This window comes from Brachionichthys hirsutus, chromosome 5 (genome assembly GCF_040956055.1).
Source record: "Brachionichthys hirsutus isolate HB-005 chromosome 5, CSIRO-AGI_Bhir_v1, whole genome shotgun sequence".
NCBI lineage: Eukaryota > Metazoa > Chordata > Actinopteri > Lophiiformes > Brachionichthyidae > Brachionichthys > Brachionichthys hirsutus.
This window is the reverse complement of record NC_090901.1, coordinates 11378308-11438076: the sequence shown is the minus strand read 5'-3', so window position 1 is coordinate 11438076 and position 59769 is coordinate 11378308. Positions and strand designations below refer to the sequence as shown.

Here is a 59769-nt window from a genome sequence, read left to right as displayed (position 1 = left end):
CAATCATTTTTTGTCTTGAATTAATCCAGTGAAGTTTTCAACTGTGAATATTATAAACATGAAGAAGGTCTCCCGCAGCGTCTCCCTTCATTTTAACATTATTTAAAGGTTCAGAACAGAATTTTACATGAAGGGAAATAAGACAACGCGTTTAATCAGTGTGCGGTAGAATGATGTATAAATACACACAAAGATGGAATCGGTGCTTTATTATTAATGCAAAGCACAACGAGGCTTCACATAATTGAATGTTTAATAAAACAAGTGTCTCTTCATCAGAATAAAAAGCCTCGACGTTATTCTCATCATTGGCCGGACCTGCTGGCGCGTCTTCTGGCGTCCTCTCGCGGTCCACGGGCCAGACTTAGATCCAGCGGGTCATGTGAGGACCGCTGTGTGAGTAGCAGCGAGGAAGAGGAGGAGGAGGAGCAGAGCAGAGGGAGCTGGTCTGCTTGGGCGGGGTTTCCCCGGTTATTTCGAGCCTGCACACGCACAGGCGCGGCGCGGCGCCGGGAGAAGACGCGCCGCGTCCCGCCGGCTCCAGTGGGATCCCGGATGCCTCCAGTCGTCCGTGTTTCCCCGTGGCGTCTGGCGCGTGTTTGACCACGCACTGGCTGAGGTAGTAGTTTGTGCTGTTGGTTGGGTTGAGACACTGCCCGCTATGGAGGTGACTGCGCAAGCTACTGCCTTGCTAGTGCTGGTGCGTAACGCGTCCGCGTCCTGCGAGGGACAAGCCGCCGCTGTGTGAACAGGTAACGCGGCTGCCGGGTCGCTGCCGGGTCGCCTGCGGGGCTGCGGATGAAACGCACTCTGCAACCAGCAGTTTGATTTCTTACGTGCATGCTTTCTCTGCAGGATGCCGCGCGTGCGAGCTCATTGGGCAGAATTCACGCAAGTGTTTTTTTCTCTCTTTTTTTTTAATCATTCATAATTTCAGCCCACGAGGGAGTCGATGTTGTCTCTGCTGCGGAGTGACTCCTGCGGTGCCTTTTGTTGATCGTTGAGCTCGAATCTCCCGCAGCACTTAAACGCATCATCTACGCTGGTCCTCACTGAGGACAGATGTGGGTCATGTGTTGTCAGTTAACCCACAGATGCCCAGCAGCATCTTCAGGCTTTGATTGGCTGCAGGAGCGATGAAACCCCGCCCCTCCTCCTCCTCCTCCTCCAGCCCGGATGATGGCTGAGTATCCTGCGTTTGACCTTCTGAGTCGACTCTCGTGAAATATTCATGACCTCACGCTCCGCAGTGTGTCAGTGTAACGTTTATCTTCGGCCCGGTTCTGCCCACCAGCATCTGTGCTGATGTGAGACCAGAAGTTCTGCCACTCGTCGTGAAGAGGCGGCGGGGTGAGCGACCGTTGAGGAGACGCCCCGTCCCCGAGGAGGAGCCCTTCGGCCTCCGTGTGGAAACCAGACGTCCTTCATCAGCCCGTGGATCGGTGGAGCAGCCCGGCTCCTCCTCATCCGCCTCGTGTCAGAACTCTCGTTTGAGCGAGGCTGCAGGTAAATCATCCCCCCCCCCCCCCGAGATGAGAATCACAGCCGCGCCCTTTGAAGCAGCCCCCCATCCCAGATACGATCAATAAGGAAGCAGATAATTCTCCAATCAAAAATTGCATCTGATTTAAAACCTTTTTCCAGTTTTTGTATGAAAACTTCACCTTTTCCCAATTGAGCAGTTTGTATTTGACTGATCAATATTTACCTGAACAGTCCAGGCGAGGCAATGCATTGATCTTTGGGGAGGTAATTATTGTCGTTGATGATTCAAATTTTAAATAAAAATGTGACTGTTTTGATCTTTTCGTGTCTCGTGTTATCCTGAATATCCTTTTGGTGTTGATTTGGGGGAGGGGGGGGGGGTGCGTGAGTAGAAGGTGGCGCCTTTCCTCCTGTTCATGGGAGCTCCACGGCCTCGCTTCACCTCAGGTCCGTCCACCAGTGGGGGGGTGGGGAGTGCTGCGACCTCCCACGGGAATGACTGTCATCACTGCCGTCATCCAATCTGGATCGCGTGGAGGGTAGGCGGTGCGCCGGCTTCGTTCTGGCCCGGCTGGAGGACGACACCAGATGGTCCTCCGGCTTCCGAGGAGGACCGAGGACTGCGGGACTCCCATCGGAATGTCGTGTGCGTGATTGGATTCATGACAGCGTGAGAATGACGCGTTCATGTCGTCAATAAATAAATAGAAGCAATTAATTATGAATGATGCAATAAATAGCAAATTAAAACAATTTAATTAATGTCTCAAAGTAATGGATGAATAAAATCAGTACCTTCGAATTACACGCAGGAACCTATTCTAAATACTTATTAAAATACACGAAGAATGATGACGATGATCAGTAGCTGTTCAAGAGGCTGCGAGGCTCCAGAAGGTGATTCCCACTGACCTAGTGGAGACCCTGCTTCTGCTACCAGATTGGGTTTCACGTTTTTACGGTCACAGGATGAGTTTGAACCCCTTTTGAACCTCCTGAGGTAAAAATCGGTTGTGTATTTGTTAACTATTTAGAAATAGAATGTTGAATATTGATTCGAATCCCAAATGGAATAAATCCACCCATTCACTCCGGAACGTGGAATTCTTCATTACCAGGTCAGGAAAACTGCATCCTGTGATTCTGTTTCCATCTCTGGACTCTTATCGTTCAACTATGACAGCAGTTACACCTAAAAAATCCCTCTTTGTTCCAAACCCACTCCCTCGCTGCTCCGTGGGTGGACGTGTCGTCACTACTGTGTGTGTGTGTGTGTGTGTGTGTGTGTGTGTGTTTCAGTGTTTAATCACGCCTCCTGTCACGCTGTTCTGTGAACTGATATCCTTCTTCCAGATTGCTGCAGGGAACAGGAAATGACATACATTTTGTAATTGAAGCTTCCTGAAATCACAAATTTATTTTCTTTTTAATAAATCTATACAGTAAATCAACTGATGCATTCTAACCTGACAGATTTTACGTTTCAGGATATTTTTTTTGTTTTTCCTTTAGTTCCCTTCACGTCAGAATCATAATATATCTACACCAGTGCTTATTTTCATTCTCATTACTTTAATCTTTGATTAATAAAAACACAACCGATTGAGTCAGAACAAAAATATGAAAAAATCAGAAAGCAGAAAGTTAAGCGCGTAAACTATACTATTATTATTCCCCACATTGTCTTCTAGGTTTCCCAAACAGTAAAAACATGTCTCAGTAAAAACATTGTTTACATTTTGGATCAAGTTTCTCTTTTCTCTTCAGCTCAGATGCAACATTTCACCAGCGAAGGAACGAGCTGCTGGATCGGGGGGGACAGATTGGAGACAACAGTCTGTTTGAGCTACGAGGACACGGGATCAGCCGAAACTCCAAATTCAGTCATTCTCAGGTCCACGACTTAAGAACGCAGCAGCGTCACCTCCAAACCGACTCATGAAGGTACCGGTACCAGCTGCTGGATCGCCAGCCCCGCAGTCCGGGAGGCTGGACCCGAAGCAGCTGGATTCCGTTCAGGCTTTTGAAGACGTTCGCGTTGTGTCCTTGGTTTCTGTCCTTAACAACGACTGTGGAAGAGTTTAAACACTCGAAACAGAATCCAGAAGAAAAAAGAGATCTTCCTCATCGAGATGAAGCACCTGAATCCTTCGGTACGGGAGATAAAACGCTTCAAGAAGAGCACAGAAGTGCAGACGGGGAGTCTTCTTCCGTGGTGGTTGGCTACTTCTGCTCGTTGCCTCGCATGAGGGGGATGACGTAGACAGAGATGTCATCTCCTGAGCCCAATCTGTCGTCCGATATCCTCCACCCTCGATCCTTCGGGGACCCGCGAGCTCTCATCACCAGGTCCTGAGCTGCCATGGCGTACCTGATGAAGACGATGTAACGATGATGTCATCCGTTCATTATCTGAGCCACAAAATAAATCCGAAAATACCGCAGGGAACTTCTGATCCCACGCTGACGAGCTTTAAAGCACACTGGCAATAGTTTTAAGGGCTTTCCCCTCACATCATCAGAATAACGAGGGGGGGGGGGGGGGGGTGCACATGCCTGCGGGGGTCATCAGGGTTGCAGTTTGCCAGGAAACAGGTGACTGCTTCAGCCACTTCCTGGTTGGAGAGGACGTCCCACAGACCGTCGGTTCCCAGCACCAGAACGTCGTCGGCTCCGTGGTCGGACTGCGACAGAGGGTAGACGCTGACCTGGGGGTGAAGGGAACACGCCACTATTCCAAGGCACTTAGCGTTAGCACAAAATATGGAGTCACTTAGCATTAGAATTTTGACAAAAGCAGTCTGTGCATTTAGAAGAGAGACTTTGATTGAACTGTGTTTGTCTCTGTCTTGATCTCTTTCTTCTTCGGGACTGTTTTTTGTTTTATCGAGAACCTCCAGGAACCTTTAAACTTCCGGGTTCAGCGTTGGTTTGTTTCGCCAGGAGGAGGGCGTGGTCTGTGCCAGACATTCTCTCTGCTTCTGTTTCAGACTAACCGGGACGCACAGAAAGACGAAAGTGCTACTTGAGCATGCTAACCTCAGTAGCGAACGCATTCTGGCGTGTTTTCAGTGCTTCAGACTAAAATTCTGGCCACTGCTGATGTAACGCGTCTTTAAGTGCATCTGAGGATGATGATGATGGGAAGTTTTCATCATGTGACATTCTGTCATCCAACCACAGATGTCCCAGTCGCTGCTTTTCATCTGCGGTTATTTCGTTCGATACCGAAGCGCGATCATCTGATCTTTTTCTCTGAAATCGCCTTTTACATTCCTATTTTTGCGGAGCTTCCTCCTGTATTTCCATTTCTGCATGCCACCGAAGGGAAGAGATGCGTTACTGTGGCAACTGAATAACGATGCCTGAAGAAGAAGCGCATTACGAAGGAGTAGGTGAAGAACAGCCGGTGGCCCTGGACCCCGGCAGCAGCGGGCGGCTAATTCACTGCACAGTCTGAGGCCAAAGGAGCACAGCGACCCCAGAAGCATCTGAGGGACGCGATTGGGCCGTCATCATTCACACGTGGCAATGCCAGATGCTTTGAAAGCCGTTCCCTGAAATGGTTTGAAAGCTGTGATTTCAACAATACTCACCTTGAAGAGGCTGATGACGAACATCGTCTGATGAAGGCTTTTATTTTAGCAGCCAGTCAGTCATTCTGACTGCAGGCCCCGCCCCCCCTGCCTCCAACACACGCTTTATTCCTTTAGATAGTAATTCCTTTCCTTTCACAGAATTTCAACTCCAGTCTGACACGTCTCTGGCTCTCTAGAAATGCGTTTCCACGACAGCCATCAGAGGAAAGACGCAGAAAGCCGTGCTGATCTCAGAGGCGTGTAAACCGTCCGTTAGAGTCGGCTTGTTGCCACGGGGGGGTGTGGCCTACCTCTGGGCAGCAGGACATGAAGGGCTTAATGTAAATGTTGGAGTCGTGCACTTTGAGGTTGTGATCCCCGAGGCCTCTGGTGACGCCGATGGTCGCCAGCATGCGAGCCTGCAAAAGATCAGACGTCAGACCAACGGCAGGAAATGGATTACCATCGTTACTAAAACAGGGAAAGGCTATTGTGGGTTTATTAAAGTTCTGCTTTCAGTTTCTGTAGCTTTGACACACACTGATCTTTATCTGGATGGAGGAGGATAGTTTGGGAAAACACAAACAAACAATCATCTAACAGGTTTGTGGGCCGCCGGCGATCCAAGTGAGGCAGAACTCACTTCGACTCCCATCGTTTGCCGCTAAAGCTTCTAAAAACGGTTGCTCATTGGATTCTCGGATTAACCGTGGACGCTGGGATCTTTCGGTAAGACGCGGCTGTATGTAGGTAGGCGTCTGTAAAGCATAGATCTCCTTCCTGTCTGACATTTTCAAAGCCGCCATCGGCCCCAGCAGAGCCCGGCTGAGGCAAAAAAGGCAAATTTCACCTTCCATGAGCTTTGGATCTTTCCTCCGTCAGCGTTCCACTACCATTAACATACATGACTTATTTCCTCTCTGTTCTCCCACACTTCCATCGTCACCTCCGGCCACTTCCTTTCCGAGGACGGTAAGAACAGAGTCCAATAAAGCTGAGATCCTCTTTGTGCCTTAGTTTGATGCAGAAAGTGAGTCACTGTGGAAAGAGGCCAGGGATGTTTCCCACTAGCTGCCCCCTCAACACAGCGACAGGATTTGTAGAGGGGGGGGGGGGGGGGGGGCTGACTAATGGCGCCCCGGTGAACTTTGATTATAGGCGATTACAGACCGTGGGAGTCAGCGAGTGGCCGGCGGATTGCGTCTTACCTTCTTCCCTTCGCCGTAGATCACAGGGAACTTCAGGTCGTCGTCCTCGAGGGTTTTGTAAGCCCTGTGCAGCAAAGAGAGGACACTTTAGTGGGTTTTTGGTTTTGTAGCAGGCAGCCAACACTCGCCCTGCAGACAGGCTGCCTCCACATCCCCGTGGGCCCCTGCTGCCGAGGTTACACAGAGGAAGAGTGGTCTAGGAGGAAGAAGCCGGGAAGAAACAGACGACACAAAGCCTTTGCATGCAACACTTTCTAACTTTATCCTGTAAAAGTGATTGATTTCTTGATTTCCTGCTGCAGGTGTGTGTCGTGAGCGTGCACGACTGCATGTATGTACGACGAAGCCCGGATGTAAAGCCGCTGACGGATGCAACAGCATCCCGTTTTCATTCCCCGGCTCCCAGAGCGGCGCTTAAACCGCCCCCCAAGCTAATGAATAATTTACCATCTTCAGACTGCAGCACCAGGAACAGAAAGAGACTAGAATCCCGTAGCTATTCATGAGTCTAAAGGAGGACGAAATCCAAACGCTGCCCTCAGAGGTGAGGAAGAGTGGGAGGCGTTCCAAAACGCACCTCCAGCAGCAGAACGACGAGAAAACAGTTTTCAGGCTGTGATCTGGATCAAATTATGTTTTGGTCTATTATTTTTCCTGATTGTGCTGAAGGTGGGATGAGAATCCGTGCCGGTCGGAGCCACCTGAAGGTTGCATCCACATGACTGACAGTTCTGCTGATTTGGCAGCAACAAGCGGATCTGTTGCTACCAAGCTGTGCAGATTTGTGCATCGGCCTCATCTAAGATGCAGGCTAATGCTTTTAGCTCAGGTTTCAGCTTAAGAGGTGTGTAAATGGCACCTTTTTGAATCGTCATGGTTCCCCGGTGCATTTTACATGGGTTTCGGTCTCAAGGCTGCAACACTCAGAAACACTGCAGAAATCTTTCCATGTGCTTCAGACAGAGCTGTTCGGTTCTGGGTGAACTGTTCCTTTAAGATGCACTTTTCACCCCTCCAGCACCAGAAACTGCAGTAACGATACTCTTACTTTATTTTTTTACCCAGAAACATCTCATCCGACCAGCTGCCACCAGCAGAACCAGTCCTTTGTGGGTCAAACAACATTTATACACTCGATGGGAATTATGAAAGGGCTATTTGCATAGGTCATGTGACCCCGGCCTGTTTCAGCTGCTGTGAAGCCGATTAGCAGGGATGGATGGGTTTATCGTTCCTGCTGGTCCCACTCAGAGCGTTCATTAATTCAGCTCGTCGCTTTTACTTCAGCATTTCACCTTGAAGAAGCGGCGCCGTCGCAGTCGCCTCCTGAGACGCCCGTTTACAGCGAGTCCATCCTGTCAGACTCCAGATAAGGAGTGTGTGACAGAAAGGAGGCGATACCCATTAATCCTGCTCCGGGACAACGTTGAGTGCTTCCACTTCCAAAGGCGGAGAGGCGGGCCGCAGAGGAGAGGAGTGATGTCATCGATGACACAGCCATCCAGGGTGCTGACACCAGGTCAGTTTAGACACCTGTGTTTACAGGTGATGACTCACGTTCTGATTGGCTGATAATGCGATTCCTTTGGGCAAAGCAAGAATGTTCCCTATAATGTTAGCTAGCATTCACTCGCTAACCATCGTGACTTTATGGAATGTTGTCCCTTAAGGTCACGCTAACCCTACAAACCCTGTCCTGGATCTGCACCTGGATCCGGATCCAGCAAAAGTTTGGACACACTTTCCCAAAGTGTCCAAAAGTGGAAAAAGCAAGTTAGAGGAGGAGGAGAATGGGGAATGAAAATATGACAGTGATGAAGGTGCGTGCTCGTCTCCCTCCTTTCCTCATTCATTTTCAGTAGGATGGGGAGGACAGCCGCCTCCCAAGGAGGGGGTGCAAAGGAGAGTCATTCATCACCCTCCTCCCAGCCTGAGCGTCTCTGTTTTCCACTGGGTTTTTTTTACGAAGGTATAGAAAGCGGGAGGTGGGGGGGGGGGGGGGACTGGCATGCCTTCATCAGAACGCAGCCTTGATCACTGGCGCCTTTGAGGGGAAGCGATGGCAGCTCTCACCCACTCGCACTCAGCATGTGGGCCCGCTGTGAATGCACTGTATGTAGAGAGAGCTGCACCTCTGCAACGTACGTAAAATAACACGCTAGGTCACAGCTACACGCCTCGGAGCAACCAGCTGGCAGGCCGGTCATTTAAGACCCAGACCCAGTCTGGGTGGAAGCAGCAGAACTGGGTTAGTGTAGAACCTGATTAAAAATACATCACAGGACGTCTGAGCTGCCGTGGCAGGAAGCAGGCCGGCGGGAGGTGGAGCTCCGGGCTCGATGAGGAAGACTGACCTACATCTGCTGAACCGAAGTACGCCAGCATGATGAGGAAGACGCTCACTGAAGCTAATGGTCGCAGTTTGCAGAGAGACTTTCCTGCTAACATCACAGGGAAACTCAGGTGCTCTTTGCTGACGTCTTCATCGGGGAGGCAGATGTCTCAGATCTGTTTGTGATGAAGGCGTTGGAGTTTGTCGTTCCTTTTCCCAGAGAGCGCAGGATCCTCGTCTAACCGGACGGGCATTCCGTTATTTCATTTTAAAGAGTCTGGAAAAGCGGCTGAATGGATGGACGGACGGACGGATGGATGGACGGACAGACGGACGGACATAATGGGGAAAATGAGGCCTTGGTGGAGGTTTGTGTTCTGTTCTGCAGCTTAAAGCAAAGTTTTTTAGGAAGCTCTGTGTTTTTCTTAGATCGCCCGTCTTATGTCGACTTTTTGAATCGCATGGACGAATGTTCAGAATTTAAATATTAACATGAAAAGAAGCCGTAAGGGAACGACTAGTTTATCACCAACAAAGAGGATTAAAAATACCCACCGGCTGGTTTGTTTAAACAACGTGGAATTGTAAAAGGCCAAGCAACAGATTAATTTCCACGCTACTTTTGTCTCGTAGGGCTCGTGAATGAATTCTACTATAAGGATGTAAAAAAAGTATGTCTAAATAATTCAACAGAAAATGTCTGTCATGCCTAAGGAACATGCAGAACGGGGGGGGGGGGGGGGGACGACGACGACAGACAGAGGAATCACTCCTGATAAATAAATCCACAGATCAATAAATCATCCGACTCACCATCCCGCCATAGTGAAGTCACGGTACAGCATCCTCTTCCCGACCTCCTTCCTCTGGACTCTCCTCGGGAATTCCAGATGTGTGAACTCGTTCCCCAATAAGTGGGGCTGCATGTAGGCCTTGGATATGAAAGAGAGCAGAAGAAGAAAGAAGCTTGGTGAGCCCAGGGAATGGAAAAACAAACCCAGCGTCTATTTAGGCTGCAAAGCAGAGCAGGCAGCGCACGAGAGCCGGCACTCGCACAACTGGAGTCCCGGCGGGGGGGTCAACCTAATGTCTGACAGCTGTTCTCGCAGAGGAGGCGCAGAGGAGCTGAGCAAAGTTCCTCCCTACCAGGAACTGCAGTCGCTGTCTCTCCGACTCCGGAGTGAACTCTGCCGACACGGGGATGACTTCACCGGCGCGGATGATGATGGCTCTGAGGAAGAGGAGCAAAGAAGAAACTGTTTACTGAGCGTCTGTCGGCGCACATAAAACATTAAACGCTGCGTTCGCATGCCGTCTGTAAAAAGTAAAGCACGGGAGCAGCAGCTCAGCGTTCGCGTCTTATTCCAAGGTTGTTAGCGCTCGTGCTAACCTCGGAGTCACACCAGATGAAGGGCAAAAATAATGACTTCTGTTGCATTATTGATTTACAGCAGCTCGGCGCCGAGGTGAACGAGAGGTGCCGCTAGAGCTCCGGCAAGGTTAAACACAACAACTGTTCTAAAAAGGTCAAAGTTCGTACAAAACCCAACAAAGAAAAAAAGTTTGAAAGAGAGAATCTGCTCCAAAGGGTTCGTTCTCGGGTGACTGAGCGCGTCACCGCCAAACGCCCTCACGACCTTCCAAATCGAAACCAAAGAAGACAAGTGTGTCTGTCTCACCTGCTGTCCCCGGCGTTCCCAACATAGAGATTCCCGAGCAAATAGACGACCACCAGGGCCGTGCAGCCCCCTGAGATGTTGTAGACCGCCTTCTCCTTTTCTATCTGCACATCCTGAACACACACACAAGATTACTAATCCAAGGTCATCCGGGTTGCATCATCTGGGCCTTCATTAGGCCTTCCCTTCCATGCATCAGCTAACAGCACAACATAAAGACGATAACATGAGGCTGTCGTTAATTAGAGCAGTATACAGTGGTACTTCTACTTACGAATTTAATCCGTTCTGGGAGTAGCTTCGTAACGTGAAAACTTCGTAAGTAGAGACGCATTTTGAATGTAAATGCACTAATCCGTTCCAAGCCCCGCAAAAGTATTGTAACGGTTCATGTTTTAGGAGTGTTCATTATTCCTACGCTGCAGAGAGTCCGCAAAGGCATCCAGGGAGGAGGGGCGGGGTGTGTGTGTGGGTGCCGCGAGGAGGAGGAGAAGAACGGGAGAGCTGCGTAGCTCCCGCAGCTCTCCCGTTCTCCTCCTCCTCCTCGCGGCACCCACACACACAGAGAGTTACCCGTCGTGTGCTTATTCCAGCGTCCGACGGACGCTACATTATGATATTTTTTTTAAATATTAATCTACCTGTTAGCTGTTACTTTTTGTCCTCTTTGTTTACTGGTCCTTTGCGGTGTTTTCTGCCTCGCGTTTCTTGAAAAACTGATCCGATGACGTCTGCTTTTGCCGGCTTTTGACAATCCGTCGGAAATGTGCGAGGCAGACGTCATCATAATGAGCAATAGCCCGACTTGTCAACACTTTTTTCGGGTGACACGAGGGGGACACGAATAGCGTGCTGGGATACACGCATACGCAACGGGTTGCCAGGCAGATTTTAGGCGATAGCCAATGGCAGAGCAGCTACGAGCAGCTATTTTTGACTTCGTAGCCTGAAACGCCTCCGTAACGAGAGGCAATATTTTCCCATTCAGATACTTCGTAACCTGAAACTTTCGGATGTAGGGACATTCGTAAGCTGAGGTACTACTGTATTTAATTCATTTATCAAAAGCAACAGCAGTCAATAAGCAGCAAAATGAAAACGGACACCAAAAGGGTTCGGAGGGCCCGCTGGTTATTACCTCGCTTAATTAGTCCGGGCTAATTCAATGCTAATTAAACACAAAGAGTAGTTAGTTGGAAAAAAAGAAACATCATCCCATTAGCTCATTAATTAGATGAATTATTAAGATGGAAGCAAATGAATCAATAGGCTAAGATAAATGTGAAGCAGCTCACACTTGGTTGAAGCCCGTTTATGACCCTCGTGGCGGCATGTCGGTGGCTAATGGGCTAATGGCTACAGCCAGGGGCTTTTAGCAGAAGTGGGACGTTATCCGACCCCTCTGACCCCCCTCTCTATGTCTGTCGACAGATTGAGAGGGATGAACAACATTTGCAGCCAACTCGTTTTCCCATGAGGGCTGCAACCAACCCAAACCCGCTAAGCCAAGTCATCGCCTTCTGGAACGCCGCTGACGACCTCCATCACTGAACACGTGTCTGGAGATGCGTGCACTCCACGAGGGCACGAGGGTTACATGTGTGTGTGTGTGTGTGCACCAACACTTCCTTCACCCTGAATGAATAATGAGTCCACAGATTCACACCTCCTGCTGCAGGCGCAGCCTTCAATGACGAACACGTCTGCATAAACATCCACGTGACAGAACGTGAACTCTATTTAAATCCTTTCACTGAATGAAACTCTACGCTGTTTCAATAAAAGGCAGAACGAGTGACAAATGAAGGAACTGCCAGTTTTCACATCATGAGAGCCCCATTATGACAGAAATGATTGTAGTAATTATCCAGCACGGTGAAGGAGATTTTAATCTGCCAACCCGGGAACAATCCTTATCTGATGGTGAGTTTGCAGAATCAACGGCAGCCTGAAGATGAGGGGGGGGGGGGGGGAGAAGAGGCTGAACGCCAGAAAACCGGCAAGAGGGGTAATTAACTGAATCAATCATCTGAACTAATTAACGTAATCAGCAGCGTATCAGCTGTTGATGAGGGCAGGAAGGACCTCTGGGCAGATTCCCTCCAACCCCCCAGCATTTACTACGGAGCATCAATGACACGCCACCGGCGCACACAATCAGTTACGCACAACATGCGCCGATCACGCCGCAACGTCTTCAAGGACAGGGTCAGCGTTACGGTAAAGGATTGATTGGAGTCGTTTGATCCAAATGGTCCTCAGCCCCAAACACCCTACCCCCCCATGAGAGGGTGCAAACATCAATATCCTGCTGGGGGGGGGGGTCAAAGTAAAGTCGGGGTGGGATCTGATCCAGGACCACATATAAAAGTGGTTCAGATCTGATTTGTGAGTTCACACACATCCCTGAGAGAATCCCATTAGCTCATCAATTAGATGAATTATTACGATGGAAGCAAATGAGTCAATAGGCTAAGATAAATAATAAATAAATCTGATTTGTGTCCCATTACAACAACAAAACAAATCCAACGGGAGTCTTCATTCTGGCGACGAGGCGGCAGCAACTGATGGAGAGCACAAAGTGAACGCCTGAACACAAGCACACAACAGGCACACCGAGGAGGGAGAGACGAGGCCGCTGATGTCATCCCTCCTTATTCAGCCTTTGTCTCTGAGCTCCACGTCGTTTCCTGAGTGATTACCATGCAGGCCTCAGCAGCCTCTCCTCGCGCCGGCCTCCGCCAAGGGAATCCGGCGACTCGTGTCAGGAGACATGAAAGGCGGATAAGACACAGAACTCTGAGGTTCAGGACGATAATAGTCCCGGGACTCTTCCGATAAGTCCCGTCTCCTTTAGGAATGAGCGTTATGAAATGAGACGGGAGGTTTTAGGTCAATAATAATTGCATTACTTTAAATACAAAGATCCACATGGTGGATTATGGAGTGCTTGGCCTTTAATACAGGGAGGGGGGTAAAAAGCTTCAGAGTCACATGAGGGGAGAGAGGGCAAACAGGGTGAGGGTGTGAGAGGCATAGATGTTTCTAACAAGAGAAGACGACCAGTGAAAGAGGAAGAGTGTGTAAAATTGACCTAACGGAGAAAAGAGAATAATAAAAATAAAAAAAATCCAAAACAAGAAGTTGATTTCTACCCATTAAAAAAAGCATTATTGTAATTAATTAAACTGTCTTGTATTTACTAAAAATCTAAATCAGGGACCAAAAAAAGAAAAAAAATTACATCATAAAATAATCCTTATGCAAGTGTTGATCTCTCACACACATGCACGCACGCACGCACGCACGCACACACACACACCCTCCTATGTTCCTGCCCATGTGGATGGTGAGAATAGATGCACACTTCCATCTAGTGGTGAAGAGACGGAAATACTAGTTAGGCTACTGTATTTTTCGTTGATATCGATCTATGATGGAATTTAATCCCTGCTGTGATCAAATATTTTAGTTCATCTACAATAAGTGGACCAAAGAGACAGGGTGGCAGCACCCTCAGATCAAGCACACATCAGGGTCTGATCTGGATCCAATGACTAATTTATCTTCTAATGTTCCTGATCTGGATCTGAGGGACCATCAGTGAAATTTTGTTTTTCTAGAATAGCTACCAGAATAATGAGACCAACATGATCGAGACTCTCCTGGTGCAGGACTAATAAATGACTAAAAGTCATTCTTAATATAATAAATATAACATTTGCAGGAAATCACATCACTAGAGTGATTTAAACCTTTCCAGTAACCAACTGGACGAGTTCATTCCTCTTCCACAGGCCGGACATAAGAAAACTGCTGAAGCTGAGTCCAGCGACCTTTGACCTCTTCCTCCTGCAACCTGTCAGGCTAGCCTGAACCTGCTTTGATTGACTCTGGTCTTTAAAACTTGGCTCCTGCAAGAGTCAAGTCAACATCAGCGGACAGCTCAGACAGATGGTGTGTGTGTGTGTGTTCAGCTCTGAGACGGCTTGCTTCACGTTTCAGGGAACAGTCGGAACATGTACTCTGATTTAAGTTATTTAACGTGGACGTAAATGTATGATGGACCGGCTCTAGTCAGACGCAGTCCGAATCGATTATCTGTAAAAGGTGAAGGCACACAAAGACAGCAGGTTTAGGCTAAGCTTATATTTAAAGATTACATATTATACCCTTTTTCCACAAGTTAACACAGTTCCCAGGCTCTTATATGAAATATCTGTGACAGTCTTTGGTCAAAAAAGCAAACAGATGCTGCAGGACAGCGTCTCTCTTTTCTGTCTCAAACAGCTCTCAGAAATGGTAGCAAAAGGGGGATACTCAGTTTGATTATTGATCGATGGCATAGTGTGGTTTTCTTAACCTGATCAATTGAAAGAATTTATGTTATAATAACAGCAATAATATATCCATATATTTTTACAACTATACAATTTACTATGCAATGTTTGTAACTTAAGTAGTGAACTGATCAAACGGAAAAATTCAGCAACATGGCAATAAAAATTGCCTGCAACATGCTGCAGTCAGGAAATGAATAATCTGCTGGAGGTGACTATTGAAAGTTATTTGAACTTTTTTGTTTTTTCCAGCATGTGCTGACATGTTGATCCCGGCTACATATGGTGCTCAGGCTCAGCACTTGACAGCTCCATAGGTAGTCGGCTACCTATGGAGCTGTCAAGTGCTGATCCTGAAGGCGAACTTCAGCACTGGACAGCTCTATTATTAGCCGGCTACATATGGTGCTCAGGGTCAGCACTGGACAGCTCCATAGGCTATGTATGGAGCTGTCCAGTGCTGATCCTGAAAGTGATGTCTTTTCCACGCCATTGACTCGGGGAATGTTCTTTATCTTGCCCACTTCGGTTGGTTTTTTGGTTTGTGCATGTCCATGACAAGACAAGGTGGTGGTTTTTTGGTTTTGCTTTGATTTTGTATCGATTATCTTTGTTTCTGCATGATGATTGCATTTGAATGGAACTTTTCCACATTATTAGATGTGTTAATCTATTCCCATCATAAACTTTGGTTCATACTTGTGATTTTTCTCATTTACAGTATGGCTTTATCTCTAACAATTTTTAAGTTACAACCTTTTAAAAAAGTGATATCAAAATGGAATATTTTATTCTAATTACTGTGGCATTGAAATAGTTAAATAAAAATTAAGTTAATAATAGTTATTTAACAGCATGTTAAGGAGTAGTTACATTTATTTTACATTAAATGACTTTACATTTAGTTACATTTTTTACAGTGTTACGGTTTATATTTGGCCTTTGGAGGGCAAACAAAATGCTAATGTGGCCCTTGGAAAAAATTAGTTTGACACCCCGGCTTTAGATACATCTGACATTCATTAGTGCAGAAGAAAAAAAATTAATTACCTGAGGAACACTTTTTATCACATCATAATAACTCATAATTGCTTCCTGGGTCGACATCTTTCAGATGCGTGTGCCAAACGGGCCTCTTACCATGTCTTTGAAAGCGTTCTCGATGGCACCGGTCACCAAGCTCTCGTGTGACACCTTCTTCTCCATGATGAAACGCGTGGGCGGAGAGCCGGGCGAACCCGGGGCCCCTGCAGCGCCGCGGAGCGAGATGGCCCTGGAGAGGGCGCGTTGGGATGTTGGGGTGAGGTGGTGGTTCAGGGGCTCCTCCCCCAGGCACGTGGGAGGCGGCAGGTTCGGGGTGCAGAGGATCTCCATCACCTCCTGAAGGTGCAGGGCGATGCGGTGATGGAGGAGGCGCGAAGCCATCACGGCCGCCCCGGAGCCGGCGTGGCCGTCAAACAACGCCCAGTAGTGCAAGGTGAGGTCTTCAGATCCCTCCTGGATAGAAAAAGAGTCCATGAATCTGTTTTTAACTCAAAGAATGTTTTTGTTTTAGATTTTATTTCATGCTGAATTTATATTCAAAGCATTCTGGGGACACTGCGGCTAACAGAGCAGTGATGACATCAGTTCAATCTGCAGGTAAACAAACGGCCACCGCCCACATCATAGATTAAAAGATTAGAGTCTGTTGTGATTTGCTTCAATCGTCAGACACCTCCGAGGTTTCCACCTTCAAAAGGAGCAGCAGCTTCTGATCTACTTGGAACCGATGGTCATGTTCAAAGTCTGTGAGACGCTAATTTAATTCAGCAACCAGAGAACAGAGAACAAACCTCCACCAGGGCATCAGCTTCCACTTTACCCCCCCCCTCTCTCATGTCTGACCCTCATCATGTGACCGTAGAATCTGGATCACGTCGGTATCATTATGAGTTTACTGAAGAAAAGCTCTTTCACCGACGGTGCTCTTCTTCGGGCGCTAAATTTGTTTCCTAACATTGTTAGCAAGTCATAAAGCAAAGAACACCAGAGAGAGCCTGTGAGGAGGAGGAGGAGGGGGAGGAGGAGGAGAAGGAGGAGACCCTGCAGCAACTAGGTCACGAGATCCTGGCCTGACTTTGGCTTTGGCTCTGGGTGAAAACTTCCGCAGCAGGATTACTTAGATGTCCAATACTAAAAAACATCAAGGGCCACATGATGCCTTCAGGGCGCTTTGCCGTTAAAGGCTGATGTGACGTGTTCAGGGAACTGTGCTGTACGCCCTGATAAAATGCTGATGGACAGAATGAGTTGATTCTACCAGTAGCCCTCAGGGACATTCAAGGAGGACAAGCCGCATTGTTTCCCGGATTCTCCGGTAAACTGGAATGGCACTAGGATTCGTCCGCAAATGCAGGACTCTCGAGTGTTTGTCTAGCTATCACAGCCAAGCAGGTATTGGGTTCGGGTTATGTAGGATAGGCGTAGGATTAGGGTTATGTAGGATAGGTGTAGGGTTGGAATTATAGGATAGGTGTCGGGTTCAGGTTACGTAGGATAGGGTTTGGGTTATGTAGATTAGAGATTATTAGAGCGTGTTTTGACTTGCAGAGGTTTTTCTTTTCACCTGTGTGTGTTTGCATGTTAGCAGGATGACTCAAGAACCCTGGCACCATGTACATTTAACCTAAAGGGATATTTTCCTTTTTAATGTTGCAAGAAATCAGAATTTCTCTTCTAATCATGGAAATTAGACAGAACTGCCAAATATTGTGGAGGAGTGAGGCTTGGGTGAGACAAGATAAACAGATGTGTGGGACGTCCGGGTCTTGGTGGAGGTACGTAAATCTAAATGATGACATTTTGTCTGCTTTAATAAACAGACATCTTTTATCCATCCTGTCAGATTGTGGTTATTAAACGACGGTTAGTGTTTTGCGCTGACGTTTTTACTCATCATTTCCTGCAGTTGTAAAACTTGGATAAGGTGTGAACGGAGATGATTCCTAAACAGAACCAGTAGTTTAACTGACCGAACTGTCCATGAGACCCAAGCCCTCTCCATTAGGCAGAGACGACCTCCTGCGGGCCTCGGAGGTCCGGCTTGGCGTGGCACCTCCCGCAGGTCTTCTTTTGACCACCAGCACCTCACAGCAGGCCTGGTCCTCATTTAAGGTGCTCTTTCCTGCATTGATCACCCTGGACAGAGAGAAACGGAACACAGCAGATGAAAGAAGACAGGGTTTATCTAATCTGTCCTCTTTGCGAAAGCATATTTTCATATGACCGTCAGAATTATCCTGAAAATATCAGATTCCAGGCGCTTCTTTCCTGCTCATATGTTCATGATTCGTATTGGAACAACATTCCAGACTAATTTAATTTAGGCCAAATGCAGGAGATGCTCCTTCTGCAGCCATTAAATCTGATCTGTCTGGAGACACAGTGACTCACCGCTGTCCTAACATGGTTCGACAGGTATAGAGGACACCCTGCTATCGTTATCAGGAGCGGAATACTGTCACATTAGAGTGTTTATTATCTAAACCAGGGGTGGGCAAACTTTTTGACTCGCGGGCCACAATAGGTTCTAAAATTTGACAGAGGGGCCTGACCAAGAACAGATGGATGGAGTATTTGTGTGAGCTAATATAAATGACACATGAAAGCTATTGCATTAAAGGATTTGGCCTTTTACAGGTAGCATTACAGAGAAAAGGTCAAATGAATGAGGTTTAATTATAATACAATTATATTTAATGATATAATTTGGACAAGTTGGCGGGCCGGATTAAAAAGACCAACGGGCCGCATATGGCCCCCGGGCCTGGGTTTGCCCATGTCTGATCTAAACCCATGGCACATTCCAGTAACTCTTCACTCCGGCTTCAGAAGACGAATGGAGGCCACAAGCTTCACGCACCATTACGCATCCACGAGACGAACCGCTGCAGGAAGTGGGTTCTGTCCATCTCGGACACAAGAGTCGTCCTCACCCCGAGGCTCCAGCATGGAGTCTGAGAGACGGCCTGTTATGTTCGGTTATTTCCCCTCCTTCGATGGCGCGACCTTAATTAACAGAAGTCATGTCCTTTCTTTGCTCTGCTGCCTGACTGCAAAGGACATTTCTACATCAGCACATATGACAGGTTTTCAGTTTAGCAGCATCTACTTCTACTGTACTTTAGGCTTGTCCCCTGAGGGGACGCCACAGCAAATCAACGTTCTCCACTTCAGCCCGTCCTTTGCATCGTCCTCCCCAACACCAGCCACCCTCATGTCCTCCCTCACTACGTCCATGTATCTTCTCCTGGGTCGTCCTCTCGCCCTGTTCCCTGGCAGGTCCATCCTCAGCATCCTTCTACCGATATAGTCCCCGTCTCTCCTCTGGACATGTCCAAACCATCAAAGTCTGGTCTCTCTGACCTTGTCTCCGAAACGTCCAACCTTCACTCTCCCTCCCAGAGGTATGTTGGCCGGTCCAACTGCCTTCCCATTCTTCATCCTCTTCATTGCCTTTCTAACTTCTCCCTCGCTAATCTTTGTCACTTCCTGGTACACAACAGGTCCCTCTTCTAAACTTTGTTCTTTCTCATTTCCCTCATTCATTAATTCCTCCAAATACTTCTTCCACTTTCCCAGCACACTACCGCCCTCTGTCAACACCTTCCCATGTCTATCCTTAATCACGCCAACATGCTGAACATCCTTCCCATCTCTGTCTCTCTGTCTGGCCAGCCTGTACAGATCCTCTGATCTGCCTTAGTCCTCTTCATCTTCTTCACCACTAGAGTCTTCTTACACACCACCAGCCTATGTTGGCCGGCCACACCCTTCTACCATGACCTTACAGCCAGCCTGTCGTCCACCAATGGACCAAATTCATCCGGCACCTTTGTATTTCACTCAATCTTTAAAGTTCGTTAAGGTAAATGTTTGTCTATGCAGCATCTGACTCGTGACCCAAATACATGCTTTATACTGATTGTAGATGCTTTCTAGCTGCATTCATTAGTTCTCCTCGGATAATCCGTCTTATATTTGTCGCTGCGTCCTGTGACTGCTGTAAAGTCTCAGCTAAACTTCAGACAATCCCGCCAACAATCACACGACGCGATTCTGTCATCACGTGAATCATCCAGCGGCAGAACATAGTTCAGAACGGCTGGTTGTGAAGAGCGCTCCACAACACGTGTCTCTTTGATGGAGCATAAACAACGCATCATGTGATCATGTGATTGAGCTCTGTGGGGCCTTTAGAATGTAAGAGTGCTTCTCACGTGCCTCCTCTCCAGACCAGAGTGTGACCCTGACTTTTATTTTTATTTAGGTTCCTCCCGCTTATTCAGGGTTGGATCAAAAGTCTTCTCAGACCAGAGGACATGAACGTCTCCTCCCCTCCAGTGGGTCTAAGGTCAACCCAGAGCCCCCCCCTTAAGGAAAACCTCCACAAGGAGGCACTCAGGAGGATCCACTTCAACTGGGTCTGTTTGATCCAGTTGAAGTGAGCCCACCCATCCAGAGGAGAATCTCCTTCTGGTTTGATTTTATTATAAACAAGCACTCATCTCCATGCATGCATGGTTGGACCGTCGTTTCAGCTGTAAAATGAGAGTTTTGCCTTCTGGCTCTTCCCCCTTCATCCTGACAGTCCAATAAAGCCGCACCAAACCGCCACTTCATCTCACCTGTCCACTTCTACCATTCACCTTCACTCCAGATCCTGAGATGCTTAACTTCACTACTGAGAACAGTCAATCTCATAATAAACCTACATTTTATATTACAGTAATACTGTATATTATTTATTATATCATTGTGTGTGTGTGTGTAACTATTTTGCAAGTAAAAACGTTTTATCCCTTAATTATCAGCATTGATTTGAGTGTTTTTAGACTTGTATGCCAAGGTATTACCATATTTGGTATAGCATTTACAGTATATCATATACTATAAAGAATATAGCATATAGATTAGAATATAATATACATTATATAACAACAACAACAAGTCAGCAGATTATCAGTCAGGTTTGGATAAACCGGACTCAAGACTCAAAACAATCAGGACTGAATCCTAGAATAAAGACGAGAGGAGCTGACAGCGAGAAGGAATGTTGTGTATTTCAGCCATAAACCAGCAATAATTAAGATAAATAATGAATAATGAGATGCAGAAAAACAACAACAACAAAATGGGTCAACTGTAATTCTTCCACCCACTTTGAAGGAGGCGGTGGAGTCCCAGCAGCACATGATCAAGCTTTCCTTTTAGTCTCCAGATTAAAAATTATTCATGCCAGATCAGCATGAAGTGGGGGGGGGGGGGGGGGGGGTGACCCAGTAAAGAAAACATACATATCTTCTGGTACTGAAATAAGCTCTCTATGTAGGCCACCCCCCACTGCGCTACCTATGCCCCAGTCAATCCATTCTAACTTTAAACAAGTACATTTCTCCGGTTCCTGCCCAACACTAGGCATAGTTAGCCATTGCTCTCTCTCTTTCTTTGTCAGCAAAGTTTCATCAACGCTGGCCCAAACCAGCCGGTTGGGTCAAAGGTCAGGGACTTATGAGGATGTGCTGCATCAGATGCAGGCAGGACGTCTAACGAGCTTCAGCCCGAGGACAGGTGCGGCACTCCGCTTTCTCAAACATGCAAATCGAGGGTCTCTTTGCAAAATGCTTCCCTCTTTCCACGCTTTCATGAATTCTGTCTCTGTACTTTTGGGTTTTTTTTTTTTTTTACAGATGAGCTCCTGACGCTAACAGCTGGGACGCAGGGGCACCCAAAACACGTTACTAAACACAGCAGCTGATCTCAGGTCTGCCTGCTGCTGCTATCAAGCGTGTGGAAGTCCAATAAAGCAAATATCAACTGAGCAAATATTCCAAACCAAGAGAATGACGTGTGCTCTGTGTGAACGACAGAGTCAGGTTTTACCTGCTTCACACTAGCAGAAAACAATTAGACTCCTACGTGGAACTATTGATGAAGCCCCGCCCCATGTGATGCTAAACATGGTAATGGGGAGCGCCAACGCCACAACCTGAAGAGTCACATCCGGCGTTCAGGCTCCTGGAACAAGTAATGGACACGTGAGGTCTTCAAATGCATCACTGCCCATACTGGTGACATCACCGTGATGATGTCATCTTATTCAGATCTGACCTCATTTGTCTTGTTTATCAGGAGTCTCAAGATTGTTTTGAATCGTCTCAGATTACAATCCGGATCCGGATCAGGCCCCAAACGCTTTCATTTTAACTATACCGGTAGGTCGGTTCTGAAAAGTTCTCTATGAATAAAGATGATGTTATATTTTTAATCACTTTGGGGATCTGGATAAGGGATCTGGATAAGGATAAAAACTACAGAGGCGTTGGGAGGGCTGGTTTTGTTGCTGCTGCAGGGGACCGTGGAATAAAGACGTTTTGACTTTAACCATTTAGAAAGTCTCATAAAGCTGAAAGTGACCCAGAATCCATCAGAACCAGCCAAACCCAAAACATCCATCGATGAGTTTTCGGCTGACAAAACAAAGGAGCACAAGCATCACATGACCTCCTCTCGCAGTTTCAGGGGTGCGAGTCTGAGCTCCTCTCTCTGAAAGCTCCCATTGATCTTATTATGGGATACTTTCTGGTATATTTCCCCCACGAGGCCATTCTGCCTGAGACACGTCTCTATTTTTCATACCCGTGTGAACCCTGTCCTCCGGTGTTTACGCCTGATCGGGATTCGGGAATCCCAAAAAGGATGCTCTGCGAGAGAAGACGGCCGCGCTCGGGTTGACTCACTCTGCGTAGCCGGAGGACCAGGGCAGCTGCTCGGTCTCCTTCAGGGTGAGGATCGGCCGCGCTGCGTGATCCGCCGCGCACTCGACCTCGTCCGGCGACAGTCCCAGGAACTCCGGCCTGCCGTACGGGAACTTGAGCGGCAGGTCCGAGCCGCCGGGATGGTCGTTACCGGAGCCGCCGGCCATAAAGCTGGCCACGGCAGATTTCACCCGCGTCAGCATGGTCCCGCTGCAGCGTGGGTCCGGGCGACGCGACTGCGTGAGTATCCCCCCCACGACGCACGGAGACGCAGAGAAACAGAACCACGGCGGCCGCGAAGACTCATTCGGCTCCCTCTCTCTCCCTCCGTCGGTGAACGCGGAAATATGAGGCTCACGCTCGGGCACGGGCAGCTCGAAGATCACGTGACAAACCGGGTCCCGCTGGCGTCTCGGTGCGGCATCTTAACGTCAGTAATCCCGGAGAGACGCGCTCCTCCGTGGTGCGGCGCCGCGTGACGTCATCTGAGGATTGACGCAGTCCTGGCAGCTGTTTACATGAGAGACGTGCGCTGGTCACGTGACCCTCCATGTTTGTTTGTTTGTTTTTGTTTACGAAGCATCCGGAAAGCCGTCAACAGGGTTTTTGGACAGTTTGTTTTGGATCTGGATCCGGATGAAGTCCGGATCTCTCTCTTTTATTTTTTATTTTTTTACTTTTGCCAGCATCACCACGTCTTTTTGATCTTTTTTAATATGAGTTTAATCAGAATCAGAATACTTTATTAATCACAGAGGGAAATCCCCTCAGCAACAGTGAGCTCCACTCAACAAATCAGAAATACGAACATTTGACATCATGCACATAAAAAAATAAAAGTGTAATATTCAAATGTTATCGAGCTCCTTTATTGTGGAATCGGCTCCCCGTTTCGGTTTGTGAGACAGACACCATCTCTAGAGCAGACTAAATACTTCCCTTTTTTAACAAAGCTGATAGTTAATCAATACAATAATCAATATGCTGTCATAGGCCGGCACTGGTGGCCTAACCTCCTATGACACACTGAGCTCCTCCCTCTCTATCTGATTATTCATGTTATAAATATATGTCAGTAATCCCTCTCTTTCCTGTAGTCTTGAGCTCTCTCTCCCTCTGTTTGGCCTGTTGCCCAGGTTCAGCACCACGGACAGAGGTGTTTTTGACTCTCCTACCTCCCTCATTCTCTCTCTCTCTCTCTCTCTTTCTCTCTCTCTCTCTCTCCCTCTGTCCCTCTTTTTGTCAGTCTCCATCTCCCTCTTTCCGTGGTGCTGAACCTTGGCCTGTGGCCTGTGGCCCAGGTTCAGCACCATGGACAGAGGGAGCGATCGCTAGCATTAGCATTTATGGTTTTATACATTGTGTTTTTGACTCTCCTCCTACCTGTCATCCCGCCCCCCCCTCTCGCTCTCTCTCTCTCAACCCAGCTGGTCAGACAGCCGTCCACCATGAGCCGAGGTTCTGACCAATGTTTCTGCCTGTTGAAGGGAAGTTTTTCCTTGGCTCCGTTGCCAAGGTTCTTGCTCTTGTGGGTCAGGTTCGGTTCTGTCTTTCCCTGCTACTCCTGTCACACAGTCTTCGATCGTTGCAAAGTCTTTGCTCCCATTAGAGCCGAGAGCTCGCAGAACGTCTCCAGAGAAAACAAGCGAACTCCACTCAGAGCGGAGTTTTCTAAACTGTCAGACAGTTCCAGGGTAGAGCTCCAGCGACCTAATGACCCACCCAGTGGGTCTGTGTGAGGTGCACCTCCTGCACGATGTCATTAGAAAATAAACCAGAGCACTTAGAGGTGCAGCAGGTTCGTTCTGCAGGAGTCCAGCGATCTGGAAGAAGATGGACATCTCCCTGGACTTAATGACCCTCTCTGGGATGTTGTCCCCCTGCATCCTTACTCTTGGAGTACGTACACTACTGGTCAAAAGTTTTATAACACTCCAACTTCTCCAGAATAATCATTTTTTTTAAAATGATGCAGTTTAATGTCTCAGTGTGCTCTGAAATTAAAGCAAAGTACAAATAAAGAAGTGAAGTTAAAAAAGCAATAAATGAAATAAATTTGGGCACCAAAATGTATTTTAGGAGCGTCTTGTTTTCCTCTGACCAGCAGGGGTCAGCAGCGAGCTGGAAGCCTCTGCTCACCGGTACAAACATGCATTATTTATAAGAGTAAAGTTGCCCACCCCCATAATATAAATTTGAAATGAAAATTGTTAGTCGTTTGTGCTGTTACAGTTCTTGAGATATTGGTGATTCTTTTGTAGGTCAATCTGAGGTCACCTAGAGTCATAGACCCCCCATTTTCTTAAAAATGCACCAAAGTAAACCGTCGTCTTCCCCTATATTTCCACATCAGTCCAATGGTCTAGGAACAAACGTGTCGGAATCAGCAGCTCGGTGACTGCCAAGGCGTGATCTTCAAGTGATGAAGGCTGGACTGCAGCCGGGACCAGATTCCTGCTGGAAGCAGTGCTGATGGAGCGCACGCTACATACTGATGGTGTGAAATAACGGATTATTATATGTTACTCAGATGTAACAGTCGGTCACATCGTGGTCACCTCCATGTAATACAGCCTGCAGATGAGAACTCCTGGTAGAACCCCAGAGACATTTCTGATGGGTAACGCTTTGCCGCTTGATCATGCACCTCATCTCTTCCCACCGGAGACGGCCCCGTGGACAAATAAGGAAAAATAAGGGGTCAGCTTTTCCATGACTGGTGGACATGAGCTTTGAAAATAGTCGCAGCAACGCTTGATTAATCATTTTCAGCACAGGAAATCTGACCGGTGATCGGTTTCCTGGCAACGGCACCTCTGCGAGGACTGCAAATATTTTAGCAGGACTTCGTGGTGTTTGAGCCGCTTCTATTTCTGATAATGAAGCCTGACATTTTTATGTGGAATAACTAAAACATGTAGAGAGGATAATAAAGGGTCGCTGGTGGGTTTAAAAAGTATTAAGAGGATCTCACCGCTTTCATTCCGGGTTCCTCTATATAAGACCAATTTAATAGCAAAGCCGAGCTGGAAACTGAAACAAATCCTGATAAAAAAAAAATACACAAAAATAATCATCCAAAATGTTTTACTTCAGATTGAAACTCAGCAGATCAACAATTATTTGAGCTGCGCTCTCTCTGCAGGCGGCGTGACGGAGGAGAAAGGCATCTCTCATCTCAGGCCTCTGGACCTCCATAGAGGGTCGTGATGAGGTGACACCCTGCTGTGATCGGTTGCTAGTAGATGCACACCAGAAAAGCTTCACTTCTTCCTTATGTATGTTTCACATCGCTAAAAAATACCAGCAGCAAAAACCTTTGCTAATAGGAAACAATAATTTACAGACACCGAGCTGATCCTTGAAATATGATGACATTTGGAACTAAAAGTAGACAAAGGACAAAAGAAGCATTCACACACAATCTGGCACGAAATATCCAGCAGCTGGAGAACGCAGGATTTCTATGTGAGTAATACTCAACATTTCCTTCTGATATGTGAGGTGTGACGCAACATTTATTTGAGTTTCACATTTTGTCTACTTGTCCGCATGAAATGGATGACCTCTGGAGAAAATACAGAAGTGATAGAAATGAGTTATTCTTGTGGAGGATGGAAGGAGGACAAGGGGGGAGCGAGGTGGAAGTTTCAGCTCAATCCATCAAAGACCAGAACCCGATTCTTGAGGTCACCCCTGGCCAGCAGTAGTCGTATTCAGCCAAATAAAGCAAGCGTCCACTCGTTGTTGTGCTATCTGATGATCTTTGATCTGTTTTTCCTTGTCGAGAGGCCGGGGCGTCAGGGTGAAGGGTGTCGGCTGTGGATTGTCCAGACAGACAGAAAGTAGGACGGACACTTTCCTGTAAGGACAGCATGGTGCAGGTTGTGTGCTCACGGAGACAGGAAGAGTGCATCTAATTAGCGTCGATGCCGCACAATGCATGCTGTGTCTGAAGAATACATCGTCGAACAGCCACTCTTCCTGCTAGTAAACATGTTTTCACTGGAGGCGCTGGAAATAAAAGAGACGCTCGAGGTCCTGCTTCCGAGCAGAGGAGTGTGAAGTGATTTCTCAGAATTCAAATTCACCAGACCAGACCTTTTTTGTTTTTTTTAATCAGAATTACAGCCATCTTTCATTCATACTGTCCCCATTCCTTCATGTCCAACAGAACCTGTTTGGACATCTGATTAGGATGCCTCCAGGCACCTCCCTTTGAAGGTTTCCGGGCATGTCCAAGCGGCAACCTGACCCCGGGACGAGTGAATGAATGGATGGATGGATGGATGGATGGATGGTGCTATTTATGAAAAAGAAAACTCCCACGAAAAGCATTATTACAATTAGAAAGAAGCTCCATTCTCCATCGACGTGAGTTGGAGCTCATGCGACCAGCCACAATGGTGCGTAAGTTAAAAATATATTGTATTGTATTTGTATTTATATTTATATCCTCCTGGGACCCAGCCCGCCAGTTAGGATGTCATCTGTAATGGACAAATGTCCACTACAGAGGACATGCTAACTGGCTGGGTCTCAGGAGGATATTTATATTTATATTTTCACCTATTTTGTGTTCTTTTTCCATTTAATATTGTTTTTATCTTTATTCTGTTCAATGCAAACATTTTTATTTTGAATATTTCTATTTTTTATTTTCTCTAATTCATTCAATTAACCTGGAACCAGAATTTATTTGGGGATAAATAAAGTTCTTGTTTTGTCTTATCTTATGAAACTCTAAATCAAGACTTCCTGAATTATTCTGTAATCTGGTCTGCAACAACCTCAGCTCGGCTCCCTAGCCCCACCGGCCTTTCTGAGGCATGCCACGTCATGATTGATGTCTGTAATGAAGTCTAGAGCTGGTGCTGGAACAGGAATCTGAGGTATGTCCATCAGAGCTGCAGCGATGCTCCTTCCATTCCTCTATAAGTAGAGATCTTAGCTCATAAGATTGCTGGGCGCTTATGTTATTCTCCTTTTTATAGCAGTCCGCTCCCACCCTTCTCCGCTGGTCTTAACTGTAACTCACATTGTTTAAGGACTCACAATATTCCTGCTATTATGCCCCCATACATCTCCGTGACATGGCCCCTGACTCATTATCTGGTCAGATGGTCTGAGATAAAACTGAATCAGAGGAGCTCAAAGGAGGAGCTTTTCCCCCCTATAGAGGAAAACTCCTCAGAATGACAGAATATTGTAGCTTGTCGGTCCGCTTGATGTTACAGTTCACTAAGAAGAAACGTGCGTGAAGTTTCTAGTCCAGAAAACGCTCCGACAACAAAACAGTGTTGAGACATCCTGGTAACAAACCATGAAGACTTGTTTTGAAATGAATGTGTCGATGAGATGAGCACAAAACATTTGCTTTACCGGAAGCATGGAAAAGCCTTGAACGCCCCTTCTAGGAAAAAAGCCAGTGCTTTCTTCCATAATTTACTGCAGTTTCTTTGAATGAGACAGCAATGCTGTGCTAACCAGCTGCCGGCTGAGGCATCGTATTTAGCACACAGACGTATAGCGTGATATAGATCTTACCATGAAGCGTCGTATTGCCGCCAAAAATTATGTTTTGTAAATATAGCAAAGAGGCGAAACAAACACAAGGCAGCGGCTCCTTTGGGCTTTGGTCGTCGTGACAAAGAGACGTTAATCGTGTTGTCTTCTACTTTGGCTTGTTGCTTTCATTTCCAAAAGAAAAAGTCTAATATAATAAAACTCATGCGAGTGAAAAGATTAAAATCAGACTGAGGGAGGGAGGAAGTCAGAGTCGTAGTCAACATGTATTTATAGAATGTTTTATTATAAATACTGAAGTATACACATCTAGAAATGTCCTGATGAAATACATCAGCCGTGGTTTCATGGTGACCATTCAGAAGCACTACACATCATTCTTTCTCCTCATTGGCCAAGAGCTTCTTTTCTTAAGAAACCCACTAAAACCTGCTTCAGAAAAAAACAAAGCTGGGAACAAAGGTCGAGGCGGCGGCTCCTGCTACTTAGAGACGTGTGATCTGGATAAGCTGTTTTCGTTGTTGCACGTCCTCCTGGTTGTTATTACTGTATAATCTTTATAAACACCAACCAGAATAGACTATTTGGCAGCACTACAGCAAGACACAACCACCGGTAAGAGCATTAGAGTTCCCGGAGAAGGTAGAAAAAAATCACGTATTAACATCGAATGCTTTCACAAAGAACGTTGGAGATATAAAAACATGATCAATCTTAAATAAATCTTTAGAACTCCCGTTTTGCAAGCATTTTTTTCTTACGTTTTTGTTGCAGTTATGAGGAACATTTTTGCTCACAGTCTCCCGCTTGTGTCCACATTTCATGTCCTTGTAGAAAATTATGCTACTTCAGTTTGTTCCCTGTTTTCCCCACACAGAAGCTTTAAATTGGGAGGCTAGAAGGCCATTTAAATCAATGTCAGCTCAAAGTTAAGATGAGCTGAAACTATATGTACACTGATGCCACGGACATTTTTCAAATTCCCACAGAGTTGCCTGTCTGCATATTTATTCCACCTGAATGGAAGTCGGGATAATTTTCCAGCTAGTTGCTAGAACTACCATTAAGGCTCCGATTAGTTATCTTGCTCAGCAGCGTTGTTCTGCGCGTGCTGGTGTCAGAGTCCTCCTTTTTGTCGTCAGTGTTCGTTTTGACACAGGAGAAGCAGCGCATGAAATCCTGCAGGAGGTGACCACTGAAGATCATGTATATCCACGGGTTGCAGCAGCTGTTGAGGCTGGCAAGGAGGGCTGACAGAGTCACAGCTGTGTTCTCGGACTCTAGAGAGGAAACAAGGAAAGGATGGTAAATCCACTCAACATCTGGTGAAGGTTTGACCACAGAAATGTCTGTTGTATAGAAGAGAATATCTGCTCTTTAAAAAAAACAAAAAACTTTATTGCTGCAAAACACATTCTTTCGAGGCATTTTGAATTTTCGGAAAACATCTGTTGCTGGCATCTTCTCACCCAGAAAGATTCAGACAATTAAATAATCTAAGGAGAGGTTATACCGACCAATTTTCAAGATGAAAATATAATTTAGCATTAGGAAATTGCATTTAGCTTGAAGAGAATGGTGTTGGTGTATCTCAGAGTCACAGCTAATGAGACTCATTGAGGAGAAAAGATGTCTTTCTTTTAAATTTCCTGCAGTAGCTGTAATATTTTAAGAGCTCTTGTCTCTTATAAATAAAGTGACTTGTAAATAAAATATCGATGTAATTTGTTTCTTTGTGTTTACTTATTATTATTTGTACAAAAATCAATCGTATATTTGTTATTGTATGTCAAATTAATCCGTGCGTAAAAGCTGTGCGCACTTTACGCATGTGTTTTTTTTTGTTTTGTTTTTTCCTTTTTTTTGGTGACCGAACAAAAAGTGAAGGTCTGCGTTTTGGACTTTATCAACACTCACCAGCCCACTCGAAGTTTTCATCCCACACTGACCACATCTGGACCGTGAAAAACGGCGCCCAGCACACGATGTAGGCCAGAACGATCACCAGCGTCATTTTCACCGTCCTCAGTTTGGCTCTTGATATTGTTGTAACGCTGCTCACTGAATTCTTCCCGACAAGTTCGTTCTTGCTCGCAGCACCAGCCACCGATGTCATTTTCTTGAATTTGATATTTTTCCAAATGCTGTGGCAGATAAACCCGTAGCACATCACGAGGATGACCACGGGCACGAGGAAGATGCTCACGGTGATCCATGTGATGTACGCTTTGGCGCCCCATGGCTCGATGAAGTGCGCCCAGCAGTCGTAAACGTCCGAGCCGTTCTTGATCTCGCTGAGGGAGAAGATGAAGTATTGCGTGCTGCTGAGCAGCAGGCTGCACATCCACGTGGAGACGATCATGATCAAGGAGCGTTGGGTGGGCTGCTGGAGCGTTTTCAGCGGGTGGCAGATGGCAATGTACCGATCCACAGTCATCATCACCATCATGTATGTGGACGCAAACATCCCCATCACCTGGAGGTGCTTGACGATCCTGCACAGAAAGTCTGGACCACTGAAACGGTAGGTGACCTCCCAGCAGAGCTGCGGCAGCACCTGGAAGAAGGCAACCACCAGGTCCGCCAAGCTCAGGTGTTTGATGAAGAGGTGCATCCGCGACATCTTCTTCTTCGTCTTGTACATCGCCAGCAGGACGCTCACGTTCCCGATGACAGCAACTACGAACGTGATGCTAAGCACCATGATCTCCATCTGGGCGACCTCCTCATTACGCGCGAACGGATCGGAACCGTTGGGGTGGACGGTGTCGTTTCCAGGTGTTCCCATCACGAAGCCATCGGTGGATTTGGGCACCAGAGACTGGTTCCCTCCGCTCAGGAGCAGCGCGGAGTCACTCGTGTGCATGGCACTGCGCCTGTGTGCGCCTGAGCGTCTATGTGGAGCGTCTCTCCAGCCCGTATGTGGAGCGACCTGGTGCTGCAGGCAACAACACTTTGTTGTCTAACTTCTGGCTGCTGTGGCGGCTTTTTAAACTCCCATCAAATTCCAGTCAGAATGTGCGTAACGCAGCTACACTGTAAAAAATAAAGGCTGGAATTAAAATAAATCCAAGTATTTAATGATTAGGTAGCAAGTCATAGATTTTAGAGGAGTAATCCATAATTTTCAGAATTGAAAAGAATATATATATTTTCATAAAATTATAAAATGTTTAGATAACAGTATTTGTGGAATAGTTTCAGAATATTTTAAGAACCCTTCTTGAGATACTCTGTGAGAGTTTCATAATTGTAAGATATTTAATTTCCATACTGTGTTCTTTTATATAAAGTAATTTTTTGAGGTTTCCTCTTACTTTGAAATACAAAACCACTATTTAAAAAACAAATCAATCTACTTTCAAGGCATAATTTTGAGAAAGCTTTTCAATTCTTCTTCTTCTTAATTCTTTTTCGGCTTGTCTCGTCAGGGGTCGCCACATGAAATCAACTTTTTAGAAAACTTCTCAATATGTACTGTGCTTATTTTTATGTCCAGACTGTCATTATAATAATTGACAGGAGTTTTTATTATAATAATTTTCAGGACATCATTAGAGCTTCCATAACTGTATTATAGTGAGGTCCTAAATCACATTTAGTCTCACTCTAGATACCAAACAGACTCCAATGCCTGCATTTTTATTTTATTACCTCCGTCGAGGCTGGGGTTATGCAATGGCCGGTGTCTGTCTGTCTGTCCACCTGTTAGCAAGATATCTCAAAAAGTACTGGATGGATCTGGAAGAAATTTTCAAGACATATTGGGAATGTTACCAGGCACAAATAATTACATTTTGGTGATGATCCAGAGAAGATCCTGAATGGAGCTTCAAAATTTGTTCCTCAATATCTTGGTTGATTATTGACCGATGTTTATAGTATTTGACACAGTCATGTAGGGTGGGGGGGCCTCTGTCTACCGAATTTCATTCTGATCGGATCCAGAATGGAGTCAGTAAAAATATGTAATTTTAACATTGAAAAGCACATTTACAGATTCAAAACTTAGTTAAAAATAACTATCAACTCTGATTCACTTTTACTTTTCATGTCTGGTGTATAAAGATACCAAGAACAATGTAGAACCTTTTGATGATCCAGATCACCATGTGGACGGTGTAAATCCAATTAGGAGGGGAATGAGCTGCTCGGTGGAGGCATGTGCTCTCAGAGTGTTTTTCTAGTTTTTCTATATTGTGTGGATTTGTGAAAGGCTACGGTTGCATACTTTTTGCAGTGTGCTGCCGTACCCTTCCCCATGGCGTCTATAACCTCCAACCACCACAGTCCTGCAGTCGGGCCTTGCAGTAACTTTATACTGTTTCCTCAGAAAGCTGATTTGTTCAGTATAATTTTACTGTTTGAATTTTATTGATTTTATATCCGTGTTCACATTTTTATTGTTTGTGTTTTCTGTATTTCTTTACTGTTTTCATATTATGTACACTGTAAAGCGTCTTTGAGTTTTCAGAAAAGCGCGATATAAATAAAATGTATTATTATTATTATTATAAAAATGTTATTAGTGTTCAGGTTTTTGGGATCACCCAACAGGACCTGAACCTTCCCTCTGACCCCTGTGGTTCAGGGCTTTTTTTTTTTTTACACTGCTTTTGTTCTACACACTGCTGCCTCCATGATCGTTCTGTTTATTGTGCTTCTTTTATTGTTTATTATTGTGCTAGTGATCCATAACATTGTAAATTGTTTAATGAAGTTTCCATTGCAAAAGCAGATCTGACAGCTCTGTGCTAATCGTGAGGAAGGTTATCTTTATCTTGTTCCTCTTCCACTCGCCGTCCAGATCTCATTTCCGATGCTCTGTTAACGAGGAGCACAAACTGTACTGTTCTGATGTTTTCTATAGTATCCAATTAAATGATCAGGATCCATACATGGGCGGTGCTTGGCTATGAATTAATCAGAAGTGACTATATTTATTATTGAACAGGAAGTTATTTCCTGCGCAGCCTCATTTGATAAAGAGAATCATTAAGAAGTACAGTGTCGTTGTCGTCTCCAAGACCAAAAGACGACTTCACTTGTGACTCAATGACAAATATTTAACAGCGGGTTTAACAAATAAACGAACCTCCAAACCTTTAAGATGGAGTCAAACAGTCTAAAGGTGTTGTTGATGTCTCCTTCCCTACCAAGAGGCTTGTAGTTAACAAAAATAGACATGTCTCAGTCTGCTGATAGCAACTGAGTCCTTTAACTCAAATCCAACTCTATTCCTCCTCCTCCTCGTCCTCCTCGCTGTGTTGGATTGGGTCAATCTGCAGCCACTGCAAGCCTCCCATGCAGGTCAAGGTGAACGTTGGATTGGCTTTGTGCGCCAATAGCAGTGTTTACTGCTATTATACAGACTAAATGAAGTTTAGCTCATGTGGAACAAAGCACAGGCTTGGATGCTGTTCAGGATCTCACCGGAGAGCAGCAGGAAGCAGCCGGTGGGCGGTTGGGAGTAGCGGTCCTGAGAGGTCGTCCCACACAGAAGCACAGGGATATCATCAATCAGGCATACGGACTCGACAGCAGAACTTTAGATTGTGTTCAGCAACAATTAGTGTGTATGGGTCCCATGGCCCATGCTCGATGACTCCATGAAGCCGGAATGGCATGGAGCTTGGAAGTTCCCTTAGGTGGACTGAAGATATCTCCAGCAGTCGCACACTGAAGCAGACATTCAGATGTGAATAAAAGATGGCATGTTTTTTCAAACTGTCTTGTAGAAGATGCTTCACTGGACTGACAAACCGCTCTTCAGCCTTCAGCAAAGGGACGAGCGGTCGTTGAAGAAGCGCCCCCCCCCCCTCCGGTGGGTGGTTCCTGATCTGAATGGCTCTCACTGTTAGCTGTGAATATAAACTGTGAGCTGCTAGGACTCAACCGAACTCAAGAGAATAGGGTTTAACTTAAGCCCAAAACTGGAAGCTCTCCATGCACTCTACGGCTGAAAATATCTCCAGAGTTCCTTATGATGTGAGAAAACAGGAAGTCGGGTACCTGGAAACTCTCCTACGGCGTTCTGGAAGACATCTCAGCAGGCGGCTAATTCCTCGTCTGCTTTTGTGTGAAATGGTTATTGAACTAAAAATAAATAAAGGAACACACAGAAACGAAGTTGGAGTCTTCTCCAAAAAATGAACTGTCCCTTTAAGGCTGAGACCCGTGGTAAATAAGGAATAGATTGTTTCATCTCAGGACCGTCCAGGTGCCACCGTTTATACCCAAATATGGACGTTGATGGAGGGGGGGGGGGGGGGGGGGGGGCTAATATATCCTCTCCTGCCAACTTTACTCAAGGGTTTTAAATGTGACTGATCTGCATCCTTCTTTAGCTTTTGTCCTGGAATGCAGCATCACTTTTCCTTTGTCTGCTAAAACCAGACTGCCAGACTAGACCTGATGATTCCTGAGGCCTTCCCTCAGGGTGAATCGGTCAGGCGAGTTGCTCTAAAAAAGATATTATCCTCCTTATCCACCAGCTGGACCACAAGAGAAGCCCGAGGAGGAAGGAGAAAATCACTGTTATAGTAAGGAATACACATTGTACAACAGATTTAGTCATTTGTGTGATTACTTTATTTTCTTAACTGTTTTACCGCTCTTTCAACGACCCAGGCAGACTTTTCACCTGGATACATTTGTCATGAACCCTTGACATCATCACTATATTCTCTAGATGTCTCTGTTCTGTTATTGTTATAGATTGCATCCATGTTACAGAACACGGTTAATTAAATCACGCTGATCTCTTTTGCGAGTAGTCGTTCGTGCCTTTGACCTTTCTGCAGGAAGACTCTTGATAAAACTCACAAAGCCCATTGCCTCCATTTCCTTCCTCGATTCTGCATCTGATTCTTCATTTTTCCTGCACTCGTCTCTTTGATATTGTTGAAGAAATTAAGAGTGGATATCGGACTCAGCAGAACCCGCTAAACAGATTATAGCACATAAAGCAAGATAACGAATTACCGGGTACCCATACAATAATTCTCTGAGGCATCTGCACTGTCTATTGGGCGGGGCTCAACCAATCTAGTTGATCCTTTGTAACTCCTGCCAGAGAATCATTTCAGTGGCAGGCATGGGAATTTAAACCTTCTCTTTGCTCTGCCGCACCACGTTCTTATCTGTGCAAGAGGAAAGCCGACCAGTGAAGGCATCTGGCCCTCTGACGTCGTGCAGCTGGGATTCCCAAAGCATCATAATGAGAAGCTGATGAGAGGCAGCAGCATTGGGCTCTGTTCCGTGGGAAAGTGCATGAGGGAAGCAGCAAAATAACCTACAATTAATTCTAGTGTAATTACTGTAGCATTTGCTCTAATCATGCTTTGCCTCTTATTTCACATTAAATCAAGACCTCCGACATCGTAAAAATAAACCCGAGACTCTTATCCCAGAACGAATACCAACATTTTATTCAGATTCAACCAACATTTCTCGTCTGTGAGCGGTTAAATATTAGTTAGCTTCATGTCAGAATCTAAAAATTCACCAAACAGAAAGATAAATATCTGTCGATTCACTCATTCTCTGCTCTGTTCAATGCCAAAGAGAAGTCAGGCAAAGAGCTTCGCGGCAAAACTGGACTGCAGCCTCCTAAATCTACCAGAGAGGATGAGAACTTTGTGTGGTGTTTTGTGTCTTCAGGTGTTTTGTGTGTCCGTCCAGCGCGCCGCTGTGATTGGTGGAACACCTCTGCCGGCCGATGACTGAAGCGTCTGGTCTCAAACTTCTCTACCTCTTTTCACGCTTGCGTTTTGCCTTGCTGACGATGTTGCATGGTCGGCTGCTGATTTGAGAGAAAGCTTTTTTTTGGGAAGGGGGTGTCATGCCTGGTCAGTGTGGAGGGGGGGGGGGGCAAACCTCTGGTCAGTGTCAGAAGCTCGATACATGGAGATTGGTTAACCTCGGCTTGTTGGCAGAAGGGCAGCAAGGCACGTTGTTTATTTTATCTGACATTCTACATGATATAAACCTATGTAGAATGTGTATATCACGCACACACACACACACTGATGGAGTCTGAACCAAGTTGTTGTTTTGGTCACAGTCAATTTCAGATCCACTTAGACCACGAGATAACCTTTGATGACATGCCCACATCCTGCTGACATCATCAGTTTTGACAGAATTTAGTCCCGGTCATCATGAAAAGAAAAATCATCCTCATTTGCAAAGGAAGTGTTTTATTATTTTGTGTGCTGCAGCTTCCTCTTCTTCATCCTCGCTTTGTTGCTGCGGCTCATTTTTTAGTTCTTGTGTTTGTTTCTCTTCTTCTTTTTGTATATTTATTACACAATCTTGGTGTGGTCAGTCCAAAAGTCTCAAACAATCAAAGAAGATTAATAAAAGGTACTAAAAACAGTTCTCCTTTACTGCCATCCCGACGCAGGCGGCTCAGCTCCAATGGGCTCCTGCTCTGGTCTCCCTTAACAGGATGTCCAGGAACCAGCTTATCATGTTTGTCCCGACATTCCAGACCTGAATAATAAAGCGAGGGGGTTAGGGATGTAAAGTGTGGCACTGCCAATATATATTTATAGATGTATGTTTTGATTTAACTATAAATATATGCTTATTTAACTGCTAGAAGGAGAACTGGACTCTGATAAGGTCAGAGAAGTATCCCCACCAAGGAAATATTATGATTCAAAATATCTGCATTAGTGTCTACACCCACACACACATATATGCAAACGACTTCCTTTTTGTCAGTTAATAATTAAAAGCCTGGAGGACATGAATGCGGTCTGAAGTCCACGTTCATACAGTGAAACAGTCAGAAGTCAATCGGTCGTCCAGATTGATCCTGAGGCCCCACCAGTCGGAGAAAAGGATTTCACTATGCGAACATAAATGTGCATGTGGATTGGATGATGACAGAGGTGAGTCGTGCATCACTAGTGTGTGTGTGTGAGTGTGTGAGCATTATGACGTGACTAATGGGTGCACATTCAAAGAGTGCAGGTATTTTGTGGTTGATGTGTCTGCAGGAAAAAAAACCACAGCTCTCCTAGACGCCATAATAATTGCTACTGAAACCTAAATTAACCATGTGACCTCTTCATGTCAATCATGTTGCTCCATCTGGAGTCGTTTGCCATCTGTTTACCCTCCATCCCTTCGAACGCAGCCTGTGGAAGAAAAATGTTGCAATTAACGCCACTGAAATTCAAAGAAAAACAGCAGCGAGTGTGACGCACATTTCAGAGCTAATTGGCTGAACGGCAGCGTTTCCAGCTCGGGGGCTCGTAGGGAATGGGGGCATCGATCTGAAAGCAGGAGGCATAAACGGCTGCTTGGATATTCACACGTATGAATGCGGCAATGCTGGGAGTAGAGCGTTAATAGAACCGAGGGAACCAGATGTCATTGTGATGTCATTACAAGATTAGACAGGTAATTCTCATTATGGCGCTGGCTCCTCTATGGAGGCGCATATAGAGATTTCAGACAGGAGGCACCGTTTAACCCGAAGGCTAATGTCCTGATTCAGTCATAATTGAATTTCGGTCATACGAGGACATTTTCACTCCTAGCCGGGGCTTGGTGGACGGTGTGCGAAGTGAATCGCAGACGTCACCACAGCGATATGTAATTTAGGCAAGGTTTATATTTCCAGCAGCCTTTCTTTAGGACCTCTTAGGCCTCAGCATCCAGCCTGCTTCATATCCTGTCGTTGTGTGTCGTAAAGGACAGCAAATATTGACCCCTGTTCGGTGGAACATGGGGTCATCTCACACCCATCTCAGACCGGACTGTTTCTAAAAATGCGGCATCAGAGGGAAAAGGTCAACAAAAGATTGTCTAAAGAGCAGAAGATGAGAGAATCCATTCAATTTATTCCTGATGTAAGACTTTATATAATTAAACATTATTATTTAATCCAACATTCTACATAGATTGCACTCATCAAAATATTGTATTTCTAAATACTGTCAAACCTTCCCTGTGAGCTCATATGTTTGAGTGAAAATCTGTCGGCTTTCTGCTGTTCTCGACCTTAACCTCTGACTTTTCACTTTATTAACTTTAATGTCCCCCCAAATCCATAAATCCATCCTCATGACAGTAACTTCCAAACAGGCAGACATTGTCGACTTCACAGCTCTGCCAGCCCGCCTCCTTCTCTGATTGGCTAACAGTTGTGATGTTCTCTCTCTATACACAGGACTTGAGAAGCACTATTTATTGCTTCATGTAGATATTTTTTTATATTTATTGTTTCACATCTACCCATTTTTCATTGGTTATTCTTGCTGCTGTTGCCGGGGGGGTGGTTGTCAGGCTGTTGGTGGGAATGACCGGTAATTATTGAAGAAACGTCTGTAAGAAAAAATAAGTTTTGGTATAAATACCAAGAGCACAAATGGCAATAAAAGCATCCAAAAGCAATTCAAGACAGACACGTGTTCTGCTCTGTTCAGCATCACTGTGTCAAGGCTGTTGTTGCTATGCAACAGGAGTTGGACTCAAGTGCAGATGACAGTAGAGGTAGCAGGCTGGTGTTTATATGCAAGAAACTAGAGCCTGAAGAGGAAGAGGAGATCAGGTGAGGAAGAGCAGAACGGTGAGGGACTTAAACAGTGATCCCAGCTGGGACGCTTGGGTCCTTTATCTTCAAGAGAAATGATCCAATAAAGATTAGTCAGCGGGACCCATCCATGCTGGACTCAGGGCCCTATTAGGCTCTGATGTATGGAAAGCTGAGGGGGCTTTCTTCATGAACGCTCCATCCTCTGCCAGCCGACAGTAAAAAAAAACAATTTAGTGGAGAGGAAATCAGGGTTTCTGGCTTTTGCTCAGATATGAGTCATTACGGCGAAATAAAAACATAATGTTGGCGCTCTGGGCCTGGAGGCTGCAATAAACACATGAAAATAAGAAAAGGCTTATTTTACATTTTATAGTCGGCTTCAGACTGGCGACCACTGCTGACCTTCTGTTCGGAGCAAACTCCCGAGGGAGCAGAGCAGCTCTAACCACGTAATGTAACGGGGGTGGTCTGGATGCATTCAGGATGGAGGAGCTGCTGAACACCCCCCCGTTCACCCCAACAAGGAAATCAACGTTACAGAGCCGAGGTCAGAACATCCACTGTGTGTTATGAGCAGTCGGGTTCAGCTCGGCTCTGCTGTTTGTGCATTTTAACAGATAAGACGGGGTTGACAGCTTGACACCCAGCACCATGTTGTTGAAGGAGCCAGCCATTCCTGGAACTTGTGTAAAAGGAGTGGTCAGAGGAAAGCAACCAAACCTTTGTCATGCAAGTTTGTTCGTCCGCAAGATACCGTAAAACGCTGGTAAAAAGATTTCAGTTAAACTATCGGGATGGATTTTGAGCCAAGAGGGAGTTGATTGGGATGGAGATGGAGATGGAGATGGAGATGGGTTCGGGTATGGATGCAGATTCTGTTCAGCATCACTGAAGTGGGGATTTGATCAGAGAAAAAAAAAAGCATCTCCACCTCTTTCTGCCTGAAGACCAGAGTCTCTTTCAAAAAGCGCTCTGATCAAATAAACCTAGTTTATTTTATTTAGTCTCACTCATTTTCCATTTGATTTCCTCTATTGAATTTGCTGTTGTTCATATAATAGACACCATGGCAACGCTGACCTGACTGAGAAGAGATGGTTAAACGCTCTCTGTTGCTCTGCTTTATAATTAGACTTTATAAAAATATATCAGTCAAAAAAAAGGTTTAACAAAATCCACCTCTTCTTCCTGAAAAAGACGTTATCTAGGACGGAAGTCGACTTATATAACGTCTTTTTCTATGGCCGCTGACGCCGACATGTATGCTCCTCACATCAGCTGATCGTCTCTTTGACATTTTTTTTTGGCTCCTTTATGTTTGAATTCTTTGCAGGTTTTGCGTCTTCATTGATCGGTTGTTGTTCTGCTTGAGGCCAGTGGTCCAGATGGACCACCGGGTTCAGACGGGATCCGGGACACTCGTGTTTATTCTCCTATGTCCAGAACATAATCTACTTGCTGTTACGTGTCTGATAATGAAACAAAGGCCTGTTTGATCTTGGTAGCTAAATGCTATGACAGCTAATGTGTGCATCTGTTTGTGTCCACTCAGCACTGGTGAAAGAGTTGTGTAAACACGTCATAGATATCAGTGTTGACACTGGGATTACGCGCAGATATGAAACAGGTCAGGTGGTGACGGCCGAGCCGGAAACAGACATCTAGGCTCATTCAGTGTAGATGTCATGGAAACAGCAGGACCGCCATGCACGTAAAAATAAATACTTTATCAATTATTGTTTATGGTTTAATAGCATGAGGTCAACATCTTTGTAGTCCTAATTGTAATGAATCTGCCAGTGTTTAATAGGTAAATCAAGCGACTGAATTATCTAGTCGTCATCTCTAAGCCTCGGTTACAAGATGACGTGTTATTATCGGATGTCCGTCGCCACCGGCTTTGCAGCTTAGATTCCTTTGTCTTTCAGCAGAATCATTAGGTGTCCCATTTCCCCAAATGGAAAGTTTCCTCTCACCTCTAATCAAATTCTACCTCAGCACTCAGAACTATAACCTGCGCTTTCCCTCTGTCCTAAAAGTTAAACCTTTAAGTATCTATTTATCTATCTATCTATCTACCTATCTATCTATCTATCTATCCATCTATCCATCTATCTATCTATCCATCTATCCATCTATCCATCTATCCATCTATCCATCTATCCATCTATCCATCTATCCATCCATCCATCCATCCATCCATCCATCCATCCATCCATCCATCCATCCATCCATCCATCCATCCATCCATCCATCCATCCATCCATCCATCCATCCCTCCCTCTCTCCCTCCCTCCTCAGGTTGTCCAGCTGTACGTTTCACTATGATTCCATCCTTGATGATGTCACCGTTATTTCACGCTAGAACACTTCTCATCCCAGAGAAAATGACCTGCCGTTGTTCCTGAAGACTGTCGGATGTTAAACCATCAGAATAAAATGCATCAATGAAATGCAAACACGTCTCAGTGAAAGTACGAGACATTTATACGAATGTGGACGTCCCTCTATTGTTTACAAACCAGGAGGTTCATATGTCCTTTTTCTTCATCACAAGAAGTTGTTGTTGTCTGGCCTCATATTTGTTGATTGTCATCACTGAAGCAGAACAAATACCGGTACAGTGTGAACCAATGTTCAGGGTCCAATGAGCTCATAAAGCATCTGTTTCCATTCGGTCTTTGTTCCTGGATGCATTAATGATGAGTGTTCCGCCCACTCAGGTATTTGACGGCTTCTCATTTGCCGTCCTCAGTGGGATTATTAGTGTTCATTTGTTCCCTGTTTGTTGTTTGCCTTTTATTAATAATGGATGTTGTGTGACAAAACAGCAGAACGAAAACCAGACGCAGACGGACCCTCGTCTCCCCGAGAGTCGCTCTGATGATCCAATCTGTTTTCATTATGCTTCCAGCACGAGGGCGAAGCTTGCATGTTTCAAAAGTTCTTTTATTCGTCTTCACCGAGTCGTTTTGACAGTTGCCGTATTTCAAGAGATCTGTAGACGAGTCTGATTTTATATACAAACAAATATATAAAGTTATGAACATGATCATTCAATTGGTCGAACAGATAAGGATAGAGAGTCATTGAGGGACCACAGATCCAGCGGGCCTGCAGCATAAGCAACAGGATGTGCAACACGTGCTGAGAAACGCAGGCATGAGAGAGAGACAAGCTGCAGAGTGAGTTCACACAGACAACAACGCTTATTGATCAGTGATATCAACCCTACCGGGAAAAGAAGCATGTATCGCACGTTCCAATTTTCACGGTTATAAGAATGTTATTCTCAAACCCATGTCGGTTTTCATGCACTGTTTGACAGAAATCATTGATAAATGTCTTCAGGTTTGTTGGAAAAGCTCTGCAGCAAAATATTGTCTTGAATCATTTACCGCTGAGAGACGCGAGAACCTTCATCTCATCCAGATTGTTTGCTCTTGGCCAAATTTCCCCTTCTGTCATCGGCCTTTGTTCTGTTCCCAGATCTGTTATTAACCAGGAATGAATGGCAATGCTTGTTTTTTTCTATGTCGTCTAAATTTAATATCTAATTCTAAAGTAAGCAATTAGAATAATCGTAAAGCTTTATTTGGGCAGAGTTTCCTGGGATTGGATGTTGTTGTACAGTTACACAACCGACCAGTCCCTTAAACCCCGGCGTGAACAGCGGATATCCAGTCCTGGCAGCGGCAACGCAGCAGGCCTTTCAAGCTTGAAATTGCACCAGATGTTGCAGTGCTGCTCATCAGGACGACGCGCTGTTTTGAAGAGTGTGTTCATCAAGGCAAAAACACAAACGCACACAAACGAGTGTGCGGAAAGCATGAAATGGCATTCCTCTCCCTGTCCATGCGAAGGGCGTTAGAGCGTGAGTAGAAGCGTTATCAGACAAGGTTATCAATAACCATGAACACATTTAGTGTGTGTTTTTAAGGAAAGCATTTATGGCGCGTGTTTGTGGAGTTTTGGGTCGGGTGGTTTGTATCAAAAGAAAACAACTTTCTATTTAACTTTAAATTGGAATTTACTCAGTAGCAAAGACAGAACCGTAAATAACTGTTTCAGCTAGGCTAGAAGTCCAGCTGAAACAGGCTGCAGCCCTGCCCATTACGACTATCTTTGTCATGATATTTTTCTTTTTTTTCCCCGCTTTAACAAGCTCAGACAGTAAAATTGGGATGGGTGAGAGGAAACCTGTAGACATCTCCTATAGACTCTGACCTGCGTCCGGTTTAATGCTCTGCGCTGCGTCTCACACCAGCAGCATGCCGTGCTGCCAGGAGGTCTTTCTGCATGTGGACATCGTCTGTAGATGGACAGAAGATCTGCTCTCCTCTTCCTTGGCAGTCACATGAAAATAGTCTCAGGAGATGAAATGGACACCGCCTCTTCAGCCGTAGTCCCTCGTTCTTAATCCCAGTCGGATTGAGCATCATTCCAGATGAGCTGCATCCTACTCAGTTGTTCTACCACACTTTAACCTCATTGAGATGATATTTGAACTCTGATGAGCACGTGCAGACGGGTAAAGTGGTTTCAGCGGGTTTGAACTCAGTCTTTCTGGCTCTCCTCTCCATGTCTGAAATGTAATGTAGATTTATTAATATACTGAACGTTTGCCGAGTGAATCCTGGATTCTGTCTCTGCGTTGCTCAATTCTCCTGCTGCAGATCGAGTTCTGAAGAGGTCGAGACCAAAGGTCAACGAAAGTGTCGTCACTGATGATAAATGTGTTTGTCTGGGGGTAATGCTCGATGCTGCTGCTGCAGCAATAAGGTCCACATTCTATTTCTGAGAAGATGGCGATGCTCTTTGCTTTTCTCCTTCTTGAACCGGTACCAGAAACAGGAGATCTATTCATTCACAGCTGCAGTAAGAACATCTTTACCAAGTCTCTGGTAACTTTATGACCTCTACAGCATTTAGCAATGTTTTCCAAGAATGATTGTACTTTTGATTTATTTGATTAATTTATTTATTTTTTAATCTCTGACAAGGTTTGAGCTTTTACTCATGATGCAGCCAAAATGTGAAATTGCTCCAAACATAATATTTAATCAATTTAATCTGGAAAATGTTATTGCAACAATATTTCAATATTTGAGTCAGGTCATCAGTTCATGGAGCTTCATCAAGCGATCATGCCTCTGGAAGTATCATCAGGGATACACTAGCTGTTATTAGAATCCTAATTTAGCTCCTGCTCCAGTGCCAATATCCTCCCGGTACAGAAGGAACACTGAATGATCTAAGCGTACACCGCCTGGTCCAGAATAGGTGTCTTTTGATTGGCTGAACTGAACAGCAGAACCAACGGTCTGGGTAGTAAAAGGCACCTCTGCAGCACCGGGTTGATGTTTTGTTCCAGACACCCAACCTACATAGTTTAAATGCTTTCATTCAGGTGAGTAAAACAAATCAATGGTTCAGTTAGCTGTTAGCAACAAGCATCAGATAATGTGGAGAAGAAGTCATTTTAAGCAAGGTAAGAAACATATTTTGCCAGAGTTCGTTATAAAATAATAACAATAAACCTTTCAGTGGATGTGCTATGAGTTTATGATGGATTTGATCACGAGGAAACATCCACCAGTGTCTGTCCATGGGTTACATATCCACTGTGGGCAGCTCCATTTCACTAGCTCTTGCTACAGCTGCAGCACCAGAGGACCGTCGGGATCCATACGAGACACGCTCCACACCCACCGACCTCCTGCTGCCTCAGTGCTCAGCAGTGAGAGGATTATTGATCACTGTGGGGGGGGGTTGTTTTCTGTGTGCCTGTGAAGACGTGCTCCTCAGGGTTCCTCAGAAAAGCTCAGCCAATCGATGCTGCCGATGCGTCCGGTGTCTGGCCTATGAGAGGAGCTAGTTTACTTTTAAAATGTGTTTGCCCTGATGATGGGCTTCTGCGTCTTCACAGTATTTTTTTACAGCGTAATATTACTTACTTTCCTGAAGTGAAAAAAACATTCCACAGTAGTACTGCATTGGGGGTTGCGCCTTCATAAATACCAGATTGATGTGCCTTTATTAGTTGATATAGTCTGCCCTATAATCTGCTCTAATCTACTCAGGATCCGAACAGACGTGTTAAAATGTTGTAATCCACTCAGATACTGAAAAACAACAACACAACGCACCAAAAGTACGTTATCACCGTAGAACCAAACTGAACAAACCTGTAAATTTGATCCAAAATTCCAGAGCAACAGCGAACCTGCTGTTTGATGCAGGACCAGAGGAACGAGGCTGCCAGCCGACAGGGACGCGACCTCTCAGCGTGTGTCTGGATTATTGGCTGGTCGGATGAGTCACCTTCCTCTCAAACAGAGCTGTGACATTCTCCCGTAATGAAAAAGGAGAGGAGGCTTTGTAGACCCACTATTAGATTCTGTTCATCTTCCTTCGGCTTCATATAAACCCACAAAAACAGCCCTCATCAAGGATTGTAATAGAATTTCAATGTTGAAACTCAACTCTTGTGATTGAGAAGGTGAAGCAGGCGATGTTTGAGTCTGAAAAGGTCCCAGCTATAAAACATACGGCTTCAAAATGCAGTTGCTTGACCTCAAAGCCTTAGTGAACATTTAGGGGTTCTGTCTTTGGGTTTGTCATCCTCATTCTTTAGATGTCAGTTTGCATTGACGTTCCTCATTTAGACCTCAGCCTCTGTCTGGAAACGCTTCCCTCTTCCGCTCTTCCGCTCCAGTTACTTGAGTTGAAGTCACATCGATGGCAATAATATGACATTTCATTATAAGAAAACCTTGTTTGCTCTGTACCGACAGGAGGTGGTGAGAGGAAGATGTCCAAGCATCACGATCTAAAACTTACTTTTTAGGCTCGACCTGATCCGATGCTCTTCAGTGTGTAAAACTATAACTGCTGTACTGTTTCACTTAATGAGTTCTCAGGTTGATCTAAATTCAATCAATTTCCACGGCCATTCAGCGGCATCAGGGATGCTGCCCCTGTGAAAGGAAAGCAAATCACCCCGAATGGTTTTGAGTCAGTAAATTAGAGTGCTGGGCGCAACATCTGGAAAGGATGTTCCTTTTTCTCATCGTTAAATGTGCTGGAACCTTTGGGTTGCAGTCAGGAAGGCACATCAGCAACCAGAGTCCCATCAGCTGTGCGTCGAAAAGGGTCAGAGGGAGCGTTCTGTCACGCAATTACTAAACGGGATGATTCCTGTTTGATGAGTCAACGCAGACCAAAAGAACATTTTTAAGGACACCGGAGCTTCGGGGAGCTGGGGGGGGGGGTCTCCAGGAGGTTTTCATTGATGAAGCATTTATAAGAAGAAGGAAATGATACCCAGTGGTCCCCTTGTATCTCCTGGATCCTCGACTGTCTGCAACAACACATTCTCTTACAAACTAGCTGACAAACAGCCTCTAAGAAATAAATCAGTATTTATTTCAGGATGTTCCAGGGAGGAATTGCCCGGGAAAACTCTGAAAGTGTTTGAGAGCACCTTCTAAGTTAGCAGGAAGAACAAAACTGATACCACCCATCCGGCTGCTCGCGGTTCTTATCAGGACTCTGGACAGCCTGATGGAGAGCAGCCAGATAGCAGGTGGTAAACACCATCAGTCAGTTCTGTATCAGATGAGCCACAGGTTGTTTAATCACCTGCCTTTCACTCCGTCTGTGTTACTCTGCTTCCACCAATTAGAAACTCCTCAGCTCCCATCTGTCTACATTTAATCTGATGTTCAAAGCAAACATGCCCATCCTTAACCCGGAGGTCAGGAGTATGAGCTGAAATATTGATGTGTAGAATAGTTTGGATTTTTGCATGGACAGCAGTATTCCAAAAAGCTCCAGAAGCCCCTAGAATCTAGGCCCTAGACTCTAGGTCAATCATTAATTAATTTGAAAATAGACAGCTCTGGTTTCATGAGCGTAACCAACATGAGCTGCCGATATTTCAGTTCGGTGCAGAGGCCTGAGTGAAGATTTGAAAATCAGATGAATAAATAATGTTTGTGCAAATGTTTTCAGGAGCTTGGCTTTTATTGAAATCCTGTTTCATTGCTGAAACAAAAACACTGTGAAAGAATCAGAAATATATGGACAAGACAATATATCTGTCCTTGGTGCTGAGAGGCTGGAGCTGTCCTTGGTGCTGGATCTGGAGCTGTCCTTGGTGCTGAGAGGCTGAAGCTGTCCTTGGGGCCTGAATCTGGAGCTGTCCTTGGAGCTAAGGCTGGAGCTGTCCTTGGTCCTGAATCTGGAGCTGTCCTTGGTGCTGAATCATAAAAGCTGCTTCCATCTGGTGTTCGACTGGCACTCCCCCCGGTTACTAAAAACAGATACAAGTTCTCCTTTGTCCAGCTCTCCATCAGGGCCTTGAATGCCACTGAAAGGAGGTGAGCCTGCCAGTGTTTATGTTTGCAAGTTACCGGTTTGCACTGTTTAATATGTAGACTATAAACCTTTACAATTATGCTGCTCAACTCATTGTGTCTTTTTTGTCCCTTAAATGTTGTGGAATGTGTGTGTAATTGCTGTAAAACAAATTGCCCTCCGAGGGACAAGCCAATAAAAGTGAAGTGAGGTAAGAAGTCACAATGTAGAAAAGAGGAGAAGAAACATCCGCTAATGTTGAACATGCAAAGTGAGACTTTAGGGGAGAAAGGATGCCATTATTGATGGCGAGAAGAAAAAAGTAACTTAAAGTAATAAGTAACTAGTTACTTTTAGCAGGGAGTAATCAGTAAAGTAATGTAATTACTTTTTCCAGCAAGTAACTAGTAATAAGTAATATATTACTGATCTTGAGTAACTTGACCAACTGGCCATAGTAGGAAATAAGTAAATAAAGAATATATATAAAATACTAAACTTGTGTTTTCATTTACAGTACAGCTGTAAATGTATACATGTGTACATTTTATATCTAAACATTTAAATAGGGTTCCTGACATTTTAAAAGCTACAATTAAGCCGCTGTTGCTCACATTTTACCCTAAAGATTCATTAATTGACAGACGAGTTGACCAAATCTTTCGACGGAAAGAAAAACGTTGGGTCAGGTTTCCTCCGGAACATTTACCTTGAAGGACCCGAATGCTCCTTCAGAATTCTAGTATCTGATTGGCTACACAAACCTCCAATAAGCATAAAGAAAAACAGACTCATATCTGATAGGCTCATCTCATAGAAAAGTCTGTCGTAGACAGAGAAGACGAAGAAGATGATTGGTCGGAATATTTTGGCAGCAGACGTGGGCGGAAGTCGAGTGGACTCGTCCGGATTCAGTAAACACATGTGTCGAAAGGCTGGCGGTGCGCCTTGCTGTCCGAGCCTTTGTGATTGTCACCAGACGCAGCGTTCGGTATGTTCTAGTTCGGTTTCGGGGGTGAAGATTACTCTTTATTTACTCTGACACTGTAGCGTAGCTTAGCTTAGCTAACTAGCAACAGAGCCAGCTGTCGTAGCTGTATGTATGCCGTGAGCTAGCGTCTTCGCCAGCACTTGAATTGTCTGTTTCCTTGTGTGTTTTAGTGTCAGCGTCCAGCTCAGCTCCGTTAAGAAGTCCCCCCCCCCGGTGCTTCGCGGCCGTGCGCCCAGCGTCCAGCAGCTGTAAGCCGGCACCGCCGTGTTCTGTGACGTCCAGCTTCAGCTGCAGTTAGAAGCAGCATCCGAACACAATTAGGTACTAGCTTTACTGGCTAAAAGTATAAAACTATTTAAATATTTGTTCGTGATTTATTTTTTCTACCAAAAAATTCTGATATTTTGCCAGTAACACGGTCGAATAATGTTGTTCACCACTGTGGTTTAAAGTGTCCTGATTGTGTTTGATCTCAGGTCTTCATTCTTGTCTGTTTATATCGACCTTGACCACAGGTTTTGTGCTCCTCATACTGTCCTATAAGCAGAAGTCACATCCACCTCTATTTGAATCGCATTGGTGTGTTTGCTTCCCAGTTTGGTTCCGATGGCCGAGCCAGAGCCCGTCCTCATTCAGGCAGGGGAGAAGAGAGGCTGCCCAGAGGATGAAGAAGAAGACGCCCCGTCCAAAAAACCCAGAGTTGAGAGCAATCACGAGAATGGCGGTTCTCCTAATCAAAACGAGGAGGCGGAGGAACCCGGGAGTGAAGAAGATGGCGAGGATGGTCGTGAAACGTTTGCCGACATGATGAAGCACGGCCTCACCGAGCTGGACGTGGGCATCCTGAAGTACGTCAGCGATCATCAGGGCTTCTCGGGGATCCTGAAGGAACGGTTCGTCCTGCTCGATCGCTCAATCGTTTTATTTGGTGTTTTCCAATTCTGACGTTTAACAGATGATTCTTTTCCCAGATATTCTGATTTTGTTGTGCATGAAATCAACAAAGAGGGCAAGATGGTTCATTTAGACGACCTCACTGTCCCTGTAGAGGTAAGATCTCAGCTGCTGCCGTTTGCTCTCCGTGTTTATTTTATTTTTTTAACTATCAGTCCAGATAACGATATGTATGTGCAAATGTAATGAATATAAAAGGACCATATTGACAGTTGTGTTTCTAAGTGCATCAGACACTGATCTCTCGTGTGTTGTGTGTTTGTTTCATGTCAGGAAGAGCCCGAGGCTCCACCGGGGCTTCAGCTGCCTCTGGACACGGATGTTCTGACTGAAGAGCAGAAAAAGGAGCTGGAGCAGCTGCAGCTCTTCAGAAACAAGGAGAGCCAAGTCTCTATTGAGGTGAGTTCACATATCCCGGATCCCATTATGACACCACCGACGTAATTACATATAATATCCTCGCTCCTGTGAACGCCTGCAGGTAATGGATGACACCAAAGAGAAGCGGACGCTGGTCCACAAAGCCATCAAGTCTCTGTTTCCTGGTCTGGAGACAAAAACAGAAGAGAAGGACGGACGCAAGTTCATCGTGGCCTGTCATGCTGCTGGGAAGAAAGCTCTGGCAGGTAGGAAGGAAGCTTCAGAAGTGTTTTGCGGGCTTAGAGAGGTCAACTTTAATATTTGGGTGAACTGTCCCTTTAAACTGTTTGGACAACATTGGAGAGCGGTGCAAATTATTCCCTGCTCCGGAGCATGCTGTTGATTCACATAGCGTCTTCCTCCTGTGCATGTGCATGAGAGACGCCGGCATGATCCTGCTCGAGTCTGAACCCCCCCCCCGGCAGCTTTATCAGCTGATTCTTCAGAGGCGGTCGGGCAGTCGCTGTAACGGTGTCTTGAACAGACCGTCGGTCCGCAGGCAGCTCGTGCATGAGCTCGTTCCCCTCGATAACTCGTCCTACGCTCCTTAAACGTCTCTCTAACGTTATTCTGTCCTCCTTTTGCTCCTCTCTGGTGGAAAGAGGTCAAAACAACTGCAGGTAAGAAATGAAGATTCAGTATCTGGAGTAGAATAAAAAAAACATATTTAATGGTTTTCACACACAAAAAGGTTCTCATCTGCCATTTAGTCGAGAGGTGCCTCTGGGTGTCTCTGGAGATCTGAACGTTTTATTTCTGTCGTGCGTCTGTTTATCATATCAGAATGATTTCATTGTTTTTGAAGCTCAGTGCTTTGAGCTCCGGTCAAACATTTGGACTCGCTGGTGCTCGATGTCGACGGTCCCACCGGACGCGGCTGTGTTAAAGCAAACATCGTTTTCTTGTGGGAAGCCTGCGCCTGCCTGAACTCGGACTCTGAAGTGGCTTTATGCTGCTGCTGCAAAAGGCAGCAGACAGGGGGCGCTGTTACGCAATCTGTGTGAGAAGAACTGATGATTGATTATAATTCCTGCTTTTCTTTTCCGTTGTCCGTAAAAGCTCCCAGGAAACACTTCTGGCCCAAAAACCGTGGCAGTTTCTGCCACTTTGTTCTGTACAAGGAGAACAAAGACACGATGGGCGCCATCAACGTGCTCTCAAAGTTCCTCAGGTACGTCCTGTAAAAGATAGCCGAAAGGATCTCGGGACCTTCGTCTGTTTTTACAATGCGTGTCCGTCCAGGCTCAGACCCAACATGTTTTCCTACATGGGGACCAAAGACAAGCGAGCCATCACTGTGCAGGAGATCGCAGTGCTCAGGTGAGTGTGAGCCGCTGTGGAGCTGGAGCTTCCTGTCGATCAAGCAGACGACCTCTGAAGCCTCGTCCCCCTGTCCTTTCAGGATCACCGCAGAGAGGTTGGCTCACCTCAATAAGTGTCTCATGAACCTCAAGCTGGGGAACTTCTGCTATAAAAACCATCCTCTGAAGCTGGGGGAGCTGCAGGGGAACCGCTTCAGTGTGGTGATCAGGTCAGCAGGCGTTCGGGTCCCTCGTTCTAACGTCTTCGTGCATTCTGCCGTCTTTAATCGGCTGATTTACGGTAGTCGTTTGTTGAACATAAATCCAGGAACTACGCTGCCGTTACTCGTGGATGTTTCCTCAGATCACATGATGCTGCAGCTCATTCTGGATTTGTCTGTCTCAGGAACATCTCGGGGACAAATGAGCAAGTCAGTCAGGCCTTGACGTCCCTCAGAGAGACCGGCTTCGTCAACTACTACGGCATGCAGCGCTTCGGCACCACGGCTGTGCCGACGCAACAAGTGGGCAGGTGAGGACGTCCCGCGGAGACGCGGGCTGAAGCCACAAAGGACGGGGGTCGGTAAACTCCGGCATTTCCTCCTTTAATTCAGGGCGATCCTAAAAAATGACTGGAAGGAGGTGGTGGACTTGATTCTGAAGCCCCGCCCTGGAGGTGAGAGCCTTCCTGTTCTCGCTTTATTCTTTTTCTGCTGCGTTTTTAAAAAGTGGTTTCACACATTTCCACATCCGTCCCGCTTCCTTCAGCTGAGAAAGAGTTCATGGTCCGCTGCAGAGAGGAGTGGGCGAAGACCCAGGACCCCGAGGCGGCGCTGAGGAAGCTGCCCAACAAGCGCTGTGTGGAGGGGCAGCTGCTGAGGGGCCTGTCCATGCATGGCAAGAAGAACATCATCACTGCTTTCGGACTGGTTGGTCCCTTCGACTCTGTAAACGGACGGATGTTACTGACTTCTGATTTCCTCCTGGAGGTTAGAAGCGTATTTCTGCTCTTTCTGACGAGCCGTCGTTCTTCTTCCAGATCCCTCGTAACAACCGGCTGATGTACATCCACAGCTACCAGAGCGTGGTGTGGAACACCATGGCGAGCCGCAGGATCGACGCCTTCGGCCTCAAGGCGGTGGAGGGTGACCTGGTGCTCAATGGAAGTTGGTGCTTTGTCTTTTTTTCTGGATCTTGACATCTCTCTGCACCACTTGAATGTTGGTAAAGCTGAACGGAGCTCACGCTAAGCTAAATGCTTTGGCGTGGGAGTGGTCAAACATTTGCTGTAACCTTAGATGAATCTGAAGCTACAACAGTTTTTACTGTTGTTGTTCCCCGGAAGAAAAAGCTTTTCACCCACTGGCCTCTGCCCAGGAGGCATTTATCTGTCTGTTAGCAAGATAACTGATGAAATTTCCAGGAAATGTTGGGAATGTTACCAGGAGCATTTGATTACATTTTGGTGATGATCCAGAAAAGAACCTGGATTCCGGATCACTTTGAATGTTTTGTTAACATTGCAGTCAATGGAGCTTCAAACTTTGTTCCTCACTATCTCAATTGATTATTGATCAATGTTTATGGAATTTGACACAGTCATGTAGGGCGGGGTCCTCGATCTAATCACTGAATTAGAGACTGAGGTGCTTGGCGGAGGTCTGTGCTCTGCGGATGTTTTACTGGTTCTAACTAAAGCTGTCGTTTCTGTTCATGAAGGCGCAGCGCGTGCGCTGTCTGCAGAGGAAGCCCAGCGCCACTCCATCCATGACGTCGTGATGCCGCTACCCGGCTTCGACGTCATCTACCCGTCGCATCACGGTAAGAAGAGGACCTGTGTGGATGTGGGTCGCACGCCGCTGTGCGGTGGGAAGCAGGATGTGAGCTCATAACGGAAGTGTTTGTGTGTCTCAGTGGGGGAAGGTTACAGGGAGCTGCTCTCTGCTGACGGCTTGGACATCGACAACATGAGGCACAAAGTGAAGGACTACTCGCTGGCTGGAGCCTACAGACGCATCGTCATCAAGCCCAGTGACGTCAGCTGGTCAGCAGCCAATCAGAAACCAGTATATGATGTCTCTGTGTCTTGTCTACTGATCTGAGGGCTGCAGCCGGCGATGACTTTAGGCTTCGCTTCGTGATGCATTCAAGGGCTTGTTTTAAACTAAGAAATCTTGAACAGCGACTTTGAAATGGAACCTGTCTGTTATGACTCGGGGCTTTTTTTGCGCGTTAAGACTTGCTTTGACTTGGTCCCGCCCCTGTTAGATTGTTTATACACGGCTGGTTTCGTACCCCGTTGGTCATGAGGTGTTCCATTTTGTGATTTCCTCCAATCATGTCTAACCTGGGCTTTTGTGCAGGGAGGTGATTCGCTACGACGATCCCAGGATCTCACTGGTTCACAGCGACTTTGAGAAACTAGAGAACAAACCGGCTCCGGTCTTTAACAAAGGTACGGCGCTGGTAAAATAACACAGATGCATGAAGCTTCTTTACGGGCTCTTTATTTGGCCGTTGGAGGAGCCTGTTTTAGGCATGAAAGAGGCGTCATTGTTGGTTATTTATTAGGTGGTGATATTAGCATGTTGCTTCTCTGCCTCCTACCAGCAGAGGGGAAGTACCGGGCTCTGAGGATGGAGTTCTCGCTGCCTCCCTCCACCTACGCCACCATGGCAATCAGAGAAGTCCTCAAGCTGGACACCAGCATCAAGAAACAGACGGAGCTCAACACCACCTGGTTCAACTGACAGCAGGGCGGGGGGGGGGGGGGGCTGCTCTCGGGCATGTCAGAGGGAATGACCCGGTTCAGCTTGGAGTTCAAAGGGCAGAGATTTATCTTCATTCCCCATCGCTTATCTGCATTTTACTTGATCTGTTTTTCTTTGGATAGAGATTAGTTGTTTGTTTGTTTTTTAGCTTTGAGATGAGTGTGTGTGTGGGGGGGGGGGGGGGGCTGAGAAGATCAATTATAGATTTTGAGTTTATTATGTTACCCCGTCACTGATTTATTGCTACTGGTTTGTTTGTGATTAAAACTTACTTGCTTCTCGAGTTCTCTTATTTTGTAAATGAGATGCTGTCTACCTCTGCTGGCCACCACAGGTAACTTACCAGTGACGTTTAGCAACGCCCACTAACTTCTTAACCATGTAAACGTTCTTCCATCATTCGTAGTTTGTGCATTATTAACTTAAAACTGAATGAAAAAGATCCGTCATTATAAAATCAGCTTTAACCTCACGGATCCACTCGGTCTACATTATCTCAGACACCTGCAGGGGGCACTGTCATGTCTCTGTAACTGGATATATTGACCCCCCTTCTAAAAACATTTTATTCCCTTACCCATATTCATTATATTAAAGTATTAGACAAACATTTGTTTCATTGTTAGAGATGTGAATATCGTTAACAGTTTCCACATCTGTCAGATCCACCTATGAAGTTTTATAGTTTAAAGCCTTTCTCAGCTTTTCCTCAAATCTAAAAGGACAAACGAACAAACGTGGATGGTCACATGACCTCCAACTGAAACAAATCAAATCAAAGCGGGCATCGTGTCGGGGTTGAAAGCTGTGCTTCAACTGGCCGAGCGGAGGTCGGCAGGGATGCCCGGGTGGTGGACGGTGTCCCTGGAGTGGGTGACCCCAAAGAGGAGGAGCTCATGGGGGGGGGGGTTCCAGGACACAGTGTTGACCCTGTTGGGGCCTGACGGACGTTTGTCAGGGCGAAGGTGGAGGCTTCCCGTCCGGGTGGGCCTGGTTCCCGTCTGGATTCAACTGCTGGAAAGCGAGTCACTGAATGCCCCACTGTAGTGTGTGTGTGTGTGTCATGAGAGAATACACAGAGAATGTTTTGAGGAAAATCTGTTTCCATAGCAACAGGTTTACGGCAGCCTGACCTCTGCCCCTGCGGAAACAAACACTTCCTGTTTGCTGTCAAAGCGTCTCCGCTGCCCCCTCTCCGTTGAGATAAAGTCGTCGTTCTGTTTTCTGTCAGGAACAAACGGAAACACTCAGTGGACTTCCATGAAATATGGCGGGAGCGCTGGGAATGGAGCCGGAGAGGATTCAGGAATTTGACTGCCATTTTGGAGAAGTAGAAGAAGAAACAAGAAAGAGGATTTGTTTTTATTCTTGACCAACATCCTTCCGTCCATCCAACCATCATTCAACGATCATCCATTGATCCATCCATCCATGGAAGAAGAGAAAAAAAAAATCTTCCTCAGACCTCAGAGTGTTGCTTTGAATATTAACAAGAATAACATTGTTCAAACTTCTCTCAAATTAGGCCTTGAAGATTCCTTAACTGGGAACCAGTCACTCTGGGTCCTGGTCTCCCCTCCAAAACCATTCATGACGGTCTCCAGGGCTTCTCGCTGTCTTTGTCCTTTGTGTGTCTTTACATGTGTTACTGTATACGCTCAGTGCTTGCTGTGTGTGTGTGTGTGTGCACTGAGTGTGTTTGTATTGAGAGTATGTTTGTGCATGTGTGTGCACTGAGTGTGTTTGTGTGTGTGTGTGTGTGTGCATAGGATCCACTGAGCAGACAACATGTGGATTGTTGGTGGGTGGTGTTATTGTGTCTCTCGGGAGGTGTGTGTTTGTGTTGGAGGGGGGTTGTTTGCGGGTCTCGGAGGTCCGTGTCGGGGTGGTCCGGTGTGGGACGGGACAAAGGAGGACTCTAGGTGTGTGTCTGTGGAGGACATGGGTATATATTCAGGGGGAAGAGGAGGGCCCGTCTTCCTCAGCGCAGACTGACGGGAGGCAGCGGATGAATTCTGCTCCAGGACGACCGTCTCTAACATCACAGCGTTTCCTCTGAGCCGATGAGGAGGTGAGTGTCTGCTGCTTCTCTCAGGACTACGGGTCTCCAGTTAGGACAAACCGCATGAATCCAGCGCAGAGTCTCGGTCAGTTATCGTTGCGTTGGAAATTCAGATTACTTTTTTGAAGATTTGACAAAAAAAACACTCTTCACCAAGGAGAGACTGGGGGGATTCTTGAAGCCCTCAAGAATCTCATTGTTATTGTTATTTTTAAATTTCAGATGAACTGATGAAAAGACCTGATGAAGAGACCTGATGAAGAGACCTGAAGAGGAGACCTGAAGAAGCCCAACGTTGTGTCCTGAATCTTAAATCTTAATCTCTGGCGTTGGACTTTTCTCTTCTGGACATTTTATATCTCTTATTTTCTGAACTTCCCTCGCATGTTTTTTTTTTTTTCATGGCTGATGATTTCATTTAAAAACCGTCAGGATGTCAGACCGCCCTTCACTCTCCTCCCCTTCTCCCTCTCCCGCCTTCCTGTGCGACTACAGCGACTGGTCTCTCTCCTTCTCCATCGTTCCCTCTGTGTACATGCTGGCCTTCCTGGTTGGTTGCCTCGGCAACGGCCTGGTGCTGTGGGCCTACCTGGACAGGGCCGGAGGGAGCGCAATGAGGACCGGGGACAGAGCCAGAAACAGAATCCTTTGCTGCTCCAGGATTGTCAGTACCTGTCCACGGAACAACTGCTCCTCCTCCACCTCCTCTTCTCCTGCCTCCATCTCTCACCCCTCACGCTCACTGACAGACTCCCTGATAGCTAGCCTAGCCTTAGCCGACCTCTGCTTCCTGGTCACCCTCCCCCTGTGGGCCGTCTACACAGCGATTGGCTACCACTGGCCGTTCGGGCAACCTCTCTGCCAGCTCAGCAGCTTCCTCACAGCTCTCAACATGTACGCCAGCGTCTTCAGCCTGAGCGTGCTCAGTGTGGAGCGGTACCGGGTTCTGACTGGGCACCGGCCCGCCAGCCACCGCGCCCTGCAGACCTGCCCCAGCAGGTCTTTGTGGGTCCTGGGGGGGCTCTGGGCAGTGGCAGGGGTGCTGGCTCTTCCCGGTTTGCTGCTGCGCTCCGTCAGGGAGGTGGAGCCAGAAGACGATGCGAGTGACCCTGGGTCGGCAGCCCTCTCCTGTCAGATGGATTACTCCCTGCTGATTGGAGCAGAGGTGGCGGAGCCGGAGCGTGAGCAGGTGGAGATGATGTGGATGGCCGCCTTCAGTCTGAAATCGACTCTGATTGGCTTCCTGCTTCCTCTGGTCACCCTGCTGGTGTGCTACTGCTCACTGGCCCAACTGCTCAGCAAACATTTCGGGCGGGGTCCTCGCCCTGACCGCCGGCGCCAGCAGAGACTCCTCCGGGTCATCGTCTCCTTGGTGCTGGCCTTCTTCCTCTGCTGGCTACCTCTGCATATCAACAAGACCATCTCCATGCTGCTGGAGTTTGGTTTCATCCCGTACTCCTGCTCCCTGGACCAGTTCCTCCTGGCCGCCCACCCTTACGTCACCTGCGTGGCTTACCTGAACTCCTGCCTGAACCCGCTTCTGTACGCCGCCGGCGACCCGACGTTCAGGGAGAGATGCAGGGGGGCTGTCGTCACGTTGTGTAGCGGAAGAGGAGGGGGACAGGAGGAACAGGAGGATGAAGGAAAGGAAGCGAGACAAGAGGAGACAGCTGATCAGACAGACGAGGTGGAGGACAGATGAAGGGAGGAGGCTGTCTCCCGCCCTGGATGGTCAGATATCTGAGTCATCAAACGACATCTGAAACTTTTCATGCCATCTGATCTTTTTCTGTTTTGTATGACTTCTATAATCATTGTTGATTTCATGTTGCAGCTTTTTTTTCTATTAAAATGATTATCTTATGAAGTCACAATTATCTTTCCATTGTTATAGCAGTTATTATATGTTATTGTATTTAATCTGGGTCGAACAGATAGAATGAATGTTCAGGTAGAAATCTTCAAGAACTACTTTGTATTTTATTAATGTTGAATATGAATTAGTATCATTCAACTTCTACTCCTTCCAGATTCATTTTTCAACAGAAGTAATTGTACTCGTATTTTGAGTAAAGACTGTGTACTTTAGTTACCGTTGGGTCACAGAGAGGGGACATAAACTCATACATTTTAGCCACACAATGGGGAAATATGTTACAGCAGCAAGTGGATAAAAAAAAAACTAGAAAAGAAAGAAACTAAACGAGCAACATAAATAACAGGAAAACATAAAATATTAGCAATTTAAACTGAAAATGTGTAAAAAATAAAATTGAAGTCCATGAATAGAATACAAAAATTATTTAAATGAAATAAAAAATAAATATAAGGTCAGCAGTTGAATTAGCATGAAGGCACAAAGGCGTTTCTGTCTCTAAATTAGTTTTTGATTGATCTACAGACAGCGCTCCATCCTTCATCCATCCATCCATCCACCCACCCATCATCCACCTCTTAGGTCACGGAGGCAACGTTCTCAGGAATTCTGCAGGTGTAGTGGCTGAATCCGTCCACAGGGAGGAGCCACTGCACCTGCACCAAGCGTGTGTTCTTGAACCTCCATAAAAGCAGGTCGATCAGAGCTCGAACAGCGTGAACTCGTCCTCGTGAAGAAACGAGCCCGCGCTGCTGCACGGAGCAAACATGAACGCGGGAACGGCCCTTCTGCACGACGAGGAGATGACCAAGTACAAGCTGCTGTGGGTGGAGTGAGTAACGCGCTCACCCAAACGCGCATTTTATTGTTAAATGATCCAATAAGTACGAACCATCGTCGCGTATTGTATTTTACTGATGATCGATCCAGGTATTCAATCACATATCAGCGTCTCTCGCGTCCCGTGTTCATTTGGCTGCAGGCGGAACGACACATCCGCGTGTACGCGTGTACGCGTGAACGTCGTTTCGATTAATCGGGATAATGATTGGCTACGGCACGTGGCAATATCACGGCGAGCCAATCAGAAGCAGAGGAGGGCGGGTCTTGGCGTTTTCATTATTGGTACTTTATAATAATGTTTGTTAACATAAGACTTGCTTTAATATACACACACACACACATATATATATATATATGTTTGATCCGCATTACAATTTCTAAATATTACGGAAAACCTTTTTTTTTAGTATCCTCAGTGCACGTTGTTGCCCCAGGCAACGAGCCGATGCCTGGGTTTTATTCCTGCTATGTCATCAGGGATCACCATGATCCCCAAAACTGGAGTGAAATGTTGTTTCCCTGCTAAAAAAATAATAATTCATGTTATTAGAGGGTTAATTTATCTTAAAATTAGCGTCTAGATTGTCAGTTTAAAGCGAGCAGTTTTGGCAGCAGCTGCTGAGGAGTCGAAGCAGGTGACGACCAGCAGGATCCTGAACTGAGCTCATGTTGTCTCCAGTCCCGCATGTGAGATAGAGGTCCCTGAACGTCTCACAGCGAGTCACGACGCTCTGGTCAGGAATGGCCTGGCTGATCGCTGCGTCTCCGTCCCGGTGCGCGAGGCGACGGATGCGGACATCCTTCTGGTGCACAGGTGGGTTCCGACCCGACGAACCGCCGCCTGCTTCAGTTTATTGAAACGAGACGGCGCTCTCTGAGCTGCGGGTCTTCACTCTTCCCGACAGTCGGGAGTACCTGGAGGCGGTGAAGACGACCCCCGACCTGACTCTGGAGGAGCTGCAGGAGTTCACGCTGCAGTTCGGCGATGTCTACTTTCACCCAGTTAGTCCGGAGCTTATCCCTGCCGTGGTTTTGCGTGGCGGTTCTCGGGCCTCACCGGTTCCTCTGCGTCTCATTTCCTGTCCCAGAACATCTATCGCTGTGCCAAACTGGCTGCAGGCGCTGCGCTACAGCTGGTGGACAGTGTCATGACTGGGAAGGTGAGGAATGGCTTGGCTCTCGTCAGGTGAGGCTGGTGTTATGACCCCCCCCCCCCCCCCCAAAAAATAAATAAAATAATGAACCTGGAAACAAAACATGCTGACCTGGATGCATGAAATGGTCACGTCTGTGCCGTCGACAGGCCTCCCGGACACCACAGCATGCACGGCGCCGCCAGCGGATTCTGCGTTTTCAATAACGTGGCCATCGCGGCTCGATACGCGAAGCAGACGCATGGAGTTAAAAGGTGGATTCTTCATTGGTTCAGAGGCGATGGATGATAAAGCCTCTGACCGCTGTCTGACATCGAAGCGCCTCCTCTTCCCAGGGTGCTGATCGTGGACTGGGACGTCCACCACGGCCAGGGCGTCCAGGAATGCTTCGAGGACGATCCCGGGTGAGTTTCCTCCCGAATGCTACGCTTGGAATGTTTGTCTTGCATTCTACTGATGATGCGTTCCTTTCCCAGCGTGCTCTACTTCTCGTGGCATCGCTACGAGCATCAGAAGTTCTGGCCTAACCTCAGA

The 59769-nt window shown here is 46.2% G+C and overlaps 5 protein-coding genes across 5 annotated transcripts in view; 3 read left to right on the top strand and 2 right to left on the bottom strand.

Moving 5' to 3' along the window:
* Positions 1-2925: 2925 nt before the first annotated feature.
* ppm1h (protein phosphatase, Mg2+/Mn2+ dependent, 1H) lies at positions 2926-22627 on the bottom strand. The gene is made up of 10 exons (XM_068739309.1): positions 22407-22627; positions 17640-17805; positions 15766-16122; positions 10283-10395; positions 9750-9834; positions 9417-9535; positions 6272-6335; positions 5375-5482; positions 4042-4193; positions 2926-3856 (listed from the first exon to the last, which is right to left on the bottom strand). The coding sequence occupies exons 1-10, from the start codon at positions 22625-22627 to the stop codon at positions 3709-3711; spliced, it is 1533 nt and encodes a 510-aa protein (XP_068595410.1). The 3' UTR covers positions 2926-3708.
* A 6357-nt stretch (positions 22628-28984) lies between these two features.
* On the bottom strand, positions 28985-30816 carry avpr1aa (arginine vasopressin receptor 1Aa). Its single transcript, XM_068738919.1, has 2 exons — positions 29868-30816; positions 28985-29230 (listed from the first exon to the last, which is right to left on the bottom strand). Exons 1-2 carry the CDS (start codon positions 30814-30816, stop codon positions 28995-28997), a joined length of 1185 nt encoding a protein of 394 aa, XP_068595020.1. The 3' UTR covers positions 28985-28994.
* A 17644-nt stretch (positions 30817-48460) lies between these two features.
* pus7 (pseudouridine synthase 7) lies at positions 48461-53280 on the top strand. The gene is made up of 15 exons (XM_068739502.1): positions 48461-48747; positions 48826-48904; positions 49082-49207; positions 49290-49434; positions 50288-50399; positions 50471-50548; positions 50631-50759; positions 50936-51061; positions 51144-51205; positions 51298-51458; positions 51569-51695; positions 52249-52350; positions 52444-52573; positions 52893-52984; positions 53143-53280. The coding sequence occupies exons 1-15, from the start codon at positions 48461-48463 to the stop codon at positions 53277-53279; spliced, it is 1893 nt and encodes a 630-aa protein (XP_068595603.1). The 3' UTR covers position 53280.
* Positions 53281-55795: 2515 nt separating this feature from the next.
* aplnr2 (apelin receptor 2) lies at positions 55796-57064 on the top strand. Its single transcript, XM_068738949.1, has one exon. The coding sequence runs from the start codon at positions 55796-55798 to the stop codon at positions 57062-57064; it is 1269 nt and encodes a 422-aa protein (XP_068595050.1).
* Positions 57065-58005: 941 nt separating this feature from the next.
* Positions 58006-59769, top strand: part of hdac10 (histone deacetylase 10) — a 4581-nt gene continuing 2817 nt past the window's right edge. Inside the window, exons 1-7 of the mRNA XM_068738948.1 lie at positions 58006-58070; positions 58761-58895; positions 58987-59083; positions 59170-59267; positions 59385-59489; positions 59571-59639; positions 59712-59769. The exon at positions 59712-59769 is cut by the window's right edge and continues 69 nt beyond it. Coding sequence (XP_068595049.1) covers positions 58006-58070; positions 58761-58895; positions 58987-59083; positions 59170-59267; positions 59385-59489; positions 59571-59639; positions 59712-59769 — 627 coding nt within the window. The remainder of the gene's footprint in view (positions 58071-58760; positions 58896-58986; positions 59084-59169; positions 59268-59384; positions 59490-59570; positions 59640-59711) is intronic.

What these genes read in the sequence shown, in the direction of transcription:
- pus7 (XM_068739502.1), top strand. Translation starts at nt 48,461, where the DNA reads ATGGCCGAGCCAGAGCCCGTCCTCATTCAGGCAGGGGAGAAGAGAGGC. An exon ending in CCGACGCAACAAGTGGGCAG is followed by an intron (nt 51,062 to 51,143) that starts GTGAGGACGTCC and finishes CCTTTAATTCAG; the next exon opens with GGCGATCCTAAAAAATGACT. An exon ending in TGACCTGGTGCTCAATGGAA is followed by an intron (nt 51,696 to 52,248) that starts GTTGGTGCTTTG and finishes CTGTTCATGAAG; the next exon opens with GCGCAGCGCGTGCGCTGTCT.
- avpr1aa (XM_068738919.1), bottom strand. Translation starts at nt 30,816, where the DNA reads ATGCACACGAGTGACTCCGCGCTGCTCCTGAGCGGAGGGAACCAGTCT. An exon ending in TGAAAACTTCGAGTGGGCTG is followed by an intron (nt 29,231 to 29,867) that starts GTGAGTGTTGAT and finishes TTTCCTCTCTAG; the next exon opens with AGTCCGAGAACACAGCTGTG.
- ppm1h (XM_068739309.1), bottom strand. Translation starts at nt 22,627, where the DNA reads ATGCTGACGCGGGTGAAATCTGCCGTGGCCAGCTTTATGGCCGGCGGC. An exon ending in GGGAACGCCGGGGACAGCAG is followed by an intron (nt 9,835 to 10,282) that starts GTGAGACAGACA and finishes CCTCTTCCTCAG; the next exon opens with AGCCATCATCATCCGCGCCG. An exon ending in GACAGCGACTGCAGTTCCTG is followed by an intron (nt 9,536 to 9,749) that starts GTAGGGAGGAAC and finishes TTCATATCCAAG; the next exon opens with GCCTACATGCAGCCCCACTT.
- aplnr2 (XM_068738949.1), top strand. Translation starts at nt 55,796, where the DNA reads ATGTCAGACCGCCCTTCACTCTCCTCCCCTTCTCCCTCTCCCGCCTTC.